The sequence below is a fragment of the Accipiter gentilis genome, chromosome 4 (assembly GCF_929443795.1).
Source record: "Accipiter gentilis chromosome 4, bAccGen1.1, whole genome shotgun sequence".
NCBI classification, from domain to species: domain Eukaryota; kingdom Metazoa; phylum Chordata; class Aves; order Accipitriformes; family Accipitridae; genus Astur; species Astur gentilis.
In genome coordinates, this window is record NC_064883.1 from 809,531 (window position 1) to 879,733 (window position 70,203).

General features: G+C 50.8%; 1 protein-coding gene and 3 long non-coding RNA genes across 4 annotated transcripts; 2 read left to right on the forward strand and 2 right to left on the reverse strand.

Annotated features, from left to right (window-relative positions):
* Positions 1-7,504: 7,504 nt before the first annotated feature.
* On the forward strand, positions 7,505-13,907 carry LOC126037578 (electroneutral sodium bicarbonate exchanger 1-like). The gene is made up of 10 exons (XM_049797974.1): positions 7,505-7,808; positions 8,537-8,650; positions 8,989-9,150; positions 9,763-10,014; positions 10,829-10,897; positions 11,441-11,614; positions 11,714-11,851; positions 12,327-12,427; positions 12,949-13,053; positions 13,324-13,907. The coding sequence occupies exons 1-9, from the start codon at positions 7,587-7,589 to the stop codon at positions 13,034-13,036; spliced, it is 1,320 nt and encodes a 439-aa protein (XP_049653931.1). The 5' UTR covers positions 7,505-7,586; the 3' UTR covers positions 13,037-13,053; positions 13,324-13,907.
* A 14,514-nt stretch (positions 13,908-28,421) lies between these two features.
* Positions 28,422-29,030, forward strand: LOC126037590 (uncharacterized). Its single transcript, XR_007505765.1, has 3 exons — positions 28,422-28,440; positions 28,686-28,742; positions 28,998-29,030. It is a non-coding gene; the product is annotated as an uncharacterized LOC126037590 (long non-coding RNA).
* A 15,173-nt stretch (positions 29,031-44,203) lies between these two features.
* Positions 44,204-48,958, reverse strand: LOC126037587 (uncharacterized). Its single transcript, XR_007505762.1, has 3 exons — positions 48,888-48,958; positions 48,425-48,478; positions 44,204-44,261 (listed from the first exon to the last, which is right to left on the reverse strand). It is a non-coding gene; the product is annotated as an uncharacterized LOC126037587 (long non-coding RNA).
* Positions 48,959-53,732: 4,774 nt separating this feature from the next.
* On the reverse strand, positions 53,733-54,878 carry LOC126037589 (uncharacterized). Its single transcript, XR_007505764.1, has 3 exons — positions 54,802-54,878; positions 54,660-54,726; positions 53,733-53,830 (listed from the first exon to the last, which is right to left on the reverse strand). It is a non-coding gene; the product is annotated as an uncharacterized LOC126037589 (long non-coding RNA).
* Between the last annotated feature and the right edge of the window lie 15,325 nt (positions 54,879-70,203).

Below are 70,203 nucleotides of genomic sequence, written 5' to 3' on the forward strand. Positions count from 1 at the left end.
ACAGAGAATCTTGACCTGTTATGTTAGCCAAGGTGACCTATACATTAGTTTTTGGCTGAGGTAGTATTCATATTGCCACATCATCTATGATGCTCCAGATGATGATGGTCATGCAAATCGAACAGGAGTCCATCGTGGGCCTGTATCTGTGGAAACACAATCAACCTCGTTCCCAGGTTATTAATGGAAATAGACCTTACCCCTAATTTTGGCTTTAACTTTTACCCCACACTGTCTTCCCGTAATCACACTATGTTTAATCAAATTATGCTTTACACACTTTTTACCTAAAGCAGGTTCTATATACAATAAGGCACGCTGTTCTGAAAACCTCTCTGAAGGACTCCGTGTCCACTAGTAATACTCTATTAGTTAGAATCTGTCAGATCAGTGGCTCCAGCACCTGCCGGTGCCGTGCCAGTCGCCATTGGAACAATTCCGGGTCCAGCATCAGTGCGAAGCCATGGCTTGTCCCACTTAGCAAGGATCTCCCAGTAAGTTTTACTTCTGCTGATCTGCACCATTTCCTGGATTCTGGGTCCTTAGACATTACCATGATTCCTGTACTTTGTTGCGTCCTTTCTGCCTGTAAAAGAACATGATGCACTACCATTGGTGGGTCTTTGTGATCACCTGTCAATCTAAGATAATTTAGCACAAATCAGTCTTTGGCCAATCGTTCCTCTGGGAGTAAGCCCTGGGTTCCCCCTTTTTGTTTTTGCAGCATGTTCTTTTAGGGTTTGGTTGGCCCATTCGACAATAGCCTGTCCTGTGGGAAGATGTGGAATACCGGTACCGTGGTGAATTCCCCACAAATTACAAAATCGAGCAAATCGTGTAGAACCATAGGCTGGGCCGTTGTCCATCTTAATTTCTTGAGGCACACCCAGTACTGCAAAAGAAGCGTGAAGATGTCATTCAATATGTAAGGCCTTTTCTCCAGTTCGTGCCGTGGCCCACATGGCAGCAGGATAGGTATCAATACACACATGCACAGAATGCTTTGCACCAAACCACATGACATGGGTGAAATCCATTTGCCACAACTGCAATGGCAAAAGACCTCGTCGGTTAACCCCACAGCCCAAGCCGAGCCCTTCCTTTTGACAATCAGGGCATGCTTTAACGATACCTTGGGCATCAGTAAGTGGTAAGTCAAATTGCTTTGCTAACATCCTAGCGGGTTGGTGCAAGAACGCATGCGATTGCCGTGCTTTGTTGAAAACGATTCCCTGGAGGAGGCTCCCGTGGCGCTGCAACCAATTGGTCAGCTCTGTCATTTCCCGTTTCTCATCTGCACAGTGTTCTCATACCCAAGAGTTCTACCAGAGGGGTCATATTGCCATTGGTGATACCGCAAAGATTCCGCACCCACTGGATATCTCCCACAAGCTTCTGGACATCATGTAACATTGAAATTTCTCATGTTATTTGAACCTTCTGAGGTTTAACATTGCTAGCATTTATGTGCCACCCCAAATACTTCCAAGGTGCTGCCTTTTGCACCTTTTCAGGAGTGATTATTACTCCGCGATGGCTTAAGATGTCCTGCAATTGAGTTAAAATCTCATCCTGTGGCAAGTTACTGAGGTAACTGCTTTCTTACAGGCTCTGATGCCCAGGCCACATACACCTGACGCATCGTGGGGGAATTGCGCATTCATTGCGGTAACACGACCCAATGGTATCTCTTATAGGGTTCTGCCTTGTTAATCGATGGTACCGAAAAGGCGAACCGTTCAGCGCCATCTGGGTGCAATCTTTTAGATTTATAATTAACAAATCCCATTCTTCTGGAAGCATAACTGGAGATGGCAAACCTGGCTGCAGGGCTCCCATACTGTGCATCACCACATTCACAGCTCTGAGATCATGTAACAGTCTCCGCTTCCCACTTTTCTTGGGAATGGTAAATATTGATGTATTCCATGGACTAGTAGAAGGAACAACTTGTCCCGCTCTCAACTGGTCCTCAACTAACCCTTGTATTTTTAGTAGCCTTTCAGAATTTAGCAGCTACTGATCAATCCAAACAGGTTCATCTGTTTTCCAGTTAATTTTCAGAATCGGCTACCCCTCAGTGACCGCTCCTAAAAAGGATGCGTCACTAACATTGCCTTCATTTGGCTCAATAAATCATGGCCTACGAGGCCAAACAATTCAGTTGGGGTAGTCATGACATACGGACACGTCGTAATGTGTTCACCATCGGGGAACACAAATGTAATTGGTAGCTGACTTACTAAGGTGGCTTGTGTGCCCCCTATCCCTGCAATACCAAAGTTTGGATTGATCGATGGCCATGATGGAGGCCAAATGCATTGTGAAATAATCATAACATCAGCACCTGTATTGATTGTCATCGGTTTCTTGACAACAACTCCATCGGGCCCTTCCAATTGCACTACCTTTTCTGGTTTACCTCTTGTTGTGTCCATGGCAAAGTATACCTGCGGTTTCCCTGGGGAGCCGAATCCACCATCTCCACGTTGTACTTCACCTGTGTTCGGAACACACGACCTGAATGGAACTAATTGTGCTATTCTGGTACCTTTAGGAATAGAAACAGGAAGGATTAAAACATGAATCATAATTTTCACAGTCCCACAATAATCTGCATCAATAAGCCCTGGGAGCACCAGAATTCCTTCTAGAGCTGTTGAAGATTGCCCCATTAAAAATGCACTAAGTCCAAACCCCAATGGTCCCTTTATGTTGACTGCGGTTTCCACATCCACTCTGGAGCTTCCTGCGGTGGCGGATCTGGTGGTTGCGAGGCTGCCTGAGGGCTGGCAGCTCAAGCCCCTTGCATTTGTGTCGCCGCGCGAGGGGCCTTCGCGGTCGGTGTAAAGTTTCCCTTCTTCCTGTATTCTTGGTGGTATGGTTATCTTTCTTACACTTGTTGCAGCACTTACTGTTAACAGTACCTGTACATTTGCTCCTAATGTGTCCACGTTTGCCACAGTTAGAACACTTGACCAAGGGTGTCTTACTGGCCTTGTGTTTCTTTGTAGCTCCTTGGAGAGCTGTGGCAGCATAGGCTACTTTCTGTGAGTCCACTGATCGATCCGTGTATTCTATCATATCAACGATGTCTGCATTTTTCGGCAAATTACACAATGCTTTGCGTGTCTTTTCAGTAGCATTTTCAAAAGCGAGTATTTTGAACATGTTTTCTTTCATGCCCTCGTTCATGTCAGGGTGGTCATAAATTGTATTCTCCTGTTTCACCTGGGTAAAAGCATGGCTGTACATATTGTCTGGTACGGTAAGAAAAGCTTGATACGCCAAGATCTGTGATAGATGATGAACCTCAGTGACACATTGTAACTGAGCGTTCCCTGATGCGAAGGGTCCAGCACCCATCGGCATCTGCATGGTTACTCCCCATAGGGGATCTGTTTGTTGTCGTGATGTTGCTTGTTCCCTATCACAGAGCTTCTCCCACTGCCAGAAAAACACTAACATTCGGGCGGGTGTCAAAATCAACTGTGCTAGCTGTTTAATATCTTGAGGTATCAGCGTATCAGCAGAAAAAATGAATTGCAGTATTTGGTGAGTTAACGCAGATTTGATTCCGTACTGACTCACAGCATTCCTTAATTTCTCAATGACCTTCCAGTCAAACACCTCCCATTTTTTCTGTCCATTTGATGCAATAACTTGGGAATGCTTAGAGCATAGTCCCTTCTATAATGGCATCTGTTATTACACCCCTCCAATGTCTCTGCCTTTCTTCTGCAGCGGCTATTACAGGCGGCTCCGCGTCTGTCACGGGTGCGGTTGGTTTCCCCGTCTCTTTTCCCCATTTCCTTTAACAATTCTAACATTGTCTCTTTTTGTTCTATTATCAGAGTAGCCAAGTCCTTGTTTGCATTATTTGAATCAGGGTGTATGCTAGGTATAATTTGTTCATGTTGAACGGTGGTATCTGAGGGCTGGTTTTTCGTAGGCAGATTTTTACTCACTCCCTGATTCTGTAGGGTTTCCTTTAATCGTACGGTTAGGGAGGCTTGGGAACTGTCGGATGGCCGATTAATATCGGCAGTCCCAGGGAGTGGAGCAGAAGTCAAGGGCGCGAGAGTAGGCGAACAAGCTCCAAAAAGTCTCTCTCGCTGCATTATGTTTTTCTCCCCGCTTTTCCCTTTCGCTTGCGGTTGGAGAGAGAGAGCAGCAAAAGCAGACGCAGACGCTTTACGATCTGCTTTCATTTCTTAGAGTTGTCTTAATCAATTTCCATAAAGTTACAAGATCTTTAACTTCTTTAGACCCGTCACTAATTTCGTCCCATAGGGAGGTTCCGATAGCATTCCAGGTACTAAGCTCAAAAGCTGTACCCACACTAATTGAAAGGTTTCTGTCCTTGCTTCATTAGTTTTTTAGCTGATTTATCATCATCAGTTACCATATCCCATAATACGTCTCCTAATGTACGCCATTCACTCTCCTTAAATAATAAATCCGGATTCTTAAAGCATCCCTTAACGCGACCCAGCGTGACTAACCCCGAAATTTGCTTAATGCAGTTTACTCCCCGCTTTTCTAAAAAGCACTGTAATAATTTTAGGGCTACCTCTTGATCCATTGCCGGCCGGCTTCTTGGTACTCCTGGGTGCTACCTTGATTAAGGCACCTCGGTTAAAAAGTCTTTGCAGCCTTTTTCCAGTAGCCCTCACTGACGGCGAACCCCTTTTGGACGGTCCAGGCACGAGAGTTAACACACCAACCAAGACGATCAGCGTTCGGTTAATCTTTTGCCCCCCGGTCGCTGCTACTGGTGCTTCTCAGTGTCCGTCGCTCCAATTCCCCTTTCTTCGCTCCCCGTTCGGGCACCATTTGTTGGAGCGGCGGAGGAATGCACATAAGTCGACCCAATATGAGTGATAGAAGTGATTCAACTTTATTTGCACGGATAGCTCATATTTATACAGTTTGCGATAATTATGCCTACTAGTCCTAATATGATTGGTACATTGCTAATGTTTATTCATTACTAAAACACACCCACTTGTGGTTGGCAGCTACGCGTGTTCAGTAACTTTCTCATGAGAACTTCTTCAAAAGTTACTTGTGAAGTTATGCCAAGGTCACACCGTCCCTGTCTTTCTCCTGATAACAGCGGGACCAGCTGTTGTTTTCCTCCCAATATCAGTAAAGCCAGCTATTTTCAGCCAAGGCCTAGTCTTGTTGCTCAAACTGACATTCTTTCACACAGAACTCTGCTCGCACAACTTTTCCACAGGCCCATGTCCTTTTTCAGCAAGCCACTTCCCAACAAAAGGTATTCCTAGAAAAAGTTTCCCGTTTATAAAGCAGGAGTTTGTTGGGGCTGAATTACAGTTCCTTTGTAACTGAATTGGGTCAATATTCCGAAAAAGGGGAATATGTTTATTTTTGAAACAGGTCAATACTTGCATGTGTTGTGCTGGCAAGGAGGAGGCTTCTTAAATGTAGAACTTGTTAAATTTAAAAGCACACCTCCACTCTCCATAGTATTGCTTCTATGTTAATTCAGGGTTAAGATATTCATTCACTTCAGTTTCTGTGAATCTGTTAGGGCAGCGTGCTCTAAGGTGATGGGAGGGACCAGGGGGAAGAAGGGGAGGAGGAAAAGCAAAATATCTGGAACCTGCTCTTCCATGACTCCTGCAAACTGTAATGTTATTTTTTTTTTCCCAAGCCTGAAAACTGTACTTGGCAGTGGGATTGTGGCTATCTTGTTAATATTCTTCCTTCCTTTCTTGTTTTGGCCTCTCCAGGAAGCGATTCGAGTAATCCTTGGAAATCTTGATGATTTACATGCATTTTCTACAGACCACTATCTTTCTGTGTACCCTTTCTTTCCTACTTGTAAAAGAAAAGGTCCAATGACTTGTATCTGTTGGGCATTGCTTAATTTGACATTCCTGCCTAGTAGTGCGCAGATCTTTAGCTGGAGTATGACTCCTCTGAGCTTCGCAGTTTTACATTAGCTGAAGATCCTTCTCAGTTGTTGCCTTCACCAGAGAACTGATGTATGTAAAAAGAATGTTTTGCAGTGTTTTCAGATGGCCACCCCTGCGTTCCAAATCTGATTTAGCCAGAGAAAACGAACGTGCATATATAAAGTCCCAGGAAGCCCACGTAATGCGATTGCAAGGAAAGCTAGTGCGTTGTTTCAAAAGGTTAATAAAATGTAAAGCGCTCCTTACAGGCGCAGCAGCGTTGGCCCTCTAGTAGAGAAGACCGCAGTAGTTTTCTTGTAAGGTACATTAGGATTAAGTATTGTAGTTGCTGTAGTGTAAAGGGTTACGGAGAAGTTACTCTCCTGAGGCTGTTGTTGCAGAGAAAAGTAAGTTAGTGGAAGGAGAAGCCTTTTCAGTCCTAAGGTGCGTCAGTTTGTGAATCGGATCAGGCCCTTCGGCATCATCTCCTCCCGTGATTCCGAGTGCCCAGGAGTAATGAACACCCGCGTGTTTCCGCCTCCAAGGCATCCCCTTCCAGTCTCGGCAGACTGCGTTATTGCCACCCCTGGTCCTAGCAGGCAAGAACGAGATCATCCTCTTTCTCTGTCAGAAGCTGGTAGGTATGAGAGCAACTTATTCCTGTTACTGCCAGGAAGAGAAAGTAGCCCAGAGCATCGTCAGACAGGAGGCACCCAAACAAAGGAAGCCTCGTTGTTGGTTTGCTTCGCTAAAGCGCAGCCAGTTTTGCCTGCGTGCTTGAGGAGGGTTTGATTCACGAGCTTGTATTTCTGGAACTGGGAAGTCCATCCACCTGCTCAGGCAGCACCGGGCCCTGCGGAGAACTGCAAGCTCAGAGGCCTGGCGTGATGAGTTGTCCTGCAGTCTGTGTGTCGGGCTCCTCGCTGTAGCATACCTCTTAGTTAATCGCCAGCTGTGGGAGTCCTTGAAGCCAAACTCAAACGAACAATTTCATCCCTTAAAGGAACTGACTGTGTCATCTAGGCAAATCTTGGGCTTCATCTCTGGTCCTCAGGATGCAAATGGAGTAAAAGTATTCATGTTATCTGTTTCTTCCTGAGGTCAGAGGCACGTAAGAAGGCTGCTGCCTGGCGTCACCCATTCGTGCATGCATGAGCTCCTAGGTGTGCGAACTGCACCCCCAGGAAGGAACGTCTGTAACTGTGGCGTTTGTCATGTCAATTATCTTTTGTTCTCCCATTTTGAGGAGGACTGTGAAGTGAATGTAATGATGCTAGTCCTGTGAATCCTAGTCCTTTTCAGGTTTAAAAATAATTTTTAAAAGAATTACTTTTTAGTTAGGAAAGCTGATGAGGTTTTCTTCACAGGGTTGGGAGAGCCTGGCATGTTGTTTTTTGCGGGAAGATGTCAGGACTGAAGCCAGATGCAGTTAAGGAAACACAGTGCTATGAATGCAAGCAACTGATGGAAGAGTGTCACCTGGATGAGTGTTTCTTGTAATATGTTACTAGCGTATGGTGTCTCCTCACATCTCATTTCTCCGCTGTGTAGTTCGATGTGTCACTTGTTCAGCTGCTGCTGCTCATTAAATATAAATCTCCATTGGCAGGAGCAGTTACAGGGTCGTGGATCTTGGACCAAGATCCTCAAAACCCCCTAGCTATGCGAGGTTTCCCTGCCGCACGTGCACTGCCTTTGTGTCCTGACGCTCTGTTTCTCCAGAAATGTCAGTATTTGCGTGGGGAGTTTCAAGGACCTGCCTGTGGACGCGACGGCCCCTACACCCCTGATGTATTCTTCTGGTGCTGCATCCTCTTCTTCGCCACCTTTGCCCTGTCAAGCTTCTTGAAGAAGTTTAAAACCAGCCGCTACTTTCCAACCAGAGTAAGTAGAAGGAGGTGGCCAGTGTCCATCTCCGCACTCGTTTCCCAAAATGGCTTTCCTGGAGCACTAAGCAGTATTTGCCCTGCCTTGGTCAAGCTGGGAAACGTTGGCCTTGCAGGCCAAGCTCTCCAAGAGTTTGGATGTCCCACACTCATTTCCATGAGTGCAAAATCATCGTAGCGTTTCCCACCTGCCTCGTGACCTGCCCCAGATTGAAGATTTTTGGGGTTTGATTTTTTTTTATTTTTTTTCTTCTCCTCAGGTAGTAGGAAGTCAGGTTTCCCAAAGTTTTGGGGGTTGGGGTTTTCGGTTTGTTTTTTTTCCCCTACCTTCTGCGCATTATGTGCTCGAGTGGAAAGTAGATTCGAATGAGGAGCTTCCTTTTGAGGACTAAAGGATGCCTCAGTGCCTTGTTGCCATTGTAGCTGTGAGTGTAGCTGTAGTGGCAGACATGTGTTTTCTTATTTTTAATATTATTATTATTATTTTTAGATTTTGACTTAAACCAACCCTTGTTGGCCTAGTTAAGCTTTTTTTTATTGTCTGACCCCAGATCTCACAGGGACAAACACAGCAGCAGTATCTAAGCAAGGGATCAGGCTGCATGTGCTCAGAGGGGTGGTGGGATTTGGTTAAGCAGCCTTAATGTTGTGGATGTCTGCAACTCTTGCATCTCACCTTACGGCCCTGTTTGCCATGCCCCTCTCACCTCTGGTTTCTCGCCCCAGGTACGGTCCACAGTGAGCGACTTTGCTGTTTTCCTCACCATCGTCATCATGGTGCTCCTTGACTTTGTGGTTGGGATCCCATCGCCGAAGCTCCAGGTCCCCCATGCGTTCAAGGTAACGGGGTGTTTTGGCACGTGGGGGTGCCACAAGGTGATGCCGGGGCAGGGCAGGGCTGAGTCTGGAGGAGATGCTGGTGGTGTGACCATCTCCTCTTCCACCTCCAAGTGCCTTGCTTCCTCCTGGAAACGAGAAGATGGCCCCAAAACTAGATACCTACAGGGGAAGTATCTAGAGCTGCTTGCAAGGAGGAGACTGGCACTGCTGAAGCCCCCGGGAGAGGGGGACATGAAGCCAGGGCTGGGAGGTGCTCTGACGCAAGGAGGGAGGGGAAAATGAAAGCCAGTGGAGTGTCTGGGCTGGGAGACAATGCTGATGTGTGGGCTTTGTTGCAGCCTACCAGAGACGATCGCGGGTGGTTCATCAACCCCATAGGACCCAACCCTTGGTGGACGGTGTTGGCTGCGCTCGTCCCAGCTCTGCTCTGCACCATCTTGATATTCATGGACCAGCAGATCAGTGCCGTTATTGTGAACAGGAAGGAGCACAAGCTGAAGGTAAGGGCCTGCGAGAGATGACTCCAGCCCCTTCTGGGCTGCAGGTCTGGGGGGAAGCTCTTATTCCCGATGCTTTCTGAAGGCATTGGTTTGGGACAAGGTCAGGCTGCGTGGCAGGATGCTCTCCTGGATTAACGATGATGCAGGGAGCAAGTGACAGGGCAGTTCAGATGAGCAACCTTTTGGAGGAGCAAATTAATCTTGGAGCAATAGAGAACTGCGTTTTTGTTTTAAAATGGCAGCAGCAGCAGGTGTGGGGAATGAATTGTTTTGATGCGCTGCCAGGGATAACTCAGAGTCACACCTTCCTTGCAAGTGGTACAGTTTTCTTTGTGAGTGGAAAAAATGGTTTGGTGCTTTTGGGTTGTGGCTTGTTGTTTTTTGGAGAAGTATTTAATGCACAAGCTCTGCATATCCATTGTGTCTGAACTCCTGCCAGATTTTCATGCCAGGTGCTTGTGCAAAGCCTGCGTACACCCTTGCTTGTTTCCATTTCTTGTTTTGAATTCTGAAGAAGTTGACTTGTGCTCGAGCAGGGTTTGAGTCTGACTTGCGACGTTATCCTTGCTCTTGTGCTATGGGATGCTCTGTTTCTTGTTTTCCTGCCTGCAGAAAGGATGCGGGTACCACCTGGACCTTTTTGTGGTGGCCGTGATGCTCGGGGTGTGCTCTGTGATGGGGCTGCCCTGGTTTGTGGCTGCGACCGTCCTGTCCATCACCCACGTGAATAGCCTCAAAGTAGAGTCTGACTGCTCAGCTCCAGGAGAACAACCCAAGTTTCTGGGGATACGAGAGCAGAGAGTCACTGGCTTGCTGATCTTTGTGCTCATGGGCTGCTCTGTCTTCTTCACTTCCGTGTTAAAGGTGAGAGGAAAATGCAAACCACCCAACAACCGTGAGCTTGTTGGAGGTTACAGAAAAACAGTCCCCTCTCTGCAGGCCTGAGTAGTTAGTTGTGGAGCGGAGGAGGAGGAGGTGGTCCCAACCCTTGGGGCTTGACCAACGGTGGGAACCAGCCTCGGTTAGGTTTTGCAGCCCTTCAGGCCCCCATTTGGTGTGCTCGAGGCGAGCAAGCAACGCAACTGCTTGAATTTTTGGGTGTCTTTCAGGCCCACCCATGTTTATGGGTTACAGTTGACCATATTCAGACGAGCACATCTGCTCTGTTTCAAACAGGCAGCCCTTTAGTGGCTGCAATTTGCTCCCCAAATGCCGCGGAGCAGCCGTTCCCAGGAGCTAAACACACTGAGGTCATCCCTGTGGGCTTCCTTGCACGTTCCTCCCACAAAGTAATCTCGTCTCTAGGCTAAAAGGAGGCCTGTGGCCTTTGCCTGTTGCCCCAAGAATAGGCAGAAGTGTTTCTTCTACCGCCAGAGAATGCGGCATAGGGTAGCACGGGTGAAATTGCCTATTTTCCTCCAACCTTTCTGGAAAATAGGATTATTCTGAGGAGAGATAACTCCCAAGTTCAGCCTAAAGCAGAGCCTTAGCTCACTCGTGCGCACAAAATGGCAAAACAATGGTTAATATCTGACCCATCTCTAAGCCTGAATGGAAGCTGGAAAGCTTCAAGCAATTTTAGGCAGTGCCTGTGGAAGAGGGTGGTAATACTGAAAATGCAATACAGAAAAAGAAACGATTGCATTCTTTCTTTTTTTTTTCTTCCCCCCCCCCCCAGTTTATACCAATGCCTGTGCTTTATGGCGTCTTTCTCTACATGGGTGTGTCATCGCTCAGAAGAATTCAGGTACAGACTCTTTTACAGCGTGCAGCATGTCGGCTCCCTGGTATTTTGTCTCTGTAGCAGCAGGGAAAAAAGCAGTGGCATGGGAAAAACTTCTCGCAGAGCAAGCAATGAAACTCTTTTGTGTAAGAAAGAGATTGGTGGAGGCACAGGAGGTAGATAGGGCTGGGAGGACCAGGCAAGTTCAGCGCTCTCTGTTGCAGGGTTTAGGGCAGGTCAGTGTTTGGTTACGTGAAAAGCGGGGGAATTTGGTGCAAAGGGAAGGCAGTTTCTACCACTGGTGGAAATCCTCGCGGGGGGATTCAGTGGGCTGAGAAATGCTAATAATGGAATGGCATGGAATAGTTGCCGTTTGGTGGACAGCTCTCAGGGGCAAGCCGGTTGCTAGATGGAGCGAAGGGAAAATGGGTGCTGCTCCCAGGAGGAATGCGGTGGGATCCAGGAGTTCTGACGGCAAGCGAGATGCTGCAAAGTGCCTCCACGTCTCGAGAGGGCCAGCAACTTGCCGCAGTCCCAAGGTGGCAACCTTTCCCTTTTATTTCGCAGTTCTTTGATCGCTTGAAGCTGTTTTGGATGCCAGTGAAACACCAGCCGGATTTTATCTACCTGCGGCACGTGCCCTTGCGAAAGGTGCATTTCTTCACGGCGATCCAGCTGACCTGCCTCGTCCTGCTCTGGACCATCAAGGTGTCCCGTGCCGCCATCATCTTTCCCATGATGGTAAGAGCTGCCACCGCTCGGCAGCGGGGTGTTTGCAGCGTTGTTGTGAGAGGTGGCATCGTCTCTGAGCTCACCGCATCTTCCCTCTTATTCGTGAAGGTTTTGGCTCTCGTATTTGTCCGGAAAGCGATGGATTTCTGCTTCTCAAAGCGAGAGCTCAGCTTTCTGGATGACCTTATGCCAGAAAGGAAGAAGAAGTTGGACGATGCCAGAAATGAAGCTGGAGAAGAAGAAGAGGTAAGGCTTGCTGTGTCCTCGGGGCTGGACATCTCCGTGTGTCTGTGAGATTGCCTGTTTCTCTTACAGCTTGTCTGGAAATGTTGGGGGAAGATCAGCACTCAATCGAAATAGATCCCAATAGCCTGTAACTTTTGTAACCTTTGTTTCCTCAAGTAGCAGTGAGCTGAACGCTTGAATACAGGTGTAATTTTTAAAATGAGTCGTTTTTCACAAAGGTCATTATCATTATGATGATTATTATTAGATGATGCTGCTGCTGCTGCTGGCAAGACTTGCTCATAATCGTGTTTTGAACACACAATCCCCCTGCCCCGAAATCTTTGGAGTGAACGGTTTCTCCCCTGCTGCACTAATACCTATAGCTGCCAAGGGGCAGAAGCGGAGGGCAGACTGCTAAGTTTGTGCTGGGCATTCAGCTTATCTCCACTTTGATCAAAGACAGAGAACGTGATTTGTCCCTTTTTTACATCAGGAGTCCAGGAGGGCCATGGAAGCTGCTGCTGCTGCAAGTTCAGTTCAGCTGAACGTGGGGAAGACCAGTAACGTGGATATCCCAAAGCAAAGCAGTGACGGGTAAAGCCCCACCAAGCGCCAGGACCCCCGGCAAGATTAGCTTGATGGTGTTTGGCAGAGTTTTCTCCACTTGCCTCTTTGTGGGGCATCCCACAGAAACCAGCAGGCAGCTTGGTGGGAAAATCGAATTCGGGGGCAGGGCTGCAGGAAGTGATTGCAAGGCTCTGACCGCAAGCAGAGTGGCTGCAGCACTTGCATTTGACCCCCAAACCTTGCCTCATCAGTGCTTTTACGGTAGCTGGAGATCCTCATACTTAACACATGAGGAGTTGCAGGCGTGATCTGTACCAGCAGTGGCTTAGGAACCCGGACCGGGGCTAAGCCCCAGCAAGAGCCTTTGCACAGAGCTGTTGCTCTGCAGCTCCCCGGCTTGCCTCCCAAAACTCCTCATCCAGCAAAACCTCCCACGGTTATGCAGAGCTTTGATTCTCGGGGCTCCGCTGTTCCTCTTGCTGATGCTAATGCCCTTGGTGGCATCAGTTCCCATAATCACGGATTGCTATGTAAAATATTTATTGCAGGACTGATCCTTCTGAGATTGTTATCCTGGATGAAATGTCACAAACGACCATATGGAAGGCTCTCACTTTGAAGACAGAAACCCTTTGAATCCAGGGAGGAAAAAGGTAAAGGATTGCATGTGATCGTGACCGTGCTCCTCAGCAAGCGACGGCGCACACCTACGCTTTTCCCACGCTTTGGCCAGCAAGGCTGAGCAAACGGCCTGTCCCTGGGAACAGGCAGTGAGGACCGTGGCATGCAAACCAACTCCTCTCTGCTGGGGTGGTCCCCCAAACAGGGCTGAATCAGCAGCAGCTGGCAGGTCTTCCACTGATGATGCTCTCCCTCTTTTTCTCTTCCCTTCGCCTTTCCCCACTCCCGCTTTTCACGTTTAGGAATCTTGACTTTGAAGGAGAGGAGTGAGAGCGTGACTCGGGGATGTGCCAACGCAGACAGAGGGAGAAAGTGCTTTGTTTCAGTTGGAGGATTCCCATTAAAGCCATGCAGATGTTTTCAGTTATCCTTGGTGTGCTTCAGGCATTCAGTATCTCTAGACCAGCAAGCTGAGGTGAACGTCACAGTCAAGGGGAGTTTGGTGGTGTTCAGTCTGTGTGCGTACGTGCGTGTGGGGGTGTGGGTTTGTAGTGGTAGAGGGACTGCTATGGCTTTATCATTCAGTGCTGCTCTTTTAATACCTAATTCCTCCTCTTTTTTTTTCTCTTTTTTTCAAATGTAAACTGGGAATGTCCAAAATAATTTTCTGTTATATTTGATGCATTCTCCACTTTCTTCTTGATCACAACCGGGTTTTTGGTCTGGTTTGGGGTCCTGGCTTTAATTCACTCTTATGTCTCTTACTGGTACGAGAGGGATGCCCTCTGTGGCAGGGCAGCATAGAGAGCGTCCAAGCAGTTGGCCTAAGGTGAAAGAAAAGCATTTGCTCCCTGCGCTCCAGTTTTACCTCTCTTGGTTGGTTTGGTTTTGGGTTTGTTTTTTTTGCTTTGGCTCTGCCATCAGCCTGGGAGCTGCAAAATGCAGAACTGCCACCTTCTTGTCCCCTGGCTGTAAACTGCATCTAAGGGAGCACTTCAGGTATTTGATTTTGCATACACCGTATGGTCACAGGAGCGGCCAGATGAGACCTGGGGCTCTGTGTCCCTGGGCTGTTCCCTCTGTTGTTTCTCCACTTTCCTTCTGTATTGGATCTGGCTGAGTTGGAGTTCCTTTACCCCACAGCAGCCCTCGTAGTGCTGTGCTCTGTACTGGTAGCTAGAAAGCTGTTGATAACACAGCAGTGTTTTGGCCATGGCAGACAGCCAGAGCACACCCAGACACCCAGACATCCAGGCGTCTTCCACATGGAGGCCACTTCCCACCTCGGCTGGCCAACGCAACGCGCTGCCTACCTTCTTCAAGGACGTCAGCCGTTTGATGCTGACGAAGCCCATCTTGTTCTTCTGGACATGTTTCAGGAGGAAAGCATCCTTGGCCAGGTTCTTGTCAGAGAGGTGGAATTCCACCCTGGACACAACCCTCCTGGCCAGCTGCCGGTCAGGGACGGGGTAGCTGTAGTCCAAGAGATCAGCCCCCAGAACATCGCTCGCATCGCAGAAGCTCCCGGCAAAGCAGGGACACGGGTGTGACTTGGTGGCCTTTGGGATGTGCAGCACTGCCCGGTCCCAGCCACAGCGGTGCAGATGGCAGAGTCTGGAGGAGCGGGGTGGCTCAGCTGCGCTCTGAAATGAAATGGAGTTTTATGCTTTTAGAAGCGCGCTTGCCTTCATGCCCCCAGCATCGGTCCCTGCCACAAGTTACGCAGCACATGGCCTTGCACAATCTTGCAGCCAGAGGTGCCTCACGAACAGAGCGCAATCTCTTTGATTACCAGGATACAGGCCAGGAGAGATCTTTGGCCTCCGGTTCACGGCAGTTGTCCCGACTCCCCCAGGCCACACACTGTTCACACAGCGGGAGCGAGAGGCCTGTGTCCTTGGTACCCTTGGGGTGTCCTTGCTAGCGCCGAATCCTCCAAGCACAAGGAGGGGATGTACTAACCCCATCCCTGGGATCCCGTAGAGCGCAAACAGCCCCAGCGCCCCGACACCGGACGTTGGGCAGAATCCAGTCCTTTTCTGGGAGCACGCGGCAGCGGGTACCGTCTCCTCCGGGGTGTCACGCACCCAGGGAAAGGGCCACCCCCTCCCAGGGGGATCCAGAGCTGCTGCTTTTCCCAGCAGGAGACTGAAAGACCTGACAGCACTACTGGAGCGAGGGCTGGGGGAAAGCGTGCCACCGAGCAACACTGCATGGCCTTCCTTCATGCCCTCGACGTCCTTTTTCCTATTTCTGCCTCGCTCCGGTCAACGCAGTGAACAGAAGCGCGGGCAACGGTCACAAACGCATTTGCCATCTGGCGCAAGGAGGCTGTGGCTGCAGCTTGGTGCCCACTCGGCTCGGCTGAATCAACTTGTTCTTCTTCCCCCACCGGAAAAATACTGTTGAAAGCCAAGAGCATTTGCACCCGCAGACCCCGAGAGCCGCCTGTAGGCCCCGGGGCCACCCCAGCCTCCCTTAACTCTTTCCCTCCCCAGGAGGACCTGGGGAGGCTCTTGGGGGTGGGGCGGAACACAGGGAGCCCCCGCATTCCTTCCGGGGAGACGCCAAAGAGTCCTTGGCAGCTAACAGCCAGAAGGGACCATGGCACGGCCACCAACGCAGCTCCCACTGCCTGGGCCCTGGGGCCCCCCAGCGCCCCAGCTTTTCCAGCCATTCGTGCTCCCCAAAACCTTCTACCCTTGAGGTAGGGACCGACCCCAACCCCTGCAGCCCAGGGATGCTCTTGGAGGACAAGAGCAGAGGTGACCGCCGGCCATCGCTCCTGTCTCATTCTCTCAGGCTCAGCCAACCTATGCCGCCTGCCCGCATGGGAGCAGCCCTTCCCTGCAGCCCGGGCCCCCCAGGCACCACCAGCAGGTATGGCACCCCAGTCTGCTCTGGCCCCTTCGCCATCCCCATCACACCCGTTCCCCCGGCACTTTTCGCATGGGGGTTCAGCAAGCCCCGGTGAGCATCCTTGCCCTCGCCCGGGCGGCGCGTGCCCAGTAAAGCCCATCTGCAGAGAATTCCCCAAATATTTGGGGCCACCTCTCCCCTTTCACCTCCTAGATGCCAGTCTCCTCCCCGATTTGCAACCCTGTCCCACTGGCACAGCGGCTCACCCCATGGGGATCACCCCGGCCACAAGCTCCCCACGCCCCTGGCCCAGAGCTGGGGGATGTCGGCCATCGGGGCCGGCTCGGTGGGTGCCCCCAGAGAGTCCCCCCGGCCCAGCACGGCTCCCCCTCACCCACACAGGTCTGCAGAGGGCTCCATGTGGCTGCCTCTTCGACCCCCGGGTCTTCCGCATCCAGTGGACAACCACCGACCTGCCTCCACCGGCCACTTGTCTTTTTAATTAAAAGCTCCTTCTCCAGAACTGCTTGGTGCCTGTGTGGGACGGGGAGGGAGCACAGGGGGCACCAAGAAACAGCCCCCAAGAGGTGCAAAAGCCCCACTGAGCCCCAAATCTGAGCCAGCAAGCCACAAGGGGAACCCAGCCACCCCCAGGGCCCAGTCTCCACCAGCTGGGCAGGCGATGGTGGGGGGACGGGAACGGGAACAACTCCCCTCTCCCCTTCCGCAGGGGAAGCAGCCCTTTGGTGGGGAAGCCAGTACAGACAGGTCCCTGCAGGACTCACGGACACGGCCCCATGCAGAAAGCAGCACAGAGCCCCTGCGACAACAACAGACCTTGGGGGCCGGGGGGGACACGGGCACACACGACAACAAGGGCTGCAAGGCCTTCGTCTTGAACACCACCAGCGTCCCCTCCAGCGGGGACAGGGCTCGGTGCACAGCCCTTCAAAGCCTCAAGACCATCACGGCCTTCCTCGGGTCCCACTGACCTCAGCCCCCAAGAGCCCAGCTTTGCCTCACTGACACAGCAACATAACCCCAAATCACCCCAAGAATGGCGAGGGAGGGAGCTGCAGGCCAGGCACGGACCCTCCTCCGCTTGTCTGGCTGTGCCTTGGGCAGCCGCAAGACCAGGAAGTGGGGAGAAAAAATCAGAAGGGAAAAAAAAAAAAAAAAATCACTGCACCGGCCAGAAAGTGCCCGAAAACTTCATCCCTCTTCATTGCCCATTTCCCATGCGAGCTCCACAACCTGGGAGCAACGCAGCCAATAGAACCTTCGAGAAGCAGACTCACAGCCTGCTGCAGCTGGCCCTGCTCGAGCAGCCGAGGTGGGCTGGATGATCTCTAGAGGTCTCTTTCAGCATCCATTCTGTGCTGCTGTGACTCTGTCTCTGTCGTGGTTTAACCCCAGCCAGCAACTAAGCACCACCCAGCCGCTCACTCACTCCCCCCCCACCCAGTGGGATGGGGGAGAAAATCCGGAAAAAGAAGTAAAACTCGTGGGTTGAGATAAGCACGGTTTAATAGAACAGAAAGGAAGAAACTAATAATGATAATACTAATAAAATGACAACAGCAATAATAAAAGGATCGGAATGTACAAATGATGCGCAGTGCAATCGCTCACCACCCACCAATCGACACCCAGCTAGTCCCCGAGCAGCGATTCCCCCCCCACTCCCCAGTTCCTATACTAGATGGGATGTCGCATGGTATGGAATACCCTGTTGGCCAGTTTGGGTCAGGTGCCCTGGCTGTGTTCTGTGCCAACTCCAGCTTTCTCGCTGGCTGGGCATGAGAAGCTGAAAAATCCTTGACTTTAGTCTAAACACTCCTCGGCAACAACTGCAAACATCAGTGTTATCAAGGTTCTTTGCATACTGAACTCAAAACATAGCAGTGTACCAGCTACTAGGAAGACAGTTAACTCTATCCAAGCTGAAACGAGGACACTTTTAACCACTTAACATTCCGTGAGAAATACTGCAAGAGCTCAAGAAGAAAGAGCAGAAAGACAGGAGACAGGTGAAAGCCTAGAGCGCCAGCTAGACGGAATGAAAGACCCTCTTCCTTCTCTGAAGCTTCAGCAAGGCTTCCTTCACCTGCTTGTTCCTCCAACTGTCAATGACGGGGTTCAAACTGGGGCTGACGAAACTGTAGAAAAGGGAAAGAACTTTCTCCCTCCCAGAGGAGTTACCGCTCCTGGGCCCCGCGTACACGAAGATGGCGTTTCCATAAAAGACACCCACCACGGTCGGGTGGGAGCCACAGGTGGAGGTGGTTTCGTGCCATCCTGGCACAGAGCGGATGCGCAGATCGGTGGCCAGGCTGTCCAGGGAGCAAATCGGGATTAGGGCTAAAGGGAAGAGGAAGAAGCACACACAAACAGCAAAGATCAGGACTTTATTGGCAGGAGCGGCAGGGCAGGCCAGCTTTGAGACAGCAAGAATTTCACAGGAGAAGTGGACAACCTCGCAGGGGCCACAGAAAGGCAGGTGTAAAGCCAGAGAGGCTTGCAGTGTACCAAATACAAACACCAAAGCCCACAAAACCGTGGCAAGGGTGAGGCGCAGCCTCCAGATCACGATGAGGGCATAGCACAGGGGACGGCAGATTGCCACATAGCGAACGTGAGACATGATGGCCAGCAGCACGCACGCCGTAAGTGCAAAGATTAAATAAAGATGGCTCTGTGCCCCACACCCAGCAAAGGAGGGGGTTCTGCCTTGTCCAAGGAGGCTCCTTAGCATACGGGGGACATTGCTGGAGGCGTAGCAGATGTCCGCGATGGAGAGGTGGCAGAGGAAGAAGTACATGGGGAGGCAGTAGTCCAGGCAGATAAGCAGAAAGACAAGTGCGTTTCCCATCAGAGTGGCAGAGCAGAGGGCAGAGAAAAGGCCAAAGAGGCAGCGCTGCAGGGCTGGGGTGCTGCAGAACCCCAGGAGGACGAATTCTGTGACCGTCGTTTCATTCTGCACGCTGTGCTGGAGGTGAGGCAGCACAAACTGCGACCACGGAGATCTGGAAGCGAAGGAGCAAGGAAAAGGAAAGAAAAAGGAGAGTTTTCCTAAGAATGTTGCGCAGGAGGAACCGCTGCACCGGCTCACCAGCACCTGGTTCTGCTTCCCCAGCATGAATGACACGTCTGTCCAGGGCACCTCCCCCAGCACCCAAAACAGACTGCACCCCTGCACAGCGCAGCCCACCCTGCCTGCACCCCCCCATCACTCCAAACCACGCTACACCCGCACAGGCTGCACAAACCTGAACGGCACCACCCAGCTGATCACTGCGCCCACCCCACGGCTGGACCTCCCAGACAAGTGGCCCCCAGCCCCCCACTGACCATCCCTGACCCATCCCTGACCCCATCCCTGACCCCCTCATCGACCCCATCCCTGACCCATCACCAGACCCCTCTCCCCCTCCCCTTTCCCCCTTCCTTCCTTCCTTCCTTCCTTCCTTCTTCCCCCGCTCCCCCGTTCCCGTCCCCTTCCCGCCCGTACCCACCTGCCGGCCCCGCCGCCGCTGCCGTCCGCCTTGCTCCCCGCTGCTGGGCCGAGCTCGCCGCAACGGCCCGACCCGCAGCCTCCCGCTGCCCACCGGCCTCTCGCCTCACCTCCCGCCCGTCCCCACGCACCGACCCCTCTGTGCCCACGCCACCTCGCTCCCGGCCCCACCACCCCGGGCGTAGCGCGTCCCCCAGCACCCCGGCCCGGGCCCCCGCGCCCGCTCAGACGACCCAGCAGGCCCGGGCTGAGCCCAGCGGGGGCGTAGGCCCCGGGGAGGGGGGGAGGGGGGACTCCCCCCCTCCCTCGTGCCAGCGAACGGCCGATGGAACCCTGCCGCCTGCCGCGGCAGCCGTAACCAGGGCAACCCAGCAGACCCCAACGGTCGCAGATCGCTGTGGCTGAGCGCACAGGAAGGCCTCTGGTGTCCCGGTGTGCCCACCTGCCTTCGAGCGAGGGGAGCCCGGCGGGCCTTGTCCTGCGCCTCCTGAGGACGAGGGAAGAGCCTCGGCGTGCCTGAGGGGCTGGGGGCTGCTCCCCGGCTCGGCCTGGCCATAGGTGGGGGTGGCACCAGGCCCTGGGAGGGAAGGGACAGAGGACAGAGGGGTGTCTGCGACAAGGGGGATGCCCCCATACAGACAAACCCCAGCCCCATAGCGGGAGGAGGAGGAAGAGGGAGCCAGTCCCGTCCCCCCAGGGCGAGGAGGGGTCCATGTGCTCCGGGGCAGCCAGAGGGCTTCTGGGGAGGGGGGATCAGGGGGCTTAGGGGAGTGACATTGGGGTACTTTGCGACACCCTGTGGCAGCCAGCCCTGCTCCCGCAGTGTCTGGGAGGACAGTGTTGGGACAGGATGGGAGCGAGGAGCCCCTGAGCACAGCCACCTCTGCCCCCACCACCCCTGGGGTGGCAGGGGGTCCTCCTCACCCCTTTCCTCCCTCCCTCCTGCAGGATGGCGGAGAGACCCCCTGGCCACGTTAGGCAGGCCTGGGTGGAGAAGGCTGGAGCTGCCCCGGCTCCCAGATCCAGGCCAAAGCCCCATGAGATGTCCGAGGTCCAGCTGCTGCGGGCAGGTGAGTGTGCGGGTGCTGTGGAGCAGGGGGCTCCCCAGCCTGCCCTGCCTTGTCCTGGGCCAGGCTCACATCCCCCAGCCAGGCTGGCATCAGAGCTCCCACAGCGCAGTGGCCGGGAAGGGAGCTCTGTTCTGGCGTTCTGGGACAGGGACTCTCCCTGTGCCCTGGTGCCAGCGCATCCCTTACCAGACCACAGCAGGGCCCCCTCCCTGTGCTGCCCTCCAGCATCACACCCTCTCTCCTGGGGCACACAGGGGACACCGGTGTCCCAGCCTTGAGCAAGGGCTTGTGGCATCCCTGGGAGCTGGGCAGAGGGCTCGGGTTTTCCCTGCTGCTTGCCCCCCAGCCCTTCCTGCTCTCTCTTGGCCAGATCTGTGCTGCTCTGCCTTGGCTTTGCCCAGGGAGGAAGACAATACCCTGGACATCATTCGAGCCTTCCTCAGGAGCAGACCAAAGGTATCCGTGGCCACTTCTATGAGGCTGTGCCCGTGTCTCCCAGCCTGTCTTTCGGCCCCTGTCCCGTGCTCAGGAGGTGCTGGGGGCTGTGCTGGGCCCCCCACCTGGCTGTCTCTCCCCCCTGACACTGTCTGTCTGTCTGTCTCCTCCCTGGCTGGCAGCAAGAGGCCCAGAAGCTGAGGTTTCTGGCCTCCATCTGCACCGTCTGCAGCACCACCAGCGTGGACTCCGCTGTGTGGGACATGCTTTACTTCTGCCAGCCGGAGGTGGTGGAGACCATCGAGGTGAGGGGACGGCCAGTCAGGCTGAGGCAGGGGCAGGGGCAGGGGCAGCAGGCAGCGACACAGCCCCGGGGGCAGATGAGAGCTTGGCCAGGCAGGGGGGTTGCGGATGAGCACTGCTCCAGGTCTCCATCCTTGGAGATGCTCCAAAGCCACCTGGGCGGCCTGGCTGGATGTTTGCAGGTCCCTTGGCCAGCCTGTGGCTCTGTGACGGGCACAGCCCTTCCAGCCATGGGGCTTGGGACCACTGGGTGCTGGGTGGGGAGGGGGTGCCAGGATGGGGGCACCTGGGCTCTGCCAGCCCCACAGGCTCTTGCTGGGCGAAGGAAACTGCCCCATCCTGAGCTGTCCCACGCTGCTGTGCTCCCCAGGTGCTGCTGCAAGAGGAGCCCGCTGGCCCCCAGGGCATTATGGTGCAGCAGCAAGCCATGCTGGCCATCATCTCCATGAGGTACCTGCCCCAGCCCCCAGCTTGGTGGCCCCAATGGCACCGGTCCCAGGTGGGGGGCATCCCCAGTCCTGGGTCTGAGAGGGAGGCAGAGAACAGGGCAGGGGGTGCCACAGGGTTTTCCCCGCAAAGGCAAGTGCCAGTGTGATGGAGGGTTGAGGGGTCCCCCATGGCATGGGGCTCAGCTCAGGTCTCTAAGCCCAGGGTCTGCCTCCTCCTCTGTCCCCGCAGCAGAGCGGGGCTGCTTCTGCAGGAGAAGAAGAACAGCCTCCTGTATGCCTGCTTCTGCAACATCTTCCACCTGCCTCCTCAGGAGGACACTCAGGGCCCTGATGCTTCACTCTGCTCCAAGGTGTGCCAGGGGGTGAACCATGGGGAGTTCCCTGGCTGCGAGGCCCCTTCCTGGGCACCGCAGGGCCATGGCCGTCCCCTGCCAGGCTTCCAGGGCTTCCCCCAAGACTCTGTCCCCCTCACAGACCCTGGCCACGATGGACAGCATGCTGCAGGTGCTGGTACGCAGTGCCGGCACCCTTGGCATCGTGGAGCTGCAGAACATCTTGGAGGTCTGACCTTGGCACAGGGTCCCCATGGGCAGTGACCCCTGGCTTGAGCGGTGCCCACCCCCAGCACCTGGTGCAAGGAGGGGGGCAGGGAATGTCTCTCCTTACCAGCCATGCCCCCCCCCCACCCCCCTGCCTCCTGGCTCCCGCCAGAGCCCCTTCTCCTGCCCCAGCCCACGCCACCTCTGCAGCCTTGCCCGCTGCCCGTCCTCCCCAACACTGCCTCCCAGATGGACCTGCCTGTCTGGCAAGGGGAGCCCAGCCCTGGGGCTTTCCCCCTCCAGCTTCACCATGGGCCATATCCCAGAGCCCCCACCACAGGTCCCCAGTGAGGTGGTCACCCCAAAGCCTTGGAGTCCTTGGGTGGGAGGCAGAGGGATGTTTTTTGGTGGGGAGTGAATGGAAGGCAGCAGAGGCAGCAGCAGAAGCGGGATGCAGTGACCTGCCTGCCCGCAGCAGGTTGCTGTGAGGGGCAAGAAGGACACATGCCCCATCCCAGGCACTGCCCCAGAGCAAGCCTGGCTGTGCCATGCTGTGCCATGCCACCTCCCTGGCACACCAGCAGCTTTTCTCCTCCCAGCTGCTGCTGCCCTTCACCGATTCCCAGCTGGCAGAGGTGCAGGAGAGGGCCATGGCACGGATCGCCAGGCTGGTGAACTTCATCACCACCTACTCCCTGCCGCAGGTACCGAGCTCCTGGTCTGGGCAGCCCCAGTGCCCTGTCCCTGTGCCCCTGAGCCCCGGCACCTCCCAGGGAAGCTGGGCACCCAGCCAGCAGGTCGGGAGCAGGGGTCTTTGCCCTGCCCCTGTCCTGTCGATGCTCTCTCCCAGGGCAGGGCAGGGCAGGGCAGGGCTGCCCCGGGCACAGGCAGGAACCTGGGTCCGGCAGCCCTGCCCTGCTCTTGGCTGCTGCCTAGCTGCTCTGGGAGCAGCTGGGGCTCCCGTTGTGCTCACACTGCCTCTCTTCCCCCAGGTCTGCCCCTGCTTTGCCCAAGCCACAGTCCGCAGGCATCAGTGCTCCAAGACACATCAGTTTGTAATGCTGGGGAAGCTGGTGGGGCACCTCACCCTCTGTTGCACCTGCAAGGACAAGGGGATGCGTCCTGAGGCTGCAGAAGCTCTCTATCACCTGCACACGTTTGTCCTGCAGCAGAGAAGTAAGACAAGCTGTGTCGGGCTGGATCCCCCAGGCATGGGCAGTCAGGGGCCACTCTCCTTGACGAGAGAAAGCCTTATCCAACCTGCCTGCCTGCCTGCAGTCTGAAAAGTCATTTTGCCTTGCCCCCGCTCACAATAGCCCTGGACCCTCCCTGGGTACCTGCTCCCTGGACCTGTCTGGTGCCCTTTTTCTTTGCCAGCAACTTTTCTGCCCAATGCTCTCAGACTGCACTTCCACTTCTGCACCCTCTCTCTAAGCACCCCGTTTTTGCTCCCCCCCAGGCAGGTGGCCCTGGCTGCATGGCACAGAGCAGCTGCAGCTCCAGGAGGACTGGAAAGCAATGAAGCCCTGGCAGCTTTTGAAAATCAGCCACACCCGCAAAATCTTCTTGGTAAGAAGTGCCTTTGGCTCAGTGTGAGTGAAGGGACACCCGATGCGTGGGGATGATAGGGGCTCACGCTGTTCCTGAGCAGGGGCTAGGCAAAGGCCCTCAGGGAGCTTCAGTCCCCTGCGGGACCCTGATGCCCACCATCAGTCTCCTCCCCAGCTCAGCCTGGCTCCGTGCCCCGCTCTCACTGCACAGTCAAGATGCTCTGGGTGATGCTCTGGGTGAGGCAACAAATCTCCCCTCCTCTCCTTCATCCTGCAGATGTTCACAAAATACCTCCAGTCCTCCGACCAGGCAGACATCATCCTCATGGCTATCAAGAGCTTGAGACACCCAAGCGCCTACAGCATCAGGCTGGCTGCCCACATGGTGGATGTCCTTGTGGCGGACCGTGCCTTCCAGCCGGGGCAGGTGAATAGCCCATGGGTGGCACAGCTGATGCTCCAGCCCACTGGGGGACTGTTCCTCCCCTGGCTCTGTGCCTGGCTAGCACTGATGCCGTCTCGAGCTGGCATACCGCACTAGGAACGGAAGCAGCTCCCAGTAGGAGCTGGGGAAATGGCCGCGCTCACCATGCTGACATCCCCACTCCCACCCGTGTCTCCCCTCCAGGTGCTGAACGTCGTGTGGGCCATCTACAGAAGCCGGCCCTCCGTCAGGGCGGTGGTAGCCCGCAAAAGCCTGGACAGGGCCCTGGTGGTGCTTGTGCGCAAACACCCCAGGGAGTTGGTGGCCAGCCTGCTGCAGTGCTCCCCGACGTGCACCCGGTAAGGGGACCACCAGCCTTTGGGGGCTCCTCTCACACTAGGAGAGGGGCCCCAAGACCCTCCCGAGGGATTTCAGCCCGGCCATCCTCTGGGGTGTCCCTGCTGACAGAGCCCCGTGTCCCTGCAGTGTCGCCAGGGCCATGTGGAGGGCGATGATGTCTGACCTCCGGGCTGCGGACAAGGTGCTGAGGGAGCTGCTCAGCTTGCTGGTGAACCAGTCACTGCGCAAGACCTCCACCTCCACCAAGGACAACCCGCGCATCCTCTCCCTGGCTGTGAGTTGCTGGACGAAGCCTTGCTGACCTCCGGGGCTGATCTCAGCTGTCCGGGGCCCCTGCTCCCCTTCCCTGCCCGCCCCAAGGCTTGACCTCCCCAGGGATGAGGGGACATCTTAGCGTCCGGGTGTCTTCTGCAGGCAACCAGGGCGATAAGCGAGATCCTCCTGCAGTCTGTCTGCCTGTGGCAGGTGGAGGCAATTTTCCCCCAGCTTTTCCTGGCGCTGCTTTTCCAAGCGTCATTCACCACGGAGCTGACGCTGCAGGAAGTGCACATCTTCTGGACGGAGCACCGACAGGATCAGCTCACTCCCATCAGGTGCTCCATCCCTTTCCTCTCATCCCTGCCAACCACCCGGAGCCAAGCCAGGGTGGGAGCTAAGCATTTCTCCTTGTGCAGGTCTGCGGTGCAGTCCCTGAAAGTGCTGCTCTGCAGCATGGGTTTTGAGAACCAGGTACTGGCCATCAAGGCGCAGGGTGGCTGGGACACCCTGCTCAGCTCCCAGACCCACCTCATGGGAGTGCGCATTATCGCCAGGTGAGAGCCCCTTCTCCCTGCTCCTTGGGGACAGGGTACCCCATGCCACCCCCTCCCTTGGGGCTGATGGCAGTGGGGTCCCCATTACTTGGAGAAAGTGGTACAGACTGGCGATGTCCAGGCTGGTGCAAACCCCCAAAAGATGTGCCTGCCTGGCTCAGGCCTGACAGTGCCTCCTTCCCCGTCAGGGAGATGATGAAGATGCCAAGGCGCCTGCGCTCCGCCATCTTCTGCCATCTGGTAGAGCTCCTCCGGACAGAGGACCCCACCTGGCAGATGGTCGCTATGGTCTTCTTCATTGAGGTGAGCCTGATGGCACCACTCCAAGCTCCCCCCGATGCTCGGTTCTCCCATGCCCACCACTGTGGGGAAAGCTGGGGCAGTGGGTGGGCTCTGGTTGGTACCATGGAGGAGCAGATGAGCAAGCAATGTGCTGTGGTGTGGGGCACGGGGACTCTCTGCAATCCCTGCTGCCTCTCTCTGTCTGGGCTTGGTCTTGCCCTGCGTCCTTGTCCTGAGCTGATGGTTGGAGCCAGCACCACACCTCAGCAGCTCCCACTGCCTGTGTTTCAGATGCTGGACTTTACCAACATCAGTGAAGAGCTGTTCCGTGCCCTGGAAATCTTCCCCATTTATCTGCAGAGCCAGTGCCTGGGGATGCCCAGCCTGGTGCTCAGGGCCATCCTCAGGCTCACCGAGAGGCCTGACACAGTGAGTAGGGGGCAGCCGGGACAGCAGCCCAGGGTGGAACAGTGGGTAACGTGGCAGCTCAGGCTTTCCTGGGCATTGTGGGCTGTGCTGGCTGCTGCCAGCTCTCCTGCCTCCCCGGCCCTCTGCCCCATGGCTGTGCCATGCCAAGGAGAGAAGCAGCAGTGCTGACGGGAACGGGCTCCCACTGCCAGCACGTCCCAGCAGGGATGCTGGCGGCAGAGCAACCGGCCTGAGCGTGGGGTCTGCAGGGCCTGGCCGTGAGGTGTTGAGCCCCAGGGTGAAACACAGCAGCCATGGCAGGGGCTGCTGGCAGCTTGGGCAGCTTTCCAGGCAGCGCCAGTCACCCACCAGCCTATCCAGGGGGGTCTGGTGGAGAAGGGGGCAGCCGAAGGGCTAGCAAGGAGCCAGTGCTGTCTGTCCTCCCCCTGTGTGCCCTGCTCTTCCCATGGGCATGCTGGTGAGCCCTGTCTGCCGGGACCTTGCCCTCGTAACCTGCACTGCCTGCAGAGAACCCAGTGGGGAGGCCGGTGTTCGTGGAGAGGGTTTTCACCCCTGTGATCGGTGGCTCCTTTACAAAAAGGAGGTGGCATGTCTCACACAGGAAAGGAAAGCCCTTATCCTGCTGCCGTACGTTATGGACCAGCTGCTGGATGATGACAGTGATGCCAGCGCCGCGGCCCTGCCCGTGCTTGGCAACATGCTCTGGCTGCTGGAGGGGAAGAGACTCAGCCTCACTGCCCTGGCACTGGCTGGAAAGCTCCTGCTGCTTTTCAACAATGTAAGGCTGGGGGAGAGCCCCATGTCCCCCTTCCTGGGCACCTCCATTCACGCCTCCCACTGCAGCCCCTGTGCTCTGCAGGGGGATGCTTTGCCCTGCAGTCCCCAGACCCCATTGCTGCCCTTGGTGGCTCCGTGCTGTGTCACAAACCCCCCACCAAGGACTCACTCCGGCTCGGCCTCCCTGCCGCAGCGGGGGACAGTGGTGGCAGGATGGCAGCAGGCGTGCTGAGCCCCACCAATGCACACCCTGCTCTGGCAGCATCCTCCAGCCTTCTGCAGGGCTTCCCTCTCTGGCCCTCAGCCCCGGAGACCCCAGTCTCCCTGGGCAGACCATCTGCCTGCCGCAGCTCGCTGCCTTTTGCAGCAGGGCTGCCTGCAGCCATTTTGGGGATGTCTGTCTCCATGTCAGCCCCTTGCTTGCCATGGGCTTGTGGCTGAGGTCCTCCTCCCCTCTTCCCCCAGGAGCTGGACACGGTGCGGGAGCTCTCCATCCATCTCTTCCAAATTGCAATGGGGCTCGTGGTGGGTGCTGAAAAGAAGAAGATGAAGAAGGTGGTGTGGGACAGCCTGCTGCCGCTGCTCTTTCACCTGCATGACCAGGACGAGAGTGTGGCCAAGGTGGGATTCCCAACCTGACTGGTCCTTTGGGGAGGGCAATGCTGACACTGCACTGTGAGGTCTAGCTTGTTGAGTCCCTAGGAACAGGCAGAGCCCCCCTCCCTGCCCACTGCTGCCTTTTTCCTCCTGCTGCCTGGTGGATGGGGAGGTGGGTCCCTTTCCCACCCAGCTCCCTCCACACAGCCCCTGGCATGGGTCCCTGCAGCCCCAGAGACTGGACTACGGCTCCGCAGCAGCCTGGGGCCACCAAAGCTGAAACGCTGAAGCCCCGACAGGCTTCCAGCCAGAGAGGGTGGCTGCCCTCCTCTTCCCCTGGGGTGCTGAACCTGCTGGCAGCATCAGTCCCCAGCTGGTGCGTCTTCCCTGCATGGGCCAGGACAGGCTCTGAGCCCCACCAGGAGGGAGGACACAGGGTCCTGTGCCCCCCATGGTGGTGGTAGCATCTGTGCTGCTCACCAGGCCTCCCAGGAAGCCCTCCGCAGCGCTGGCCAGTTCCTGAAGTGGAGGCAGCTGGTGCGACTGGCCGAGACGGCGCAGGCATGGAGGATCTGCGAGTGCTTGGTAAGCATAGCCCGAACACCCCTGGGATCTGCCCTGGGTAAGCCCTGCCCGTGCCCAGCAGAGGGGACCAAGGGCAGTGTCCCCACAGCTGCATGCACCCTCCTGGAACAGGCTCTGCTCCAGGCTGTCCTCACCTCCGGGGTCCCAAAGGGGACCCCGCCACCAGAATGGCACCCTAGCATTGCCTGGGAGCCCTCTGCTCCCTCCAAACCCCAATGCGGAGAGCGGAGAGCTGGGAATGTCCTGCTGGGGAGAAGAAGGGTGGTCCTTGGTGGAGGGATGGCCCAACGGGGGGGCCATCTCTGTGCCAACTCTGCGCCCTTCTCTCCAGCTGGCCAGGAAGAGGAGCAGGGCCACGTACTACCTGTGGAAGAGCCAGACCTACCTGCGGAGCCCGCAGGAGTCCCTGCGGCTGGAGGCTGTCAGGTTCATCGGTGAGCCCCTAGCCCCAGGGTCCCTTTCTCTTCCAGGGTCCCTGTGTCCCAGTGCAGGACCTGTGGGGCACCCCTTCACTCTCTCCCACTCCTGCCTGCACAGGTAGGGCTGGCAGGAGGCTCATCCATCCCCTCCCCGATGCTGCACCCTGGGGTCAGCCCTCCCCAGGGAACTGTGTGGCCAGACAGGCTGGCTGGTGGGTCCCTGATGGCCAGTGGGTCCCTGGCATGCTGTGTCCCCCCAGGACTCCTTGGACGGGATGTGGATGAGCACGAGAACGAGCACAAGTACATCAGAGAGAGTGAGTGAGGGCAGCGGGGAGGAGGAAGGACCTTGGCATGGAGCTCCTCCCCCAGCCTGGGCAAGGGGGGCTCTGCTCCCAGCACATCTGTGGGAAGAGGGGTGTTTCGGGAGGGGCGTATTCCTAACCAGCAGCTTCCAGCTGAGCCATCTGCCCCCTGGTTCCCTCCTGGCCCTGGGAATCATGAGGTGCAATGTGCCCTGCCTGGAAGGGATATGGGGCTGTCACCTCACCTCTGCTGCTTTGTCCCCACAGTCCTTCAAGGCCCAAGCAAAGACACCAGCCCCTTGGTCTCCTCCCTGGCAACTCAGACACTCCTCATCCTGGGACGAGGAAGGCTGAAGTCGAGGTTTAACCTACCACGGCTGAGTTTACAGATGACGAGGGCACGGATGAGGTCACACTCAGTCCCCAGCGAGGACTCTGCTCAGGCAGAGACAACGCTGGAGCCCGAGCCCTAGGATGCTCTGCAGGCTGGGGTATCTCCTCTTCCTGAGGTCTAACAGGAAAGGAGACACCTCAGCTGGAGGAGGACCCGGCAGCCTCCGGAGAGTGGCAGGACAGCCACTCTTTCCAGTGGTCTAGGACAACGCCTGTCCACGCGCTTCATCTTTGCCACAAAGCACCAGCTGCTCTGCTGGGCTGTTGAAACAGAGGGAAGGAGAAGGCCACGCCAAAGCTGAAGCCAAAGTTGAAACTGAAGCCTTCCCTCCCCTCTGCGGGGCCACGCCGGGGCGAATCCCTTTTTCTGCCTCCCACCGTCCAAGGATCCTGTGCTGCTTTGGGCTGACGTGGCCGAGCTCGGGAGCTACAAAGCCACCAATGCTCTGACTCCAGCAGCATCCTCCCCTCCACGTCCCCAGCAGGAAGGGCAGCTCTGCCTCCTGCCCGCACCGCAAGCTGCGCAGCCACTCCTGCCTGGGGATGTCAGAAGTCACAAGAGCCAGCAGGCCCGGGGGAGTTGTGGTAGCAGAGGGCCCTGCTTGCCACAGCACTTTGCCATCTCCTTCTCCAGGTTCGGGCACCAGGATGTCATCACGGGGCTGGACAGCCTGAGCCGGGAGTGCTGTGTGACGGCAGGGGGCCGGGACGGTACCGTGCGGCTCTGGAAGATCCCGGAGGAGTCGCAGCTTGTGTTTTACGGGCACCAGTAGGTCTGGGGCGGGAGAGGGGGCTGCAGGCAGGGGGGTCAGGCTGGGGCAGCGGTGTGCAGGTGCCAAGCATCACTAGGAGCCTGCCGGCACTGTGGGGATGCTGATGCCCCGGTGAGCCCTTGTCTCCTAAATAGGATCCCAAAGCATGCTCATAACTGATGGCAGTTGCCCCTTCTCTTCACAGGGGCTCCATCGATTGTATCCAGCTCATCAGTGAGGAGCACATGGTGTCAGGCGCCGATGACGGGTGAGCACAGGGCCGGGGTGGTGCCTGGGGTGCGCAGGCGGTGCCCCCCTCGGCCCCCTCGCCCCTTCCCTCCCTGGCAGGTCCCTAGCCCTGTGGGGGCTAACGAAAAAGAAGCCGCTGGCACTGGCCCGGCAGGCACATGGCATGCAGGATGCCCAGGGCCTGCAGCAGCCATACTGGATCTCAGCAGTGGCCGCCCTGCGCAACAGGGACCTCCTGGCTACAGGTGTGTGGCAGCTGCTTTGGAGTGGGGGTGTGGAGAGGGGGGCGTCCTGCTCCCTTACCTGGGTGGGAGTGCATGGCAGTCTTCTCTCTCTGCCCCAGGCTCCCACAGCGCCAGCGTGAAGCTCTGGAAGTGCGGTGAGGGATTTCGGAAGCTGGAGCCCCTCTGGGACATCCCGTTGGTATGGATGGGGAGGTGGGGGATTGGAGCTGGGCTTGGGGCATCTCTGGGCAGGGGCTCCCCTCCCTGGGCGGCAGGAGGAGGCTGCCAGAGCCCCTCACCCTGCCCTGTCCCTTCCAGGTGGGTTTTGTTAACAGCCTCAAGTTCTCTGCAGCCGGTGACTTCCTGGTGGCTGGCCTTGGACAGCAGCACCGGTACTGTCCCCCCTCCCTGGTGCTGCCCAGGGGCACAGCCCCCCCCTGCTCCTCCAAGGGCTCGGCGGAGGGTAGCCCCCATCTCTCTCATCTGCAGGCTTGGCCGGTGGTGGAGAGTCAAAGAGGCCAAGAACAGCGTCTGCATCGTCCCTCTGAAGCGGAGGGCTGCAGCCCCCAGTCCCGAAGCCCCTGACAGCCCTGAAGCCCCCGACAGCTCCGAAGCCCCCGACAGCTCCTAGCCCCTGGCCCCAGAGGCGCTGGAGCCAGGTCACCAAACCCCTGTCCCTGGAGCTGCGCCCCGAGTCCTTTGTGCAACCATCTTCCTGGAGCCGGCAGGACGTGAGCAGGGGGTGTCGCATGGCCCCCTGATCCTGCTGGCCCCCCTATCATGATGTGGCTCTGCCCTCTGCAAGGGTCTGCCCCTTTCCCTCAGGTTCAGCCTGACCTGAGCTCTGGAAGAGTCTTATTTAAAAAAAAAAACAAACCAAACACACTTTATTTACATAAATTACAAAATAAAATAATCACACTTTTGCTCACACTAAGAATCTACTCTTAAAAACGCGGTTGGGCTCAGCACAGCAAGGAGCCACAGCAAGGTCGTTGCTAGCAGAGCCTTGTGCTCTTAACACAGCGTTCCATTTTTATAGCTCTCATTTTTATAGCTTAAACCATGATAGAGACAGAGTCACAGCAGCACAGAATGGATGCTGAAAGAGACCTCTAGAGATCATCCAGCCCACCTCGGCTGCTCGAGCAGGGCCAGCTGCAGCAGGCTGTGAGTCTGCTTCTCGAAGGTTCTATTGGCTGCGTTGCTCCCAGGTTGTGGAGCTCGCATGGGAAATGGGCAATGAAGAGGGATGAAGTTTTCAGGCACTTTCTGGCCGGTGCAGTGATTTTATTTTTTTTTTCCTTCTGATTTTTTCTCCCTCCTTGCTGGTCTTACAGCTGCCCAAGGTGCAGCCAGAGAAGTGGAGGAGGGTCCGTGCCTGGCCTGCAGCTCCCTCCCTCGCCATTCTTGGGGTGATTTGGGGTTATGTTGCTGTGTCAGTGAGGCAAAGCTGGGCTCTTGGGGGCTGAGGTCAGTGGGACCCGAGGAAGGCCGTGATGGTCTTGAGGCTTTGAAGGGCTGTGCACCGAGCCCTGTCCCCGCTGGAGGGGACGCTGGTGGTGTTCAAGACGAAGGCCTTGCAGCCCTTGTTGTCGTGTGTGCCCGTGTCCCCCCCGGCCCCCAAGGTCTGTTGTTGTCGCAGGGGCACTGTGCTGCTTTCTGCGTGGGGCCGTGTCCGTGAGTCCTGCAGGGACCTGTCTGTCCTGGCTTCCCCACCAAAGGGCTGCTGCCCCTGGGGAAGGGGACAGGGAAGTTGTTCCCGTTCCCACCCCCCCACCATCGCCTGCCCAGCTGGTGGAGACTGGGCCCTGGTGGTGGCTGGGTTCCCCTCGTGGCTTGCTGGCTCAGATTTGGGGCTCAGTGGGGCTTTTGCACCTCTTGGGGGCTGTTTCTTGGTGTCCCCTGTGCTCCCTCCCCGTCCCACACAGGCACCGAGCAGTTCTGGAGAAGGAGCTTTTAATTAAAAAGACAAGAGAAAAGGTCCCATCCAAGCTGGTCTAACCCCTCCCTAGCCACCCCCGCCCACCCCCCCTGCCATATACCCCACCCCTCCTCTCCCACCCCCCCCACTCCCCCCATCTCCATCCCTCTCACCCCTGTCTAATCCCCCCCACACACACACACCCTCACGTTGGCTGCCAGAGCCCTGCGCTTGCTGGGTGCCATTGGCAAGGAGCTCTGCGCCTGCCTCTTCCTCCGCTTGCCGGCCGTGGCAGGTGGGGACGGTGGCAGGTCCATCCCCGCATCCTGCCACGGCTCCTGGGGCTCCATCCCGCCGCCGTTGAGTATTTTGAGGCTCAGCATGGCGTCGCTGAGCTCGGGGATGCAGTAGTCGGGGGTGAGCATCTCCTCAGGCAGCGAGAGCGAGCTGAAGTCGCAGTTGGGGGTGTCTGCGCCAGTGCCACCAGCGTCCTCGGGCACGGAGCTCCTGCTGGGAGCATCCTGGCTGACCCCCACTCCATCCAGGGAGCAACCGAAGAGCCTTAGGGCCTCTTCCAGGACCATCTCCTCGGACACTGCAAGATCGCCTGCAGTGTCCCCAAGGGCTTCGTTGTTGGTGGCAGCGCAGGGGCTGGTGTGGACATCGCCGCCCAGGGGTGCCCCCACAGGGGTGGCCGTGCTGGGGATGTTGATCTGTGCCAGCTGCCCCTCGCTGTGCTGGTAGCCAGGGATGGACACTGGCAGCTCCAGAGGGTCTGGGGCCACCCCACTCCTCTGATTTTTGTAGGGTGTGAGGTATCATGGTTGGCCCTGGGGGGCCCCGCAGCCCCCGGGACCCCACAGGGCAGCACCCGGCAGAGAAGCGGCGCCTTGGCCGAGCGTGGCGCTGGCCGGTGGAGGCAGGTCGGTGGTTGTCCACTGGATGCAGAAGACCCGGGGGTCGAAGAGGCAGCCACATGGAGCCCTCTGCAGACCTGTGTGGGTGAGGGGGAACCGTGCTGGGCCGGGGTGGCTGTCCAGGGGCACCCGCTGAGCCGGCCCCGATGGCCGACATCCCCCAGCTCTGGGCCAGGGGCGTGGGGAGCTTGTGGCCGGGGCGATCCCCACGGGGTGAGCCGCTGTGCTGGTGGGACAGGGTTGCAAATCGGGGAGGAGACTCGCATCTAGGAGGTGAAAGGGGAGAGGTGGCCCCAAATATTTGGGGAATTCTCTGCAGATGGGCTTTACTGGGCACGCGCCGCCCAGGCGAGGGCAAGGATGCTCACCGGGGCTTGCTGAACCCCCATGCGAAAAGTGCCGGGGGAACGGGTGTGATGGGGATGGCGAAGGGGCCAGAGCAGACTGGGGTGCCATACCTGCTGGTGGTGCCTGGGGGGCCCGGGGTGCAGGGAAGGGCTGCTCCCGTGCGGGAAGGCGGCACAGGTTGGCCGAGCCGGAGAGAATGAGACAGGAGCAATGGCCGGCAGTCACCTCTGCTCTTGCCCCCCAAGAGCGTCCCTGGGCTGCAGGGGTTGGGGTTGGTCCCTGCCTCGAGGGTAGAAGGTTTTGGGGAGCACAAATCGCTGGAAAAGCTGGGGTGCCGGGGGGCCCCAGGGCCCAGGCAGTGGGAGCTGCGTTGGTGGCCGTGCCATGGTCCCTTCTGGCTGTTGGCTGCCAAGGACTCTTTGGCATCTCCCCGGAAGGAATGCGGGGGCTCCTGTGTTCCGCCCCACCCCCAAGAGCCTCCCCAGCTCCTCCTGGGGAAGGAAAGGGTTAAGGGAGGCTGGGGTGCCCCCGGGGCCTACAGGCGGCTCTTGGGGTCTGCGGTGCAAATGCTCTTTGCCTTCAACAGTATTTTTCCAGTGGGGGAAGAACAACAAGTTGATTCAGCCGAGCCAAGCGGGGACCAAGCTGCAGCCGCAGCCTCCTTGCGCCAGGTGGCAAATGCGTTTGTGACCGTTGCCCGCGCTTCTGTTCGCTGCGTTGACCGGAGCGAGGCAGAAATAGGAAAAAGGACCTCGAGGGCACGAAGGAAGGTCATGCGGTGTCGCTCGGTGGCACGCTTTCCCCCAGCCCTCGCTCCAGTAGTGCTGTCAGGTCTTTCAGTCTCCTGCTGGGAAAAGCAGCAGCTCTGGATCCCCCTGGGAGGGGGTGGCCCTTTCCCTGGGTGCGTGACACCCCGGAGGAGACGGTACCCGCCGCCGCGTGCTCCCAGAAAAGGACTGGATTCTGCCCAACATCCGGTGTCGGGGCGCTGGGGCTGTTTGCGCTCTACGGGACCCCAGGGATGGGGTTAGTACATCCCCTCCTCATGCTTGGAGGATTCGGCGCTAGCAAGGACACCCCAAGGGTACCAAGGACACAGGCCTCTCGCTCCCGCTGTGTGAACAGTGTGTGGCCTGGGGGAGTCGGGACAACTGCCGTGAACCGGAGGCCAAAGATCTCTCCTGGCCTGTATCCTGGTAATCAAAGAGATTGCGCTCTGTTCGTGAGGCACCTCTGGCTGCAAGATTGTGCAAGGCCATGTGCTGCGTAACTTGTGGCAGGGACCGATGCTGGGGGCATGAAGGCAAGCGCGCTTCTAAAAGTATAAAACTCCGTTTCATTTCAGAGCGCAGCTGAGCCACCCCGCTCCTCAAGACTCTGCCATCTGCACTGCTGTGGCTGGGACCGGGCAGTGCTGCACATCCCAAAGGCCACCAAGTCACACCCGTGTCCCTGCTGCTTTGCCGGGAGCTTCTGCGATGCGAGCGATGTTCTGGGGGCTGATCTCTTGGACTGCAGCTACTCTGTCCCTGACCGGCAGCTGGCCAGGAGGGTTGTGTCCCAGGTGGAATTCCACCTCTCTGACGAGAACCTGGCCAAGGATGCTTTCCTCCTGAAACATGTCCAGAAGAACAAGATGGGCTTCGTCAGCATCAAACCGCTGACGTCCTTGAAGAAGGTAGGCAGCGCGTTGCGTTGGCCAGCCAAGGTGGGAAGTGGCCTCCACGTGGAGGATGCCTGGGTGTGTGGGTGTGCTCTGGCTGTCTGCCATGGCCAAAACACTGCTGTGTTATCAACAGCTTTCTAGCTACCAGTACAGAGCACAGCACTACGAGGGCTGCTGTGGGGTAAAGGAACTCCAACTCAGCCAGATCCAATACAGAAGGAAAGTGGAGAAACAACAGAGGGAGCAGCCCAGGGACACAGAGCCCCAGGTCTCATCTGGCCGCTCCTGTGACCATATGGTGTATTCAAAATCAAATACCTGAAGTGCTCCCTTAGAGGCAGTTTACAGCCAGGGGACAAGAAGGTGGCAGTTCTGCATTTTGCAGCTCCCAGGCTGATGGCAGAGCCAAAGCAAAAAAAACAAACCCAAAACCAAACCAACCAAGAGAGTTAAAACTGGAGCGCAGGGAGCAAATGCTTTTCTTTCACCTTAGGCCAACTGCTCGGACGCTCTCTATGCTGCCCTGCCACAGAGGGCATCCCTCTCGTACCAGTAAGAGACATAAGAGTGAATTAAAGCCAGGACCCCAAACCACACCAAAAACCTGGTCGTGATGAAGAAGAAAGTGGAGAATGCATCAAATATAACAGAAAATTATTTTGGACATTCCCAGTTTACATTTGAAAAAAAGAGGAAAAAAAAAGAGGAGGAATTAGGTATTAAAAGAAGAGCACTGAATGATAAAGCAGTAGCAGTCCCTCTACCACTACAAACCCACACCCCCACACACACGTACGCACACAGCCTTAACACCACCAAACTCCCCTTGACTGTGACGTTCCCCTCAGCTTGCTGGTCTAGAGATACTGAATGCCTGAAGCACACCAAGGATAACTGAAAACATCTGCATGGCTTTAATAGGAATCCTCCAACTGAAACAAAGCGCTTTCTCCCTCTGTCTGCGTTGGCACATCCCCGAGTCACGCTCTCACTCCTCTCCTTCAAAGTCAAGATTCCTAAACGTGAAAAGCGGGAGTGGGGAAAGGCGAAGGGAAGAGAAAAAGAGGGAGAGCATCATCAGTGGAAGACCTGCCAGCTGCTGCTGATTCAGCCCTGTTCGGGGGACCACCCCAGCAGAGAGGAGCTGGTTTGCATGCCACGGTCCTCCCTGCCTGTTCCCAGGGACAGGCCGTTTGCTCAGCTTTGCCGGCCAAAGCATGGGAAAAGCGTAGGCGTGCGCCGTCGCTTGCAGAGGAGCACGGTCACTATCACATGCAATCCTTTACCTTTTTCCTCCCTGGATTCAAAGGGTTTCTGTCTTCAAAGTGAGAGCCTTCCATATGGTCGTTTGTGACATTTCATCCAGGATAACAATCTCAGAAGGATCAGTCCTGCAATAAATATTTTACATAGCAATCCGTGATTATGGGAACTGATGCCACCAAGGGCATTAGCATCAGCAAGAGGAACAGCGGAGCCCCGAGAATCAAAGCTCCGCATAAGCGTGGGAGGTTTTGCTGGATGAGGAGTTTTGGGAGGCAAGCCGGGGAGCTGCAGAGCAACAGCTCTGTGCAAAGGCTTTTGCTGGGGCTTAGCCCCGGTCCGGGTTCCTAAGCCACTGCTGGTACAGATCACGCCTGCAACTCCTCATGTGTAAGTATGAGGATCTCCAGCTACCGTAAAGGCACTGATGAGGCAAGGTTTGGGGGTCAAACGCGAGTGCTGCAGCCACTCTGCTTGGGGTCAGAGCCCTGCAATCACCTCCTGCAGCCCTGCCCCTACCCAGCTCCCTCCACACAGCCCTTGGCATGGGTCCCTGCAGCCCCAGAGACTGGACTACGGCTCCGCAGCAGCCTGGGGCCACCAAAGCTGAAACGCTGAAGCCCCGACAGGCTTCCAGCCAGAGAGGGTGGCTGCCCTCTTCTTCCCCTGGGGTGCTGAACCTGCTGGCAGCATCAGTCCCCAGCTGGTGCGTCTTGCGTACATCTTTCTCAATTAAATGTACAGTGGATGTCTTCTCGTTCAGCTAGTCTGGAGCTTAAAAAGCAGCTTAAAAATACGGGACAGGGTAATTTTTGGTGGACATGGCCAGAGCCTGCATGTTCTTGAGAGAAACTTTGGAAGAAGACCTAAGCCTTAAGGCACTGCCCTGAGGGGGTCTCCTTCCATGACACAAATGCTGCTCTGGAGCATGGCGAGCTCTGTCCCAGCAGTGCCCAGTGCCTTCCCCTGCCTGCTGTCACAGGATGGCCACACGGGAGAACTGTGGCCAAGCTGCTGGAGCACTCCGGCCTTACAACACCAGAAGGGCTCAGGAGGAGAGTGTGGCGGTGGAAAGAGCAGCTCTGGACACAGCAGGCGCTGGGGCTCCCTGGCAGTGCTGCTGTTCCAGGACTCTGCACACAAGCACTGCCCCTGCAGTTCCAGAAGTGGACTCCAAGAAAGGATTGTGGACAAACAGGTCGCTGCAGGATCCTTTGGGGCGGCTCCTCCATCACACAGGCTCTGGGTCACACTAGATCGGTAGATACTGAATTAGAAATGGGATGGATAATGACATTTCTTTGTGGACAACATGATTCCAAGGAAGAAAACCTGAAAACACAAAACAAACCGACTACCAACCACAGGTAGTCATACTCGGGCCACGCTCGGAGCTGGGCACCCCAGGGGTAGATGGTGGCTGAAGAAACCCTCAGGCACAGGGAAGGGGAGGCAGTCCATGCTGACCAGCATGCTAGGAGGCAGCAGGCAGTGCTCAACAGCCCACCCCTCGCCTCCTTCTCGGAAAACACCCCACTGGACTCTGCTTAGTCCAACCTGGCCCCGCAGCACTTGACGAAAGGCAGAGCAACAGCAGAGCTGGCCAGGAAGCAGGGGGCTGCGGCTGGACCCCCCAACCCCTCTATTACTTGCTCTCTCTAGTTTCTGCAGTTGCAGAAGCAGTAGCAAGAAGTTACACCAACCCACTGCAGTAGCAGAAGCGGAGGCGACTTCACATGAACCACTTCTTTGCTTAGACCTAACAAGTAAAACCACAGGAGACGTTAATTCCTGCAATGGAACGTCTTGCTCAAAGTTACTAACCGTACACAATCTCAACGCAGAGCTGCTCCTCTTTAAGGAGACTGATCATGCATCCCTCACCCCCTCCAGCTGGACCTCCAAGCCACACACACAGCAACCAGCTAAGAAAGCAGACAGAAAACAGCAAAGTTTGCAGCAAGTCTGGCATCAAGGAGCCTCCCTCACCTTCAAGTCCAAGGTATTTTCTGGCTCTGGTCATCTTGTGTTCAGCACAATCACAATTAAATACATTCAGTATTGGGTTTAGGGTCTTAGGGGGATGTATTGTGGCAGAAGCAAGAGAAAACAATGCATTTGTTACTGGGGTTTGTTTTAGTTTAGGCATTTACTTACCTGGGGTTTGTCGATAACCCTGAGGATCTTGCAAAGCTACCACCGATTGCTTTGCTTTTCAGTAAAAACAAAAATGAGAAAGAAGGCCACATACAGCTTTTCTCTCCTTCAGGTATTCCAGAAAGAACTTGCCCTACTACCAGCTCCATCTGGCAAATGAATAAAAACCTCTGTCCCCAGATGATCAGTGATAAGACACTATGCCAGGAAGCGATGTGATGATGCAATTGCTAACAGCTAAGAAGCGCTGCTTCTAGCACTGACTCTTGGTGACCTGCGCTGGACCAGATTCAGACAGGACTGCTAGAGCCAACAGCAGCTGCAAAGTTATAACCGCAGATGTTTCCCAGAGCATAGAAAAGCCTGCTGGAGGGATTCACCCTAAAGGACAGGAACCACGCTTGGCAATACTGTCTCTAGCTTGGGCTGCTTCCTTCTGAGTATTGTAGGGAGAGGAATCTTTATGCATGAGGAACTTGCCTTTCAATCACTTTGACAGAAGACTTGCTCCATAAACAAAGGAAAACACTTCAGTTGAACTGGTGCAGTTTGAACTTTATTTAAAACAGCTGTAATCTAATCTGCATAGTGCTGGGGCAGCATCCAACCTCTGCAATAGCCAGGGAAACTCCAGAACAGCAACATCTCTCTGCACGCGGCCAAGCGCTGAGTCAGGGTACATTAAAATAAAGCGTGTAATCTGACCCATGCTGGATCAAGTCCAGGAAACTAGTAACCTGACTTCTTCCTAAACTTCTTCTTAACACCCTAAGAGTGAGGGGGGGGGGAAACAACAACAACAACAAAGCACAATTAGAAGATAATTCTGCAAAGCAAGAGCTAAAAAAAATAAATCCATGTACAGGCATATACTTTGATATCAATTAGCTAGGTTAGTTTGAGACCAGCTGCAGAAATGCATGTGCTGACTAGAGGTTAAGGGCACAACAGCCTTTAACAGGTCAAGTGGAAGAATTTGTTTAAAAGCATGGTAATATTACAGGCTTGTAGACCATTACAGAACACTTTTCATAGTTGCTTTGCCGTTTATCTCATCACCTACTTCAGCTTTAATTCCTTCAAATTAACGATGGAGTTTTATTTACACAAGTGCTGAAGTTGTATACCTACTGTAACTAGTACACAGACTTGACAGTATTGAAAGACCATGGTTTTAACCCAGGTCACAAAACCAAGGTAACCATTTTATAAACTCAGGGTGTAGCTCTGCTAAAAGCCACTGAAGTAACATAGGTTCTCTTTCTTAATTTTAACCTGTGAGTAAACCTAAGCCTTGCACCCTTAAGTTTTGGGGTTTTTTCGAGGGGAGAAGGAGGAGTAAGACCTCTCAAACCCACTAAGGCACATTTTCTAAGAGATGAATTGCACTTGAAGCAAGCTGGAAACCAGAGGTAATAAGGAAAAAAGGTAAGTATACGGTCATGGTCATGCTTTCTCCACAAGTTTGGAATACCAGCAGTAGGGGGAATGCTGGAGAATGAAGACCGTGCAAGGTAGCTACATGCCCCTTCGGTCTTGTCACTAGGGTTTGAGGTGGATGCTTAAAATGATCAGAGCTCAGAATTGCGGTTTAAGCCAAGCAACTAATTTTAAAAGAAGTCAGGGGTATCTGTTGTCCGCACAGCAAAATGGGACTTCAGCTGTCAGCGCAGTTTGCAAGCTGCACTATTCAGAGGGTGTTAATTCAAAACCTGGAAATACTAGAAGCAGGAAAGCAGTGTTCCTAGTCTCCTCAAATTTACTCTACCATGACATCATCATTTTGTAGAACATACTTTTTCTGGCACTGCCCTGCCCACCTTACATTTGGTTTACTTGTTTGGGGTTTTTAAGCAGATCCCACGTGCATTAAAAAAAATTAATAATAATTAAAAAAAAATCTTTTTGGAAGACAGTATTTTACAGTACATACGAAAATTCTCTGGAAAAACATACAACTTCATTTACAAAAACACCAAGTTATAAAGAAGTTACAATAGAGAGAGAGCACAACATTTGTTTCACGGGATCAGAATTTCTCCCCACCCCTCAAAAAACCCTCATGCACTTAACTGGGTAAGCAGTGTTACCAGTTTACAGAACCGGAACTTCAGACTACTACAAGTTTTCATGTAACCACGTAGAACAGCTTTCAGGGTTTATCTGAAAACACTCTCTGCATGCCAATTCCTTTCAAGACTCTCCCTTGCAGGTGGGTAGCAGTGCCACAACAGCCTTGGCTATTGCAATGTTTAAGTACATCTTCAGCTGTGTGTTCCGAGTTTAGCTTTCCTACCCAGCGACAACAAAAAAAGCCCTCAAGTCTCATGCTGGAGCAGTCTCAAGACAAAAATCAGATACAACGGCATGGGACACGTCTATCATCTCCATACCTTGGTAGCATCCTCTGCTGCGTTGTCTTCAATACCACAATTATTTATGGGCCTCCATGGGAGGCAATACTTGTGTAGCGCGTGGCCGTGTTAGGCAGGGGACAGCTGCTAGCTGAGGAAGCTGAGCACCATTCTGATAGATGCCCAGGAGTGTATGTGCCAACCGGGAAAATAGTTTAGGAGAAGAACAATATATGCACATGCACTAGGAAAGCACAAATGAATACAAGCACGTTCAGACACACTTGACACCACAACGTGGTTGCAGTAACTAGTTAACCTGCTTACCTACATTCTGAATCCAAGTCACAGGGCAGCTTGGTTTTTGTGGCTTTTCCAAAGCTGTTTCAGCTAGTGACAGTCAAGACTTCTAAAAAGACTAATAGGGATAACTCTTACAAGAACATATTTGGGAAATGAAGGCTGAAAGAAGTTAAACTAAAAAGCATATTTTTGTTTACATCAATAAACGCGTAGAGTACTGATGTGAGGTAGTCTAGGCACTAGCAGAGTCCATTCAGCTTTTCAGTTAGCCCACTGAGTAAAACGCCTTCCTAATTACATTGTCTGTAGATCTGCTGCTGACATCTTCTGGACTGCCGCCGCCTTTGAATGCTGAATCCTGGCCAGTTAACTAGAAGAACAGAATACACAGACTCAAAATAATTGCTATACTGAAGTTACCTTCATATTTGAGTACAGCTTCCAGTCAACACATTAACTGTGTTAGTGGCCATTCTTAAAACAACATTTAGACAACACTACCCTTACCGCACAGGAATCTCAAGCCTCGCAAGAAGTCGTACTACCCAAACCTTGAAATCTGTACCTGAAGTATTCAATAGTAGGTAACAGTTCTGCAAGCTGATTCTTTACAAGTGTCAAAATGGAGTTTTTTCTAGTTGTTCTTTGCCTCAAATCAGAGGTCAAGCCACGCAAACAGCTGTTTAAGGAGAGTTATGTATAGCAAGAAAACAAATCAAGCATTAATCAAAAGCTCCCACAAAACCCAGATTTAACACGCAACTCCACACGGTCGTTTCAGCAGTGGACAACCTGTTGAGTAGGCTGCTGATTTCTAAAGCAGCAAAACTATCAAGAGGCATTCGAAAATCATCTGCCAGAACAAGATTAGCTCATATGTCTACTTTTATAACATTCATGTCCTCTTCCTTTTGAGATTTGGTTTTTTTCTGAATGAAGAACTGCTTCCAGTTCATTGAGCAATGGGTCAGTGCAGTAATATACAAGTACAGTAGTATTTAGAGAGCCTGCCACCAGACCAAAACCAGTCACTAGTGCCAGATCTCGGGGGAAAAAAATTGTTTAATAGCTATACAGTCCGTTCAAGACAATTTCTCACACCTACATCCTAGTAAAACTAGCATTATGCTTAAATTTAGATTCCTGAATCCATTGGGGATGTATATATGCATTTCTTCTCAGTTATGTCATGCATTGTACATCAAGAATTAATTCTACTTCAAACCCTCCCTGGCCTAGCCCCCCTTCCTTACCTTTTCTCCGTCTGCTAGTGTTTTGGGGCGTTCTTCTGATGGAGGTGAATGAGGTCCTTCAGTGGTCACTGAATAAGGTCGTTTAGGTGCACTGTTCTTAGGATCTGTAATTCCAGTCCCACTTAATTCATGCTGTCCTTGGACAAAACGTCCTCCTGGTTGAGAAACTGTGTTACGTCCTGGAATGGTGCTACCAACTGGAGGTCCCAATGTTCTTATTGCAACTGTAGCCTCCACTTCTGTAAGAGACACCGCGCTTCTAGAGTTCAGCCGTGAAATTAAAGACTGCATTCCACCCACCACGTCAATACATACTTGAATCAGTAACAGGAATGGAGAGTCCCTTAGACACTGATGGCTCAGCTACACGAGGTAGCTTCTCTCTCTTGTTAGCACCGTTAGATTTCTGGTACGCAGCATTTCTGTAAGAGTCAGATGCTAGAGTTATAAAAAGCTCGTTTGTAAAATACTATACATTTCCTTTCCAGAAAGCCCATGCAAGACAAATGTCTGTCTTCTTAGCTCATTGTCACAGCTCTACCAAACAACAAACTCCCAGGCAATCTAGCACGAGATCTTCATTTTGACCGCTGAACTTCAGACCGCAAATTTAAACTTCAGCGTTTTCTTTAGTCAGTCTCTATGTACTTGCACTGTCTTCCAGCTTAGTACCTCCAGCACTCTGTACTGCTTTCCATGAATGGATCTGCTCTACCCATACGGGCATCCCATTTTATTTTAGTTTTAATGCCACTCCTCCAGTACCAAATGGTCTGAACACAGCAGGCATTACACATTTGGTACTCTTGGGCTATTACTCTCAAGATTACATATTCCTCCTGGGCTGAAGTAGCTTATGAACAAGCAGACCTCCCAGGAAGTGACACACACTTTTACTGCCCGAGTTCTCATACTGCTGCACCAAGGCAGCAGCAGCTCTAGTGTTGCTGTGATCAAGATCAGCACTTCGTTAGAACATCATACTGCTTGGCATTAACCATACTTTTTGTTAGAAAGAACAAAATTACCTACGTGGAAAACACTCCGGCTTCAAGTTACACACTAACCCAAGGAGATCTACATTCAAGACCAAATAATTCCTCCGGTATCCACTTCTCCTTTCTTCCGACATGTCTTCATGGATATTAAATTCATTTTTTCAAGGATTTCTTTAACCTGCCTCCCCCCACGTGCCCAAAGGAGATGACAGCTTTCTTCCTGAAGCCATTAGAGCCCTCCACGTGCTTATGAACAACACAGATTCAAACAAGAAATCCCAGACCTCATTCCCATTGCGAGTCAGTTAAAAAGCAGCTTCTTCACAGCTTTAAGGTTATGGTGCTAACCTTTCTCTCTCGGCTGGAGAGGTGTCCACTTTAGCAATCTTATGTGATGAAGAGGAATTTTCCGGTGTTCTGGAGCCCGTGTCTCTGGAACTGTCCAAACAGCTTCCAGCTGAAGAAGTCCTTTTGCGCTGAAGCCCACCAGCATTTTGACTAGTACCTGGCATGCTTTGCTGAAACAACAACATCAAAATAATGAAGTCTTCAAGTAATTATTAAAGGAAAAAAAAAATATTGCCAGAAGAGCCCAATTTTTAATATACCTTCTTTCTTTTCGGTAAGGTTTCTGCAGGCAAAAAATGGTGGAGGTGCTTTCTCTTCACATGAGCTGCCTCAATCTTCATACCTTCCTTTAGCACATTGAGGTGGTTAGCCTGGCTGTAAACTAACAGGAAATTTAGTGTTGTAGCTCAGTGGGAATGTTTGCATTGGGTATTTGTCAAAGTTGTTGACATGATTTACATTTGCCACAACATTCAAACACAGTGCCACTGGATGTAACGTACAAGACAAGCATCGGTTCGGGTAACAGTGCAAGTCTGAGGAAGTCACCCCACCTGGCCTGAAACTCAGACAAGCGTTTTGATGCCTTTTTTCTGTGCTTGTCTCATATCCCAAAGCATGAGCTAAAAAGAAGGTCCGCTTTTACTGCATTTACTCATGTTGTCTGAGCAACACAACACACAGCTCATGCTGGTACCATGGAGAAATGTTTGTTTGCACTGATGAAGAGTTTAAAGGAGTCCACTGCTTAGAACTTTTTGTCCAAACACACTCGTCACTCCCGAAGAGTAACCCGATTTCCTTAGTTTGTCGTTACGATAGCAAGGCATAAGCCTCACAGCACACGTGCACTTCTGAAAGGCACAAGAGCAGTCAGCTTGGGAAGAAGTAAACAGACTTTGGAACCAAAGACCTGTACTTTCAAATGACTGCTCACCCCCAAGCCCCTTTATTCTAGCATTATCTAACAACGCTTGCGATATGACTTTATTTCTGCATCTATCAAAAGGAATAAAGGAAGATGAACACGGAGCTTGACGTGCAAGACTGCATGTCATTACAATGTGACCACTCACTGCCTTTCAAAGTTCTGGGATGGTATCGTACAGAAACTGTTATTTTGGAAACAATACTGTCAGCAGGCATTCACAACTTCTTTTAGAGCCTGATACAGTTAATTCCCACTTCCAAAGTTCAGTAACTGACAACTGCTTTTGACAAGTGTAGCTACACCCAGTAAACGGGCATCTCTCTCCTGGCTTCACATCTGACTGTCCACTTCAGGAATCGCAGTTCCTTTCTGATCGTTCACTATGATCTGCAGAACTGTTATTTCACATATGGGATATGGTACATAGGGCTGTAGTACACACTTCTGTTTCAAGGTGGACTTACATTGCCAAAGTGTCAAAATAGTATGTTTCTAAGGCTAATCTTCTACGTGTCACGCTCTACAGAAATAGCTAATAGCTAATACCAGAAGGAAGCACAATTCACTTTGTGAAGCAACTTGCACTAGAATTAAAAATCGAAACCCTACGAGACTAGAGCAAAATAGAGGCTTACCTGTATCCTTGAATGACTGTATAACGCACGTTAAATCAACGTTAACACTTTCTGCATTCTCTGCTTTCCTAAACACGATTCCAAGAAACCACATTGACACATATCCACTCCTAAAAAGACAGAGTCACAAATCTATCATTTATGCACAGATGCCAGTTATTTGGGTGCTAGCATCTACTCTCAAGAAGGGATTAAGCAAAACAGTTTAGTTGTACGCAGCAGCTAAAGATTGGAGTCAGCCCATACTCAAGTTCTCCGAGAACTCCTCCCTCAAGTTCTCCCTTCTTTAAAAAGATCCTACATGCTCAGAACCTTGCCCGCCAGACCTCCTACCTACAAAACAGTAGCTACGTAACTGAACATCTCTCACAGGTAAGCTGAGGTGAAGGAATATAAACGAGGTACAATACATGGGCCAAACTCTAGTTCAGAAAAGTAATGAAACTCACTGTTTACAAAGTTCTCGGCTGCCAGGGAAAGACTGTGGCTTTACATGTGCAATAGATATAAATTCATTCCTCTCCAAGTTTCCAACCAGCACACGAATTTTAGATTCCACAAGGCCAATCCTGATAAGAACAAGAGACATTTACTCGTTTTTGACTGTATCCAGCACAGTAGTTATCTGCCTTCTTATAATACAATGCTAATACCAAAAATGCTAACCAGTCAGTAAGTAAGTAGTAAGTTTCATTCAGCTCAGCAGATACTAGATATTTATATCACACACACTGGAGTTGGAGATGTTTCCAGGGACATTGGAGCTTCAAAGTTTCCAAAGACAGAGGCAGTAAGTAAGTTTAACTTGTACTCTTAACAGGTCAGACACAACACTTCAACATATAACCTATGATGAAAATGTCAACAAGAAGCAGATTCCCAGCACCTCTGGCTGCATTTTGAAGTGCAACAAAGCTCCTTTTTACCCCAAAGATCAAGGAGAACAACCGTTTAGAAAAGGCTCAAGCACAACTCTTCCATTACACCTGAGTAAAGATGCTATTCTTCTTGCAGACTGATCTGTGAAAAGAGTTTACCCTCTTCCAGCCAAACTGAAAAATATCGTTCCTTTAATAAACAAACGATCCAGTCAACACAGTCTCATCAGAGACTTACCCAAGAAACGTATCATGACCACCAAGGCTATTCTTTTAAATGAAGTACTGGCATTTTACCCTTCTACCTAAAACACTGATACCCTTGAAAGCAGTCAGAACTCTGTACGTTCTTCACAAGTATCTTATGTTGATGAACAACAGAGATGTGCCATCTATTCCCAAATCCATTCAAGAGTTGGTGAACTAAACTTGTTCTTATAGCAAACGGAAGCAAGTTTGTCTTCTGCTTTTCATTTTCCCAGATGCAAAACTAAGCCCCGTTTGCTGCCATTTCTGTCACTGCAAAAACGTCAGCTTTTACTGCAGCCAGAACTTTCCTCATCTTTATTGTGAGATACAATAAGCCTTCTCCACTTAAAACATCTCACATTAAAAACTATTTGGCTCTAAGCCCTCTGCCCAGAACTCCTTGTTGTATACCTAACTGCGACTGACATCAAGCTGTAGCTGACACGATTTTTAAGTGAACACATTAACAAGTTCAGGTAAGAGGTACTACCTACTAGAGCTGTTTTTAAACAGGAAATAAGGTGTCTTTCAGAGGTAGCTCAAGAATTCAATCATTTGCCTTAGACCGCAAGCCGAACCCTGAAGTATAACCAAGGTGCCCTCAGAACAGGGGTCTGGTACACACAGCTATTTTCCTTGCTTACTTGAGCAAGGCAGGCAAAGCACTCGTTTCTTCAGAAAAAGAACACCACACACATTACAGTACCTTAATTCCTCACCATTTCCCCTTATTTCAAGACTCACAGTTAGTCACCCCATTCACACAGGTTCAACAAGTTATTACTGGCATGTCTGCCTTGAGACAGTTACAAATACCACGTCAGCAGCAGTCATTTTCTCTAACCACAGTTGAAGGGGTTCTCACATTACCTTTCACAAAGTAGATCAGCACTCCTGCAATTTACCTATCCACTACCAAGCAGGCCGAGATGATCATTTCCAGCACTAAACACAAGATGCCTGAGCACACTACTAGATTAAAACGTAGTAAACACTATTTATCACCATTCAGGTACTCTGTGCAGACGGTCAGGTTTCACCCCGATTAAACAGCCTTGTTTCACTTCACTGGAGAAAAGTAGGCTCTGGAACAGGCAGACTACATTACCAGAGCAACTTAGCATTGAGTGCAATCTAGTCCTAAATCAAATATTGCATCCAGTAAAAAAGCTATGAAACCAAGCCTTCTAAGGCTCTACAACAGTCGTCTTCAAAGTGTCGGAGGGGGATGTACCCCAGGGGGTGCACAAGACAATCCACTGGGTCCGGGAAGAAAAGATTAGAACTTCAGTAATGTGTACGTAACTTGTAAAGAAGTAGACATAGACCGCAACTATGTGTTCAAAAATTACTTTTTTTTTTTTTGTTTTGCTCACAGGAGTGCACAAAAGTTTGGAGACCACTGCTCTATAAGTCAGTAAAAGATCAAGCTCTCCAGTGTCCACTACACATCTGATGACATCAAGTAATCCCCATTTACTTCAGTCTCTGCAACAAGGAACATCTTCCTAACTGATGTAGCCTTGGGTAAGTAGTCTCCTTAGACTCCTAAGGAGTCTGCTTCTCCAGATGGCACAGAGCATACGCACGCTAACCCTCTTTGTTCCTTCTCATCATGACTTAGGTCTTTAGCTTAACTTCTTAAACAGCAAGATAACTTACTTACGCTAACTTCCCTTCACAAGAAAGCTTTTAGTTTTGCTGAGGAACTGTCTACTTACCTCCCTACTGTATTCCATGCCGAGCTGCACAGTCAAATACTTTAGTTTTGTGAACTGTATTAACCAAATGAAGCGCAACACTGAACTGAGCGTCAATGATGTATTGAACCCACACTCAAAGCAAGACTTACCACTCTAAGTGATGCTCTTTAGTAGAGGCACTAGCAGTCAGCACAATATAATGTCTAGAAGAAAAGAAAAAGTAACATTCTAGCTCAGGACTTGATATTCCTTCAAATGAAACCAAAACTGCCTTAAATGTATAGAAAATGACTTCCAGACAAGACACATTATATCCTGCAGGCAGCACAGTATTAACTGAAGAAAAACTGATTACATCCTTCAGAATCGTGTTCTGCTGCATTCTAAGTATCAGAGCTGGTATTTTTGTTAATAAAAACAGTGTCAGTGGCAAAACACAAACAGTTTTTCTATCTTCCCTATACTTATCCTTACCAAAATTCCTATGACTACCTCCAGCTTCTGAAAAACAAACATATCAATGCCATCTTGTATTTCGACTGCAAGCTAAAAGTCACTATGCTAACCAGTACGGCAATCATTTCAAGTTCAGGTAACAGTTTTCATACATACTTGTATTTCTGAAAAAAGTCCAGTGGTTCAAAGAGCTTTGACCAGTCTGATTTTCCTTGGAGAATCTCATTCGTAACTGCAAGACCTACAATTAAGGTTGAAGACCTTACTACCATTTTGTTTTTAAGACTAGCAGAGCGTGATAGAAACTTTACAAGAGAAAGGTTTTTGAACAGTAATTGACAGATCAAAAAGCAGGAATTCCCTTGACACAATACACGCCTACTACAACAGTTCATTGTAAAACTGCTCCCTTGTTGCCTGCAACAGGTAGACTTCCCAGAGAACTCTTCTGCCTAAAAGGGCACAACACCGCACGGAATATAACCAAGTCAGGTAATGTGGTTTCATATTGCAAGAATGACACCTTTTAAGCAGTTAATAAGCATGGAAAGAACTTTACCATGTCTGAACTCCTCCACCATTACCGCTCGCGTTGATGTAGATACGTTGTACGTAGAGTTCTGCTGCGGATAGGCTGGGGTGATGATAGGCATTACGTGGTATCGGTCTGATGGGTTCACCTGTGATGTTAAAACAATTGTGCTCAGCACCAGCAGCTTAGCTTAGAAGAAAGGTTCAAGGCTTCCAAATTCCATGTCTACATACCCTGGGGTCCCATACTGGTAAATTAAGATTGCTCTCTTCCTGTTGTTTCAGCAATACAGGTCTTGGCCACTCCCTAAACAAGAAAAGCCAGGCACTGACTCTGCCATGTAATTCAGGGTAGGACTGAATGGTGTTGGTCTAAATCTTATATAAAGAACCACCTCAGAAAGTGTTACTGCTTTACGCAAATCAAAATAGTCATCAATAGCTCTTACCATTCTGAAAAAACCAAGAAGAACTTGTTCACCAGAGTAGAAGCCAAAGCGTTTGGATAGAGTTGACACGTTCTCGCTACTAGCACAGCACAGGAAACCCCACCAAGAAATCCCAGCACGTTGGAGTAAATGCCACGTCCTACAATGCAGACATTGTTGTTGCCCTGTAGTCTTCCCGTGCCCAAGCACAGTCCTTCAAATTTACAGCACCACCTTCACAACCTATAGGATACCTAGCACCCTTCAGCCTCCAAGTCAGTTATTTTTGCAGTGCAACGAGGCCAAAACTGTTGGTCCTTACAGCGATGCGAAAAAGAATCGTTACCACACCACTTCCCAAAATACCGCTACTCTGAAATTTGCCTGCACTGCTACAGCTACTGCTTCGCTCCAACTTCCCTTGAGAAGAAGGTTCTGCCATTCTTCTAGCACTTGCTCTAGTCACATGCGCAAACGGTATTTTCTTATTCCGTATCTATCAAGCTTTTATACTTCACTGGGCATTTTTTATCCTTTCTAGTCAGGTTCCTGGTAAGCAATGCAGCACCTTGTCTTGTAGGCACTCCCCTCATCTCCCCGCTCCACCCCCATTAAAAAAAAACACAGAATCTACCCCACAGACAGTCCTTGAATCTAAACTAAAACACAGGTTTTGAACTAAAACCTGGTACTTAAACAGCTATCCAAAGATGAAGGACTTCTAATGCCATTGTTTTTTCAGCACGAGGTGCCTCTGGAAAGTTTAAAGATCACAAACAATCACATTACTCACGTTTTGCCCACAGTTTAATTGCACGGAGCGTGAGCCGGAAGTTCTCTTTATTTGGCACTAGGTGCAGGATTTCGTCAGTAACTCTGCAGCCTGTAAGAAAAAACAGTTGAAGTACAGCACTTCCTGGTAACAGGTACGAGTCAGTTCTGTGCTGTACTGGATCAATAGCTTACAGTTTCTCCTGCAAGTCTATGAAAACAAGTTTGCATTACTTGCTTTGTATTACCTTAAAAATCAGAGGTTACACATAACCTTACAGGCACATAACATAACAAATTAGAGGTTACACATTCCGTATCACCTCAGGTAACTGGTACCCTCAACAGCTTTTTCATACTTTAGACTACAGCCAACACTTGTCAATAAGGCCCTTCGACAGGATTCCGAAAGCTAGGTTTCTTTCGACAGCCAGGAACAATTAAACCAGTCAGCGTTAAACAGTGAGCAACTTCGGCTTCAGGTATTTTAAATATCCTTTTTTTTTTAATGAACTACCACACAATCTTCTCTATCAAGTGCTCTACCTATTCACCTGAAGCAGTTTCTGTGGCAAACTGGAACACCACACCCCCCCCAATCGAAGAAACATGAAACACAGGTCTATCTAAACACACAACTTGAAACAGCTGAATTTAAGCCCACTCGCCACCTCCTCAGGTCTCAAGTATACAGGGGATCAGTTTCTGCATCCTTTACAGAAACTTGGGGTGTGTAACGTGCATTCCATACCAACTTTAGTAACATTTTCTTGTTAAAGATGTGCAAATATGCTTACCATTTAAGCTCCGTATACATCTTATATCCAGGCTTCTGAGACACGAGTTGTCTCTGAGATCAAGATTATCAGCAACAATTGGCACAGACAGTCTTGCAAACACGAGATCAATCTTAAGAGGGAAAAAGTGCCAACCGTTAGAATGCCCCGCAGTTTGCAAACAGCACACTGGTGGGGGACAGTTACTCAAGTCTAAAAAGAGTGGTTAACATCTGTATTTAGAATTATGTGACTATAGATACATCTCCCAAGAGATTCATTTGCCAGAAGACTCAATACAATTTCTAGAAGTTCCCAATTTTATTTACAAAGCCTTCACTGCATCACCCCTTTCTTTTTAAGCTAGGGAAAGGAAGAAGGCATTTTAAGTTGGAAAAGATTACTCTAGACTTAGAGTTTCAATTAAAAGGGAACTTAAAATTATTCACAGAATTAAGACTTAAGTTCAGTCACCTCAACTATACTTCAGCAAAGGAGAGAGCATTTCCTTTATGCAGTAAGCCCTTTTGATCCTGAAGTATCTGCTTTTTAGTACAGTCTGAGGCAAGAAGATTATCCTGTGAAAGTCTGTACCAGATGAAGGCCACAAAAAGGTCACTGAATAAATCTCTTTGTGATAGTGATACCAAGCAGTAACTTGCTTAGGGACTACAGCAGGCAGGTCTTGATTCATTGTATAGGATGTATTCAAGATAGCTGGATTCCTGCAGCTGACAGACCCAGGCGGGAGTCAAATGAGTACTTTCACTTTCCATTTTCCAGATTGTTTGTCCCATGACCACTTCATTTTGGATGTGCAGCAAAACATTTAGTCTGCTCACACGATTCGTACAGTGAACTACACTGTACACATCCCTCTGTAGATACCTAGCTTGGCAGAGCTAAGAAGACTGAGCAAGGACACCGCCTCTGCTCCCACTCTGCATGATCCTAGGGATAAATGCTATTCAAGCAGGCTACCCTGGTCTACAGCACAGGCCTAGAAAAAGATGTCCCTGATGCTCCCATGCCTGCTAGGCTCCCTAGGGGCTTATTTTCCTATAAGCTCCCATTCTACTGCAGTGTCTTCTCCTGGGATACTTTGCGGTCCAAAATAGCACAGTCACAGCTCCCTGGAAAAGTTATCCTATTCCAAAGCAAGAAAAAATTTACTCACTTAAAAAAAAACCAAAAAATGCTTACCTCAACGCCATCAAACTCAAACTTGACAACTGGTACATATGCGTCTTCAACTGCCTGGAAAGGAGAGGATAACTGTGTAAGAAAACATGGTTTGCTACTTTAATGTTTCTCCTGAACTACGATCAAATGCAGAATTTACACTGCTAACTACTCAGTATAAAGACTGAGTTGCTTCCAAACCAGAAGAATTGTTCATAAGCTGCAAGCGGTATAGCACTAAGACGGTATAATACTAGCTTTAACAAGTTATTTAGCCAAGAGATCCGGAGGCTGATCACGTATTGTAATGAACAAACAGTGCACAATGAGCCATCAGTATCAGAGGTTGTAAGGTACTTACCTTGGTGGTGAGGAAGAAAAGCAAGAGATTTCTGTAGCTATCTTACTCCTGGTTAACATCCAGAGAAATCGAGAACATTCTGTCCGCATTTGCAGCGCGCACTAGCCTCCTGTATTTTTATTTTCTACCATGCCTGAGATGCTATCAGCTACCTTATGGGACAGTTTTCAATTTTGTAGCCCACTCGTCAGAACTGTGCCACAGCCCACTGACCCTGTCTTCGGTCACCTGAACAAAGGCTCATTAGCTATGCACGTGAAGTCTTTCAAAATGTCTGCACAAGGAAGACCAGCCTGAGAGAAACACTTCTCAGGAGTTCGGTTCTATATGCAAAGTACACAGCATATGCACCGGAGGGTCATTTTACAAGGCAGTTTTGTACATTCACAGCACAGCTGCTACTGACTTTATGCAAAGCTGACTGTGCATCTCTTCTACAAAGTCTCGGGCTGAGTAGCCAGAGAAGAACAGGACCAGAGAAGAATGAATTAGAGGTCCTAAAGTACACCCAAGGAACACCATGGCAAAGGTACTGACAGAAACCTTTCCACATCACATTCAACTCCCTTAGCTCTCAGGCTGCCCCTTCCTCTACCTGCATGCAGTTACTTTCTTGCCAAGCCCCTTACTACAGCTAGGATGAAAGCAAGGCTCCTAGGCACAACCTTGCTTTTTGATACTATAGCCCACTCATTCTCAAACCATGGGTAGGGGAGAAGTGAACCACAGAGATTCGGATCGGACATACAGTCACTGGGGAAGGGAACCAAAAGCTTGACTTCCACGCTTTCATGCTGCGTAGACAGTATTTTAGAAGGGGCTCAGAAACAAGGCCCTTTTTCATTTTGGTTTGTAAGACAATCACTACCAATAGGAGTCTTTAACAGGAATATTCTTATTGTCGGAGTTGCACAATCTATCAAGGAGAGAGCTTGCTTACTCTTAGGTTTTTTATTTCCTCCTGACGTTTCAGTTTTTCAAAGAACGACTGAAAGAAATCTGATCTTTCTACACGTCTAGGAGCAACACAAGCCACGTCTATGTCAGCACCTGCAAAGAGATGCCATTTGTTCTGTTACTGTTGGAAGACACTTTCAAACATTACAACTATGACCAGACACCAAAAGTTTACCTTTAGTGTGTACTCCAAGCCTGTAAGAACCAAACGTAAATATTTTGCCACCAACATTTGCTACTACTGAAGGGGGAAGATTCTGTGGGTAGAAGAGAAAGAGTTTTCTGGAGAACAGAAGATACACGTTGACCTACGTGCAAGTTTAACTAGCATAGAAGTTACTTAGAAAGACTACAGCAGCCTCCATAAACAATGTCTTCTCCCTCCCATACTGTTAGTCTAATAGACTGATTCTGTTTTTCTGAAGGGAGTGCTGGCAACTCACAAACAACAACAACAACAAAAAAGGTGAGTACTGTAGCAGTCGCTTCATCAGTTTAAACAAAGACCTATTATCAGTCTTCCCTGCAGCAGACCCACATAAATGAACACCATCTAAGAGCCATACCAAAGGCAAGTCTAGAGTAATAATTTCAAACTAGATTGAGTGCTGTAGGCTGTCTGGGGCAAGTTTACTGCCCTGTTACCATCTGTCTCCCCCCACAATGTCTTGTTTCAGCTTTGTTAACCGCTACAAGTCAACTGACAGAGCCACTTCACAAACTTATTCAGTGCCCCAAGGACTTGAAGGTCTTCGTCTAAAGGATCTTTTATACATTATTTCAATGGCTCTTACTACAGATCTCCTTGATACTTAAGAAGGAAGTTAAATGTTGAACTTTAGCATAAATCCTAGTAGTATCGCCTTTGAAAGAAACAAAAAGGCTTCAGCTGTTTTGATAAGAACCTATCAAAAAACCTTACCTGGCTCTCACCAAGTTCTGAAATCCATTCTTTGACCAAGTTATTCAGTCTGCCAAGAACGACCAGCCTGTAAAGAAAACTCATGTTAAGTTTGCCCTAAAAAAACCCCAGGACATTAACAAATTTTACAGTCTTGTTATACCTGTGATTCAGTTCTTCCTCCTCTTCAAATACCCACAATGCTTTCATCGCTTCAAGCAGCTTCTGAGTATGAATGGAATCTCTATCCGTAGGAGGAGCCAAGCTAATTGCAGAAGTCATTCCATAGTGCCTTGGAGGCTGGTTCTGCAGCCTAGGAGTACTGGGGGAGAAAATAAAATACCGAAGACTCCACAAAAGAGAAAAACAAAACCCAACAAAACAACAACCACCACCTTACTGCAAAACACCCTTCCACTTACAGGTTTCCAAATCAGCTTCTGCCCTTTTGCCCAGCATTAATATAAATGAGGGAAGAAAGATCCTGCTTATGGTTTTTAGATAACTTGACCTAACTTAGAAGCAACTTCTTTAAAAAACACTTGTGGATATAAGAAAAGATCCAAGTTGCTGCTATCTGAAGACAGCTTATTTGCATTGCGCTAGACAGTTGGAACTGATCGCCAGGAAATGAAAAGGTTTGAAATCCACTAAGGGCGACACTATGTACAGCACAAGTTTTTTTGGACCCATTTCAGTTTCACAGCACTTTTGACTTAAGGTTATTCCCATCAGCTTCCCGATCACATTAAACAAGACAATTTAACACTGGCTTCTTTTAGTTCAATGTATTGGCTGTGCTTCTACTGATTCTGAAAGGACATTAGAGTTGATTGCAGAGCAGGGACAAAGTGGTCTGTTAAACAGAGTTGTTGCAGTAAATGCAGCATTACCTTGGTTTTGTCTATGGAAGAGGATGAAGGAAAACATCAACCAATCTGCAGCTAATGTTGCTAGCAGAGCCTTGTGCTCTTAACACAGCGTTCCACTTTTATAGCTCAGAGGCTTAGCTCTACATACATCTGGTTTAATCTAAATCCAAGAGATGTACATCAGCACGCAGAGCAGCACAAGTTAAGCTCTGCTTGTAGAAGGTGCTCAAATCTGCTTTCGCTAGCTCACTGCCCAGTCAGGCAGAGCATTACCAGCTGAAACCAGGAGAGAGAAAGGAGGGGCACCGGAGGTAAGAACTGTACTTAATGGATCAAGGGTCTCTACAGAAACACTAGTAGCAAAAGGGGGACACCCATTAAAAAGGTCTCTACAACTCATCATGCTTGTCAAAGAGTCCATATCCAGACCCTAAGGCTACAGGGATTAATGATGGCATTATTCAAACCGGCTATTTTCCTACTTCACAAATGGACGGCTTCAAATCTTAGCTGGGTTAGTCAAGAGACGCTTAGAACTATTTAAGGTATCTGACCCACTTTGGCTGGAATGGGATGAGGAAATGCTCACAGGACAGCCTCAACACTTGATTTTAAAAAGATAGCTTATTACAACTCCTGATTTCTAATTGTTGCCTTTACTCTGCCACTGAGGGAAGATGGATTTCTCTCTCGCAGAGTAGCTTTGTCCAACTACAGACGTAGCTTTTAGTCACCTAGTGGGCTCCCCCACCCCCCTTCTCTATGAGCTCATTTTTCAAACTTTTTTTTTCTAGGCGTTTTCCAAAAAGCTGGCGGGGGTAGGGGGGTGGTATTAGGACTGTAGTCCTATGAACTACTCTCCCCAGTCAGAACGGCTGTTTACTTTCAAGTGTAACTAGGCCCTGACCTAATTTGCCTTGTCTTCTTTACGGGTATGTCAACTTCCACTTCATAAGTCAAAATATTCCTAATGAGTATTTTCCTTCTTATGATACCATTTTCATAACAAATACAGAAGGAAAGCCAATGAAGCGGGAGTGTGGTGGCAAGCACTTCTTGTTCTCAACTGAAGCCTTTTTCTCCCTGCTCTCTGTTCATTTGAGACTACACTCATTTCTTGACCCTCCTACTTGCCTTCCACATCCTCACCCCCAACACTTCCCTCAGTCTGCTCTCCTCAGACTCAGCTTTGCGACTGTGGATGGAGGCTGCCCAGGCTTAAAAGAGACTCCCATCTCGCATGTGCCCACACTTCTTCACACTTCTGATCTGCAAAGTACTGCACAGATAGTAACTCATCTTCTCCCAAACTTCTTTCATCTTCTTCCACGTACGCTTCCTACGTCGTTGCCTCACCATGATGTATTTGGCCTGCTCTTGTCCCCGACTTGTTATTCTCCTGCTTACTCGATTGGAGATTTTAGACAATCTGTGGGATGGATCCTGGGGTTTGTTTTGATTTATCTTAAGGTTTTATAAACACAGGGCACCCTTACAATCTACCTATCTAGAACACATATATACTAAAAGGAAGGACTGACCTGACCCTGCAGTCACAGATAAAACAGACTCCTCTCTCGCCAACTGAGAGAAAGCAGTTTGGCTATTTGGGCTGACTACATTGAAGACATTCAAAATGGTCATAACAGAGCAGTGTTGACTTTTCCAAGAATTTGCTCAATCAGCATCAACTAAGTTGTTAGAAAAAAAGAATGTGGAGGCTGACTCCTACTGGGAAATCAATTTCTACAGTCCTGTTCAGCCAGGAACCAAAAGGGTGCCTTTCCACTTGATCCTTTAACTGTATTTAATTTTGATAGGTAATTCTGGTTTCCTCAAAAAGACTTCCTTTGTCAGAGTCCTCTTCTCAATCAGGTACTGGAGGTTTATTTTAAATAATTTCACTGCAAGCACAGATCCCCTTTGTTAAAGCCAGTTCAAATTAGGCCATTGAAAAATTAACGACCACTTGTATTCTCCACAACTATCTGTGCATACGTACTTCACTATGAATCAGCCGTTGCAGAAGTCAAGTGCTACGGCCTCGTTTAACAGCTTACAAGTAGTAATACATTGAATTTCTATATAATACTTACAGTTCCCAGCCTGGTCTGCCACCTGCTGAGCCAATTGTACTGCCTCTCCCCGGATGACCTTTTGGAGTGGAGAGAGGAAAAAGCAAAAAATCCCATGCAGTTTATCTGAAGATAATGTTTTGAAAGGAATTCTAAAGTTACAGTTCCTTACCAGTGGTGGGTATTGACTGTCCTTGGGGGCCCAGACGACTTGCTAATGCTGCTTGTCTTCGCACAGGAAGCCGACAGCCCTTGTGAATAAACGCAGACAGTTGGAAAAGAAGCTCTACTACAATATAAGAATCACTGCATATGTTGAAATAAAGCTTACCTTCTCTTCCAACAAACTGCTGACTGACAGAGAGGAAGATGTAGATGGTTCAGCGGCACTCACCAGAACAGCGGGAGGTCTAACAGTCTTGGGTGCTGGTGGAGGCGGTGGCGGCTGCTGCTGCTGCTGCTGTTGCTGCTGAATCTGCTGATGGAGCCTTTTTGTGTATCCAGTTCCATTTTTGAAGTTGTTCACAGCCTAGAGGCAGAAAAGCATTTACAAGAAGCTACGATGGAACTTCAGCAGATATACGAACAGAAGCCTTCACAGAGGAAAATTACTCATGTATTCCGTAAATGCCATCAATCCTCAAAGAAACCAACATACAGATGTATGAACACGTCACATTGAACACTGATACTAATGACTGGTAGCTCAGAGGACCTGTATTTCAAGTACTTCAGCGTTAACACCAAATGTGAAAGCGAGGCAATCGTGTTCAGTAAGAGCGGGACCCGAATTTGCCAGATCATCTCTAAAGAGTCGTAAGCTTCTGTGACAGCAGCAAACAGTGCATTTGAAAAGTCAATTTAGCCTTATTCAATTACGCCTTGCTTAAGGAGATGTAAATTAATATTTTCTTCCCTTTCCGCTTTTTACAAAGAGCCTTTTCTTACAAGCACTTTATGTAAAAGTCGTCATGTTACCTGGCGTATGCACTTGTTGGGAATTAAAGCATCAGGTGAAACATCTGTCTCCTGACACGTTGGGCATATATGTTCCTCCGATTCCAGTAATGCTGTTCTAATACCTGCATAGAATTAGAATAATCAAAACAGTATTTAGCCAAACTAAGGAAGTTTTGGGGGTTCCCACCAATCATAAAGACATGTCTATGATTAATAGGTGAATATAGTCTTGAACTGAGAGCATGAAGCTATAAATGTTCAATAGTGTAAAAAATTTCTAGTATGCAGCAAATAACTATACAGTTTTGTATTTCACCATTGGAACATCTGCAGATGTAGCATAGGCTGTGTCTTGATGTTGCAGCCAGTCTTTTTCCCCACTATCTAGTACAGCGAGAAGTCCCCAACCTCAAGGTTAATGAACAAAACATGTGTCAAAAAAACCTCATTAATAGGTTCAAAAAACCATTAGGAGGTTCGAGTTCTGAAGGTTTTAACCAACTCTCCCGTGGAGAAGAATGTGGATTAAATGCCTAACTATCTGTTTGTTGCAGACCACTGTAAGTCACCAGAGTCGGCTATATAATTTTGTATGAGACAAAGGGCTGTGGACCAACTAAAAGCATTCAGTGTCTAATACTGTAATCCCCTGCACAGTTAGCCACTCTCCTCATACTCGTCCTTCCGCTTGTAAAGAAGACTTAACTAGATACCTAAAAAGGGGAAAAGGCTTCCTGGCTTTTTTCGCCCTTGATACCAGAAGAGCCCTTTCCCGTCCAGGGTATACTTCAGCATAAAATAGAACTGGTAGCAAAGTAATTTTGTTCCCTCCTCTTTCTGCTTTCAGAAAATCAGATGTGATGTTTAGAATTAACAAACACGGGTGTAACACTTACATTTGTCACAATAACTGTTGCCACAGCAGGGAATAACAGCTGCATCAGTCATTATGTCCTGACAGATGAGACATGACAACTCATCTGGAACGGGAGCATCTGAGGTGGAGGAAGAGGAGGAGGAGGAGGAGGAGGAAGAAGAAGACGGCTCCTCTGGTAAAAAGGGAGGCTTCTCCATCCTTCCTCTAGCATAAGCTTCCCTGGAGGAGGGGTGGGGAAGGAAAAAGAAACGAGTTAAAGATGGGTAGAGGAAAACTTTTCCAAGCTTTGCATTTTCTCAAAGCAAGAGAAGAGATGGAATTCTTCTCGCTCCACATGAGCCTCCTAAAAGGTAGGCGCTTAGTTTAAACTACTTTTCTATAGCCACAACACTAGAAGAGGGAGGGAGGAACAATCTTCCTTCTGCAGAACTCTCCCATTCATTGGAGCAACTAAGAAAGAAGCTCAGACTAGAAAATTAATCTTTTCACAGCTAGAAAGCAGGTGAAATGAATCCCACCTCTCCTTTGCCAGAGGATACATGTAAATTGCAGGCTCAGCATAATGTTAGTCTCCGAGCAATTACATTTTATAAAAGCAAGAAGTCGATGTTACAGCTTCTACAAAAGGAGATCCAGGACGGAAAACCAGAAGTGCTACCACGGTCATTTTAAAAGAGCCACTCCTGTCAGCCCACGGCAGTATTTTCTCACTGTATAGCAACAGGAAAACTTCAGCCTGTTTCACACATGGGATTTCAGAAAAGTCAGAGGGGGAGGAAATCTCAGTCCAACAGCCATCTGTTAGACTTGGCAAGAAGCCTTTGAAACATAAAACAGAAGCAAAATGAGCTTTCAGTGACTACGGTTAAATGGCATCAATACTCAGCCAGGGACTTAGTGCAATTAAAACACGCAAATATTCAATAGATGGGGCAGAGAGAAATGTCTTGGTTTTGTACAAAATAATAAAAACTGTGAACTGCCATTAAGAAGAGTGGAAAACAGAAACATTTCCACTAATACTGAAAGATATAAAAACATGCACGAGTGTTCCCCCAGAAAGACCTATGGATATATTGAATGTCTACGACCTAGGAAAAAGAAAATGTCACACTTCTAATTCCAGCTTCCCCTGGAATTTTGAAGGCCTTTGCAACATTGCCATACAACCTCTGCATTTCACCCCAACAGAAACAATTCTTAATATGAGGATTCATGTATTTGTTACGTAACTGCCAAGGCAAAACAATTAAAAACTAAGTAACACCACAAGTCCCCCACAATCTTACCCCATTTGTCGGGCAGTTCTTTATGTAGTGGCCACGTTTTCCGCAGTGAAACCAAGTAGATGATGGCGGAGCGGACCCAAGGGTTTCTTCAGGTAACTAAATGGTTTGGGGGAGAAAACCAAAGAGGTAGGCATGTGTCTCTCTCGTTAAAACAAACATCTCTGCAATTTTTCCACGATCTGCAAAGATCAGATGGGACACAATCAACACTTACTTGACTGGGTCGTATTCGCAGCAGGACCCTATCTTCAAAGCTTTTATTTCACCTTCTTCGGAAGCACTGGCTTCAGCCACACTGGCAGTCTGTTTAACAGGCAATTATTTGACACGCACATTAGAAACACATTTAAGCCCACACAGCCAAAGACAACACCGCTCACCCGACCCTGCAAAGAGCAGCACAACGCTAGCTGAGGTTGCATGAAAACAGGGGCTTGCATAAAATATAGCTGTCCTGAAGATGTTCTGGGGAGTCCTTACGTCATTACAGGGTGTATATGTGCCTGTTAACCTACTTGAAAAGAGCATTCTAGGGCACTCAAAACCTGAGGCTCTCTTTGGGCCTCACATAAAGACTGGTGTAACCAATCCAATTTTCTTCCAAGCAGGCTCTGGCCATGTCCACCAAAAATTACCCTGTCCAGTATTTTTAAGCTGCTTTTTAAGCTCCAGACTAGCTGAACGATAAGACATCCACTGTACATTTAATTGAGAAAGATGTACGCAAGGATCATTATTTACATTTTTGCAGCATTAAAAGGACACACAGCTTAAAGAGTCGGGGAAGCTGGTTTTTGCTTGTGGAAATTCAGCTTCTAACACAGAAGCATCATTCAACCTTCAGGCGCACAATCTCTCTTACATCCTTCACAGAGCTGATGGGGATAGGCACACCTTGCATCCCTGAATACCTGGGTCTGGGAAAAGGCCTTGTCAGAGCATGCCTTCACAGCCTTAAAAAGGATGAGACATCCAGCAACCATCCTTACCATGTGTATTCTAAGATAAAAAGAAATACTGGCAACACTCTTTATCATGGGGACGAGGAATACAGCTGGAAAACTACTGTAAAAAAAAACATGGAACAGCAACACAGCATTCTGGCTGCAATGTGTGTTACTTCATGACAAATGACATGAAATAAAAACTGATGGTTGGTGGGACTTGTGCATTGTAACATGTAGCTGGGGTAGGTTCAGAATACTTTAACCAGGGAATCCAAAAGCTATTTGAAATGTTGGCATAAATAATTCAGATCGTAACTCAAGAGCAGAGCACAAAAAAATATCTCCTAAGGGAAGACGCATAACGGGCTCTTTCATACGCACGGTATCTCTTTCTGTGGAGGTGAAGCAGGCTGAAAACCACAGAAGACGGCCAGGAAGAGCAGAAAATTTGCTGCAGTAAATACACCAATTGCAAAGCACGTTCTAGCTTGACCTCACACCTATTTTAAAACAAATACTTAAGTGTGTCCAGCGTGTACAGCGTCGGTTTCTCTTTATTGGCTCATATTCCACACTGGATTAGCAGAGGAGAGAAAAAAACCTGCTTGAATATACAAAAATAATTTTTTTGCACTAATGATCACAGCTATTGCCATCTTCCATACCTGCCTCAGCTCTGACCTCTAAACCCCAGTGCCCTTCTTACACCAGGAACTCAGCCATCTTTTCCAGATGCAGGAGCACGTCCCCACAATCCCCAGGAGACCTGCATCTCTATCAAAAGGCACTTGGAGCTAAAAGATGAATTGGCTGGCACAGGTCTCACCCTGCCCAGCAGCTTGGAGATTTGGGTTCACAAATACAAAACACTTTAAAGCCAAAACACTCTCTCTAGCTGCTACTTTGCTTATTCTTGTTTGAAAGAAATACTTGTCAATTTGAACATCTTTTCCACATCAATTCAACCAGATTTGTTTACATTCAAACTTTAAATCAAAAATGTATAAAAACCCAAACTAAAAAAATTGCACCGTGCTCTTCATTTTTACCTAACTTTTTAAGCATCTTTTGCTCAAAATACTTCTATTTTCATTATAATCCAGTATTATTTCTCGGGAGTTATAGAGCACTTTTTTCACTTGAGTGCAATTTAGTTAGCTTATCTCCTAAAAGTACTTCATTCCTGATGACTTAACAAGACTCACAGTGCAAAATGAGATGCAGCATCTCCCTGTGCAATGCTACGCGCCTTGGGCAGTGGTCCTCCGAAACAGGACAAACAGAGAGTGCCTAAGCTTATCAGGAATGAAGCAAAGAGGAAAAGGCATCTAATTAGACCTACTCAAAGATCCAAGCACGATCTTCAAACACAAACTTTCTTCCGCAACCAAATGTCTAAGACTGACTTTCCTTTCTGTTAAAATCAATCCATCAATCAATGAGAGACTGTACTTGGCTTCAGTAAGGGCTAACAGCAGAGTTGCCAGAGACCTGATGAGGAACACAGGAGACTGGGGTGTGATTCATCTGACTAAACGTGGATGTCTCTAATGTAGACGCCCACGGCCGAGCCAAACTTGGTCCCATTTTTAGGCAACACAGAGTTAAGTCCATGTAACCAGTGCTTCAAGGGACCGTTTATCTTATCCTAAATAAACGTTTATATATTTGGTCAGAAAGACCGCCCATTAGATTCACTGATTTTATTCACTACGTCTCCTTTAAAATAAAACAGGACCTCATGCCAGTTGTGCAGGCAGAGACGATTGCAACTGCGTTACAGATACACTGTTGAGGTCAGACAAATCACAGTCCACCTCTGCTCCATCCAGGTTGGCTCAAGACCGGGAATTCACATCTCCCTCACCTCCAAAACGGCTCCCGTAACCCCCAGAAGAAGGGAAACGGCAGAGTCGCCTGGTAAAGCTCTTCCTATGAGCAATGACACCAGTCGCTGGACCAGAGACAGAGAGCCAGTCCCCACCCACAGCCCACAGCTCCTGAAGGTCACCTAAGGAGATCTGCAGATTCCAACTTTACCTCTTCTCAAGCCCAAACGCCGAGGGATTTATGCCAGAGAGAGGAGCTCCAACGGGATCTTCTGGCTGCGCTGGGTCCGTTGACCCAACTGTGAGGGACCATTCAAAAACTGCCACAGGGACCCCAACATTCTGAAGCATGCGGGGGGGGGCTGGGCTATGCAAATGACGGAACCCCCAACAGCTGCTTCCACCCCACTGCCACCCACCCACCAGACCTCACAGCACCGACTGCTACAACACACCAAACCTTCGTGGGGTGATGCCCCTCCACGCTCAACTCCAGGACGCAAGCTTTGAGGGTGGCATGGGCTTGAGATGGCATCCTTGCTCCTGGAGGGCGAGATGGGCATGTTCACCTCCCTCCGAAAGAGGGAAAAATAACATCAGAAACTCTCAACCGGACACAACAATAGCTTGAACTCATTGAAACCCGACACAGAAGATGTCTCCATGAACTTCTCCTCCTACTTTTTAACAACCAAAACACATTACTATGCTTTAGTGGTACGCTTCAGACAACCATGATTAATTGCAAGAAATCACATGAGATCATCTGAACGCCACTGTGAAGGCTGTTTAATGTTTAAGCAAGCTGGGAAGAGATTTTGTCAGCCAGGAGTCCATCAGTTAGCACTTGCATCTTCAAGGGAACCAATTTTTGTAATACAAAACGGGTATTTTTATTCCTAAACCCATTTACTCTCAGCAGGGGAAGGTAATTCACTGTATACTAGCACTCAGCTGTTCACACACACTTCCCCAATTTTAAAAAAAACAAACAACCCAACAAGTTGCACTAAGCAGTATTTCAGATGGAAGGCAAATGTAGGTAATCCTTCCTGAAATAGAGGCAGCTCAAAGCAATTGTCCTCCTGTCCCACAGGGAGCATCCCAATAGAAGACTGAACGCTTTAGGACTGAAGGCCACTTTTTAGAGTACACAGCTTCGTTTATAAGGCCCAAGTACACATTTTTCTGTCCCAAAGCCTTGTTTTGACTGTCCAAATACTCCTTTTCGCGTCCCAACCCTTCTTTTTTGTGAACAAATCCTCATTTTGATGGTCCAAAGCTTTATTTATAAACTCCAGAGCCCCATTTCAGGCTCCGCAACCTTGTTTCTAAACTCAAATTTTGAGGCTCCGAACCTCAGTTTTAGGGCCCAATGCCTCATTTTCGGGATCCAAAGAATCGTTTCCACAATCCACCCCTTCATTTTTAGGGTCCTGAAGCCTCATTGCAGGGGCCCAAATACCCATTTGTAAGGCCCAAACCTTCCTTTTACAGCACAAACCCCACCGTTAGAGCCCCAAGCCTCATTCTTTACCTTCCAAAGCCTCCTCTTCAGGGAAGAGAGCCTCCTTTCCAGGGACCATAGGCTCATTTTTAGGATCCAGTCTGCAACTAGGGAGAGCCCAAGGCCTCATTTTGAGGGTCCAAATATTCAATTGGAGGGCCCAAAGCCTCATTTTAGAGGCCAAGCTCCTCATCTGGGGTGCAAGGCATCTCTTGTTTAACGCACAACCCCTCATTTGGAGCTTCCAAAGACCCATTTCTAGGGCGCAAAGCCCTCGTTTTTGGTACTGAAGCATCCCTTGAAGGCACAAAACCTAATGCAGGGTTCAAAGCCTCAGTTTCATTTCCAAAGCCCCACTCTTAGGGCCCAAACCCTCCATTGGAGGGTCCAAAGGCCTCTTTTAACAGCTGAGGGCCTCCCCTGGAGTGACCCAAGCCCTCTCTTTGGGACCAAAGCCTCATGTCTTGGGGCCCTATCGACACCAATAGGTTCCCCTCCTTTGCAGAGCCCAAAGGGTCACGTGTAGCATCTCCCCCACCATTTTTAGTGCCCAAAGCCTCATCTGGAGGGCCAAACTCCTCATTGTTCTGGTCCAAACCATTTGGCCTTTTATGACCCATAGCTGTTCTTTAGGGCCCGCAGTTTCACTTGGAGGGTTTAAACCCTCAGCTTTAAGGCACAAAGCCACGCTTTTAGGCTCCAAAGTTACACTTACAGGGCAGAAAGCCTCGTTTTCCCTTCCCAAAGTCTTAGTTTTGGCTTCCAGAGCCCCATTTCAGGCTCCAAACCCCCATTTTGAGGGTCCACGGGCTCCCTTGCAGTTGGCAAAGTCTCCTTTTTAGAGCCCAAGGCCACTTTTTTAGTTGCCGAACTCCCATTTTCAGTCTCCAAAGCCTCATTTTTAGGATCCAGCCAGTCGTTTTCAGGGTCCAAGCCACATCCTGAGTTTCCAAACCCTCATTTTTATGCTCCAAACCCTTCTCTTAGGGCCCAAAGCCTCATTTTGAAGGCCAGTCCCTTGTTGCGACACAGACAGGACTGTCGGGGGATGCAACGGGTCTACAAAATGCCTGACAGTTCAAGAACAGCGCGACCTTGAGCAGCTTGTAGTGTATCCTTGAAAGTCTGGGAAGATCCGAGAAGAGCGGTACAAAAACAAGATAGCGATAAGAAGAACCGTTACTAACTAAACCAATCATATACTAACACATACTCCGAAGTAGGGGATAAAAAGGTGTGTTAGAACAATAAAGGAGCCATTTTGCATGATCTGTTACTTGTCGTGTCCGTCTCTACCGCGACACAGGACCACCAATGGGCCTGGGTAGGAACCCCAAGACCCATCAGGAGGTCGTGAGGGGCGAGAGAATAAACGCACAGAACAAGGCGCAGCCTTCAACAGCGCCCACCTATGGGACTCACAGAAGGCATGAGTACAGCTTTACAGAGCTGGACCAGCCCCTCCAATAGCCCAGCCACAAAGCTTTCTAAACAAGGCAGAAACATTGACTCCTTTTCTCGTCCCTACTTAAGATTCCCTGTAGAACTGGGTCTTGGCCTGACCGAGGCTGTAGGAGGGAGGAAGACGAGGGAAAACTTTGCAGGGAAAACACCCGGACACAGTATGGCCTGGCATCAATAAATGTAGGCACAAGCAAGCCCTTGGGAGCAAACTCTTTATCCTCTGCCTGGGGGAGCTGCCTGGGGGCTCTGTGGCCCTGGAGCCGCACACCTCCTCAGGACATCCTCCACAAGGCTCCCAGCTACCGCCCTCTTCAACGACTCGGGCTGCACGGGCTCCTCCGGGAGAAGGTTTAAACGCACTGGTCTGTGCCGTGCTCCTGCCTGGGTAGGACGCTTGGGACCCGCTGGAGGCATGGGGTCTCTTGGAAACTGGGAGCCCGTGGGGGGAAGGGTGTCTGCGGTGCTCCCTGGCCGGAGTATACGCAGAGTTTCCAGTGCAGGCACTGAAGACCTTGCTGTGGCTCCTTGCTGTGCTGAGCCCAACTGAGTTTTTAAGAGTAGAAAAAATCACTGCACCGGCCAGAAAGTGCCTGGAAACTTCATCCCTCTTCATTGCCCATTTGCCATGCGAGCTCCACAACCTGGGAGCAACGCAGCCAATAGAACCTTCGAGAAGCAGACTCACAGCCTGCTGCAGCTGGCCCTGCTCGAGCAGCCGAGGTGGGCTGGATGATCTCTAGAGGTCTCTTTCAGCATCCATTCTGTGCTGCTGTGACTCTGTCTCTATCATGGTTTAACCCCAGCCAGCAACTAAGCACCACCCAGCCGCTCACTCACTCCCCCCCCACCCAGTGGGATGGGGGAAAAAATCCGGAAAAAGAAGTAAAACTCGTGGGTTGAGATAAGCACGGTTTAATAGAACAGAAAGGAAGAAACTAATAATGATAATACTAATAAAATGACAACAGCAATAATAAAAGGATCGGAATGTACAAATGATGCGCAGTGCAATCGCTCACCACCCACCATTCACACCCAGCTAGTCCCCGAGCAGCGATTCCCCCCCCCACTCCCCAGTTCCTATACTAGATGGGATGTCGCATGGTATGGAATACCCTGTTGGCCAGTTTGGGTCAGGTGCCCTGGCTGTGTCCTGTGCCAACTTCTTCTGCCCCTCCAGCTTTCTCGCTGGCTGGGCATGAGAAGCTGAAAAATCCTTGACTTTATCTAAACACTCCTCGGCAACAACTGCAAACATCAGTGTTATCAAGGTTCTTTGCATACTGAACTCAAAACATAGCAGTGTACCAGCTACTAGGAAGACAGTTAACTCTATCCAAGCTGAAACGAGGACACTTTTAACCACTTAACATTCCGTGAGAAATACCCCAAGAGCTCAAGAAGAAAGAGCAGAAAGACAGGAGACAGGTGAAAGCCTAGAGCGCCAGCTAGACGGAATGAAAGACCCTCTTCCTTCTCTGAAGCTTCAGCAAGGCTTCCTTCACCTGCTTGTCTTGGAGTCTTGGGTCGATCCCGGAGAAGAGAGCTTCCTGCAAAAGAGAAGAATCATCTAGGGTAGCCTCATTAGACAAGTCTGGGGCTGCTACCTGGGATCTCCGGTCCTTATAAGAAAAGGCCAAAAGACGCTAGGCGATGTCTGGAAGGAATCACAGGGAATCCCGGAGGGCACGGGTTCCTCCAAAAAAGAAAAAAACCTCAACGGTAGCTTCCTAGGAGGAGTCTGGGGCTTCTTCCTGACCCCTTAGTAGGTAAAGCAGAGGACAGAAGACTGTGGGAGATGCCTGGGAGGAGTCTCAGGTGCCTGTCGGAGTTGAGAGATTTCTCTACAGGAGAACAAAAATGTCTCGAGCTACTTACTTGGAGGAGTCTGGGGCAGGTAGATGGGATCTCCGGTCCCGAACGCAGAGGTCAAAACGTTCTGGGATGATGCCTGGGAGGAGTCTTGGGTCGATCCCGGAGAAGAGAGCTTCCTGCAAAAGAGAAGAATCATCTAGGGTAGCCTCAGTAGTCAAGTCTGGGGCTGCTACCTGGGATCTCCGGTCCTTATAAGAGAAGGCCAAAAGACGCTAGGCGACGTCTGGAAGGAATCACAGGGAATCCCGGAGGGCAGAGGCTCCTCCAAAAAAAGAAAAAAACCTCAACGGTAGCTTCCTTGGAGGAGTCTGGGGCTTCTACCTGACCCCTTAGGTAGGTAAAGCAGAGGACAGAAGACTGTGGGAGATGCCTGGGAGGAGTCTCAGGTGCCTGTCGGAGTTGAGAGATTTCTCTACAGGAGAACAAAAATGTCTCGAGCTACTTACTTGGAGGAGTCTGGGGCAGGTAGATGGGACCTCCGGTCCCGAACGCAGATGTCAAAACGTTCTGGGATGATGCCTGGGAGGAGTCTTGGGTCGATCCCGGAGAAGAGAGCTTCCTGCAAAAGAGAAGAATCATCTAGGGTAGCCTCATTAGTCAAGTCTGGGGGTGCTACCTTGGATCTCCGGTCCTTATAAGAAAAGGCCAAAAGACGCTAGGAGACGTCTGGAAGGAATCACAGGGGATCCCGGAGGGCACAGGGTCCTCCAAAAAAGAAAAAAACCTCAACGGTAGCTTCCTAGGAGGAGTCTGGGGCTTCTTCCTGACCCCTTAGTAGGTAAAGCAGAGGACAGAAGACTGTGGGAGATGCCTGGGAGGAGTCTCAGGTGCCTGTCGGAGTTGAGAGATTTCTCTACAGGAGAACAAAAATGTCTCGAGCTACTTACTTGGAGGAGTCTGGGGCAGGTAGATGGGATCTCCGGTCCTGAACGCAGAGGTCAAAACGTTCTGGGATGATGCCTGGGAGGAGTCTTGGGTCGATCCCGGAGAAGAGAGCTTCCTGCAAAAGAGAAGAATCATCTAGGGTAGCCTCATTAGACAAGTCTGGGGCTGCTATCTGGGATCTCCGGCCCTTATAAGAAAAGGCCAAAAGACTCTAGGAGACGTCTGGAAGGAATCACAGGGGATCCCGGAAGGCACAGGTTCCTCCAAAAAAAGAAAAAACCTCAACGGTAGCTTCCTAGGAGGAGTCTGGGGTTTCACCCTGACCCCTTAGGTAGGTAAAGCAGAGGACAGAAGACTGTGGGAGGTGCCTGGGAGGAGTCTCAGGTGGCTGTCAGAGTTGAGAGATTTCTCTACAGGAGAACAAAAATGTCTCGAGCTACTTACTTGGAGGAGTCTGGGGCAGGTAGCTGGGATCTCCGGTCCCGAACGCAGAGGTCAAAACGTTCTGGGATGATGCCTGGGAGGAGGTCAAAATGTCGTACGGCCGGCGCGCATGCGCGGTCCCCGGGAGCAGCGTGGCGGCGCGCAGGGCGCAGGTGTCGGCGGCAGCGGGCCAGCGCCGGGACCGCGGGTGAGGCGAGCGATCCCCTCCGGCGGGGGGTGCCTCCTGCCCGCTGGCCGCCCGGGGCCGGCGGGACGGGAAGCTGCGAAGCGGCCGCCGCAGCAGGCTCCCGGTCCGCCGGAGGCGAGCCGGGCCAGGGCAGCGCCGGGCATGTCCCCGAGAGCTGACAGAATTGAAGAGGGGACGGAGGCGGGCACCCCCCAGGCGCGGCCAGCGGGCGCCTCCCCGAGTCGCCGGAGCTCCCCCGGCGCCTTTCCCCAGCCCCGCTCGGCCCCTGCGGCTGCCCCCAGCTGCAGCCCCTCCCCTGAAGCCTGTTCTGCAGCCGCAGGCAGCCCCCGAGCCCTGTCGTGAGGGCGGCAAGCT

Bases quoted from the DNA above. Each gene is read 5' to 3' on its own strand.
- LOC126037578 (XM_049797974.1), top strand. From the start codon at position 7,587: ATGCGAGGTTTCCCTGCCGCACGTGCACTGCCTTTGTGTCCTGACGCT. The intron at 9,151-9,762 runs GTAAGGGCCTGC...TCCTGCCTGCAG, and splicing joins GGAAGGAGCACAAGCTGAAG to AAAGGATGCGGGTACCACCT. The intron at 10,015-10,828 runs GTGAGAGGAAAA...CCCCCCCCCCAG, and splicing joins TCTTCACTTCCGTGTTAAAG to TTTATACCAATGCCTGTGCT.